Genomic DNA, 71,248 nt, shown 5'->3' with positions numbered 1-71,248 from the left:
CAAGAAAAATAACCTGCCACTTTGTGTGCAATGCAAACTGTAAGGTATGGGTTTACTTCCTCATGGCTTAAAAATGCTGCTTCTAAACAAGCAGATGCTCTGCACCATGACCAGTGCAGCAAAATGTCCTTAGTTGAATTGTAAGGCCTGCCAATTTTGTTTGTCTTTTATTTATCTCATGTATGTATAACCAATCCCTATAGAAAAAGGGAGGCTTATTTTAAAGGTAGGTAGGCTGGAAAGTGCTTAATGATTAAGCTAGTTCATCCTTTTTTAAAAACTTTAAAACCTAAGACAATTTTTTTTTTTTAAGTAGGGGGTACACTGTATTTCTCTACTCTTCCCTCTGTTCTTGAAGGGAGAGTAGCCTGAAAACTAAACATTGACTTTGTCTCCATTGTATCTCTTGGAAAGTGTTGTTCATGATCTAGTAGTGTTACTTCAAGAGCACATGAGCATTGCCTCCTTTTCTCTTCCTTTTCACCTAAACTTTAGTGTTTAATTTTTGCTCTGTGAATACTTTTCTGATGATCCCCTGTGAGAAGCTGATATTTTAGCACCCACAAACCAAAACAGGTGAATGAACTATTTCTATCCCTGTTTTGTAGAAACTTATTGGAATTTAAAGGAAGTTGAATTTTGTTCTCTTAGCAGCAGCTACCTCTTTTTTCCTGTGCTTAAGAGATAATTAAAATAGAGTAGCTTTAATGCCATGACTTAGTTCTTAGATTTCAGTAAGACTTGAGAATGAAAGGGAAAAGCTCCAGCCTTGTTTTCATTCATATTCTGAATACGAACAGTGTCCTAATCTGTGTCCTAATTTTTAAACAAACTGCAGGAGTAGTTTAGACTTTTATTTACAGAAGCCAATTGGTAGAGGGGTGCTGATGGATGGGTTTGTCAGGAGGGATATAATGCTGTTACCTGCCCTGCCCCTCTGCAGGAGGCTCTCCTACAGCTGTGGTCTGTCTTGGCAAGTGCTGTCTTCTCCCTGAGCTCCACCTGAGAGCGGCGGGTGGCTGGTATTGCCCTCTCTGGGGACAGTCACTGCTGGCACAGGGACAGGACAGCCAGTAACATCTTAGGCAGCAGCTGCTAAATGCAGCCCAGCTCATCTGTCACAGCCCTTGGCTGTCCCTGGTATAAACAGTACCAAGGCACTGTTGTATTTTGGAACAAATGAGCTTTTAAGTCAAGCTTTTGAAACAAAGATTTTCTTCATACAAATGGCTTACAGATGGGAGAGATACGGGCAAGAGAACAAAATGCAACTTGGGAGAAAAAGAAAACCTGAAGTTTGTGGGAGGTACCCCGAGATACAAGATTCTTTAGGGTTTTTGACAGATGAGGGGGATATTTCAGGAAAACTTTAGGAACCTGAGGTGGTCTTTATTAAGGACACAAAGAAAATGCACTCTTTGTGCTGAAATGTTCCCACTTCTATTTATTTTGTATGTTTTCAATTAGAAAGTATTCCTGCTGCGTATCTGTATCTCCCCTTGAAAGTAAAACCAGATGTGCAATGGTTGTTTTGAACAGAAATATCTTAAGTATTTTTATTTTTTCTTCTAAAGATAAATTCATTTACAAAACAACGTAAATGGATGTGCGTTTGTAGTTGGAAGGGAGAAGTTCCTGGGTCCTCCCTTCCTTTTTATATCACTTATGCATAAGTTTTTTCCTTACTCCTCATCTCAGTTTTAATATAATAAGCGTGATATGCTGCACACCATGGTAGGATGTGAGTAGACAACACAGTCCATAAAATGTCACTGTCCACAAGGATGTTGTTTATGCCTGCTTATGGCTGTTTGATCTCGCGTGGGTGGCTACGAACAGCTGCTTGGGACAGGTTTGTGCATCTTTCAGGATTCAAAGGCTGCTTCCAGGATGGTGTTCACCAATGCTGCAGGGATGGTAATCTGCGATGAAATGCGCTGTGACCTTTGCATGTCAGGCCATTTTCAGGTGAAGTCCTTGGTGTGTCGCTTCATCTTTAGATCTCTCTATAAATCTCTTAATTCACTCAAAGTTTTGCTGTAGCTCAAATGCACGGGTGAATGGCTTTTAGCACAGTTGCCTTCTGTTTCAGTTCTGTTGAAACAAAATCATCTGAAACAAAATCATCTCTCTCCTGCAGCTCAGTAAGTCCCTGAAAGAAGAGGTGAGCTCTGGCAGCAGTGGTTGCTCTCAGTATGCTGCAGCCAGGCTCAGGAAACACAAGCTTCTATCTCCTGCATATGAACTCCATTTCACAGCAGGGTTGAGATGCTCCAGGCGGTGCATTTCAGATAATTTATTCCACATGCGTGTGCTGAGTTAAGTCACTTGGCCTTTGTGCCTTAATGGCCATGGCTGTCACTTGATGCAGCTCTGGAGCTGGCCCATCTCTCCTGACTTACTGCCCCCGTTGCAGGGAGTGCAGCGCTGACTGTACAGCGGGACTCTGACCCTGCACTCAGCAGCAGGACCAAGCTCAGGGGCAGAGTTCACACATAACAGATCACTTCTCATTGAGGAGAAGGTGGTTCACATACCCGCCATCCAAATTTTTCACAGAACATTGCTGTTTTAACTTATTTTTTTATTTCCAGAAAAAAAATAAATCCAGTTTGGACACTTCCGAAGCTGACAGATCCCTAAACTAACCTGTTACCTTGAACTGAGCAAAGAAGGGATGCACTGACCAAGGGTTTGAAATGCCTGCATCTTTCACTGGCCCTGTTGAGTTTAGTAATCCAGCTCAAACCCCTGCTCAGTGCTGGAGGACTGCAAAGGAGGCTGGAGGGGCTGTTGTTAGTCCTCCACTTCAAGTAGGCTACTCCAGGGATTTGTCAGCTTGGGGTATGCTGCTTCTGAGCTTCTTTTCCCTGCTTGCTTCTTATTGAAGCCTGGCATTGGAAGGACACAAACATCTTGGACAGAAACATACTCAGGTTTGGGAACAGCAGGACAGAAAGGAAACAGCAAAAGTTCAGTGTAGGCAAAAGCAGAGAAGAGTTTCAAAGCCCTTGTTCAGTTGTTTTCCCCAGCCTAGGTGAGCACAGAGCAATGGAAGTTGTGCTCCCTCCCCCTTTTATTTTTTGTCAGAAAACAAAAACACCCATGGGATTGAGGGGAAGTGAGTGTGTACATCTGAACAAGGACTTGCCAAGAGATCTCATGCTATTCCTGCCCATGAAGAGCGTACTTGTGTCCCTCACCTTAGGGTGCAGTTACTCAGGGAGCTGTGCTTCCAGCACCACTCTTACATTACAGCTCTTGCTCCTTCTCCTCCCCTTCCCTTTACTTGCTGTTTTTTCAAGGTTAATTTCAGAGGTGACACATGATTATCCTACCTCTTCTTCCATGGGACAAGTCAAGCCCAGTGAATTCTTACCCCAGCCCCTTGAGGAACAAGCACCTGTAAAGTACTGCATGGACTGGGGTTGCAAGCCTGCCTGCACTTAATGAGTAACTACTAGAAGTTCCTGTCTGTTCTGTGGGTCCTGATCTGCTCTTCCTTTCATCCTCCTGCTCCCTGCCCTTGCCTTGCTCTTTGGTAGGGAGCTGAACTTAGGCCTCCCCTGCCTGCTTCTCACTGCAGCCTCTCAGGAGCAGGGCTGGCCTAGAAGCAGTGGTCACAACATACTTGTGTCCAGCTCTGGCACATCACAAGCTCCAGAGCCAGTCCTACTCCTTAGGGCCTTGCGTGTTACGTTACCTCTTGACAAATACCTGTGATTAGGATGCTTTAAAAAAATTTGTAAATGCATATGCCGGAGCGGGGCTAAGGTGCTGCCCTGGACACAATCTGTTTAACATTGCATAGTTTTAGTTCAATAAAGGTCATTGTTTGTGGATTAGGTACCAAGCAAGAAACCCTGAAGCCCAGGCCTGATGCTGGAACTTGTGGCCTGTTGTTTCCTGCAGGGTGGTGCAGGGCCCCTAGCAGGCCACCAGTGTTGTCTTCACTGTAAAGGTGTTTTCACTGCCAGGTTGATCCAGGCTCTTGCCTGCTCCGTACCTGGAGCTATAATTTAGTGCCCAAATTCTGTGGTGTGCCCAGGCCAGGCCAGCTGGCTCAGCTAGTCTGCAGCCTACAGCTGGAGCCATGCTCGTGGCAGACAGGAAGCCCTGCACACTGCAGAGAGGACATGGCCTAACCTATGGGGGAACCAGCGATGCCTCAAGTGCCTAGAGAATCCAGGTGTCCACTCACAGACCCTCTAGGGCAGGTGATTCCAGCCTGCTACAGCCCTACCCTGACAGCAGCTTCCCAAAGCCCCAGCCCCACCAGTCACTGAGCTCTGTGCCCTTCACACGGGGGAGCTGAGGGCTGGCTCTGCCTGTCCCTGCCTGTGCCAAGCCTGACTCACCTGCAGGAGCACTGACATGCTCGTGGTGCTGAGCAGGAGCACGTAGTCAGTGGCGCTGCCTCGTGCCCCAGCCGGGTGTAGCCAAGGTCCCTCCGCAGGTCAAGAGCGTGCCCTTGTTTGCCATGAGCTGCTTAAGCACTTGCCACTCACATTGTATAAATAAGAGCTAATTTCCAGCCGGGCTGATGTTTTATTCATGGCCGTATCATCCCACACCCAGTAAAAGATGGATATTTTCATACTGGAAGTGCCACCCTATTTGAACCTGAGGCTGAGAACCGAGGGTAAGATTTTGTATCCACTCCCCTCGCTGTGAACTTCCACTGCAGGGAAGTAGCTGAGTTCCCTCTCCCTTGTGCTTTTTTTTTTTTTCTTTCTTTTTATGTGACTGGCTTCTTACTGCTAGTAGCAGCAGTGACAGCGCTAAGCACAGCCTTTAAGCCCCACCAGTGATGCTTTGACTGCTGAAAGGATTGCTAAACTGCTATGAAACCATCCCTGTCTTCCCCCACAAGGCATCGTTTCCTTGTGCCGAACCTGTTCCCAGTGCATGAACATAATCTGTGCATGGCCTGGGTCAAACCCTGGCTTCTTCATCTCCACCACTGTCAGGAGCTGGCCCTATCCCAAGATGGGCCTCAGGGCCCTCTCTGCGATATTCCCAGGAGCAGGAATACTGCAGGGACAAGCCCATCATTTCTACTTAAAGCCTGATTCTAAAGTGCATGAGGGCTGCAGCCCAGGCTTGCTTGACTCCATGGCCACTTATTAAATACAACTTAATTACTGGTAATAGCTTTGACTATTGCTCATACACACTGGCACTTTCCACCCTGAATGCCAGGAGAAGACAGCATTGAGGCATGCAAATAAATCTCTCCTATTGCTTTCTCCTTCCTTCCCCTTCTCTCCTAATCTACACTAGGATCCTCGTTTCACAAGCAAACCCGTAATTTCCTTTGCTAGATGCTGAAATCCTCCCCCTTTGAAGACTGCCTTGTGATCCCTGTCTTCCACCAGGGTACGGTACCAGGAGCCTTGGTTCTTCACTGGCTGCACGACACTGGGACAACGTGACACGGTCAGCGAGGGCAGAAACGAGCCGGCAGAGAGGCAGACCCTACAAATCAGGACGCCTGCTGCAAGGGAGATCCTGGGCTGGGATTTCAGCCTGGTTGTCCCATTGCCAAGCTAACTCCAGCATCACCCAGTCCAATAAGGGAAAATAGTGTGCCTGCTCTCCAACTTGTACACAGCTTGCTTTCGCACAGGGCATGGTCATAGAGGACGTCTCTGACCCACCCTCACATTCTCCAGGGGTGCTTTTCATGCATGCTTTGCTATGGGAATGCTTTCCCGGTCACCCTTACCCTGCCTGCTTTGGAGAAATACTTATTCTCCTATTGCTTTCTGTTTCCCAAGACACCTGTCCCTGCCAGGCCCTTCAGAGGTTGCAGAGCTGAGGAACATAACCTCACAGAGATGAGAGTTCAGGAGGAAGAAGGGAGATGAATGCGGAAAAATGCATTTTTTAATATATATCTTTTTTTGGTTACCTCACTTTGAATGAGGTAGCAGACTCCTGGCCTAGATCCGTTTGAGCAAATAGATGTGAAGCTGCCATTAAGAGAGAATTGTTCAGAAGGAAAGAGGGGCTGAGAAAACTTAAAGAACCTGAAGTAATTCTGGAGGTGTCATTCATTAATTTTGCTATTCATTAACTTCATTAGCTTCTGCTTTGGTGCTCATCTCCTCACCCTGAAGAACAATCAAGCGCTTAATTTTCTACTTAAATAGTGTGCCGTCTCCAGGGAAATGATGGGAATTTACTGAGAAGCGGGAGCATCGTAACACCCTTCACATCTCCCTTAGAGCAGGCAGGAGTGCAGGGTGCCTTCTAGCAGGGATCAGATAATTTTCTCACTGAATTGAGCTTTTTGGGATGCTACTGAGAGGCCAGACCAGCTGCTTGCAGCCCCTGGATGGGAGATGTGTGGTGTCCAGCTGGCAGGCAGTGACCCCAAACTTGCAGCCCCCCATAGGGCTGTGCTGTGGGGCAGGCAAAGCTCAGCCCATGTTACCCACTGCTGCTTGGAGTGATGGATATTGAAAGAGATTGTGTTGTCTTTATTTGGCATAAGGATAAGATCTGTGTTTTATTAAGGAATGGTAGCACAGTACAAAAATATGATTGTATAAAATCTGTGAAAAATGATACCGTTTAAAATATCCTTTTCTCCTATCACATGTTCCTTTCTTTTTAAAAAACTCTATATTGTCAACGCTTGTAATCTTTTTCTACCAGCACTAGGAAGCCAAGAATGGCCCTCTGTGGTCCTTGGATTTGCCTTAAAAATAAAGATCTTTAGAAGTGGCAGAAGAAACAAAACAAAATAAAAATCTTCCAGAAAAGTCTGGAAGACTGTGAAAAAAAGAAGTGGAAAAAAACAAAAGCAACAACAACAACAAAAATGTTTCTATTCACAGGACATGAGAACATCCTGCATTTGGTATTGTTTGATGTTTCTAGGAGCAAAGTCCCCCAGCCCTGACCAGCAAAGGCTTCTCAGGACAAGAGGGGTGCGGGCACTAGGAGACCCACTCAATGAATGGCCCTGCGTGCATTTAAAGGCAAGCTGGTGCTATGCCAGTGTCAAGGCAAAGCCTTGCAGTCTGCAGCACACCAAGTGCTTACTGGTCTGTCCTGGGCCCTTTTCAGCACCTCTCATGGATGTCTATGGTAGTGGGAGTGTGATCCCAGCTGGAAGCCTGCTTTGGTCAGAAATTAAACTGTGAAGGACCCATCTCCCTGACTAAAATAGCAAATTTATCCTACCTTATTTTTATTTTCCACAGTTAGCAAAAATAATTCCTGCTCATGAATTGATACATCTTCAGCAACATCTGGAAATAATATTTTTTTTGGGATGAGGCTATGTTTTTCTGAATAGTCCAAGCAAATTAGGACCTTATTTTCTTTCTACTGCCAGCCCGACCACTGACTTTATTCAGAGGTTTTGTTTCTGGGCCTGTTTTTTAAAGAAAGCTAACAAGTACTGAGTTAAATTCCATCAACATGCCTGGAAGCTACCCCACAATATCAAATCCTGTACGTTTTTACTAATAAATATAATTGTTGGCACTGCTGAAGCAGCCTGCTTAGGAGACAGATTATCAAAGCAAGTTCTGTTGCAATGCTGCGACTAAACAGGGAAGTACAGATGGAGAAAAATGTTTGATTTTGAAAACTTCTCAGACTTTCCAGGGGCTCCTAGGACAAACTAAGGTCTTGTCTACATGGTGAAGTGATCTGGCAGAACATTTGTGGGCCAGCTATCAGCAGCATCCGACCTTTGCCAAAACCCCAGCATGTTTCATGTTGGGCTGTACGAGTGCTGCTCCCTTTCACCATGCGGGCAAATGGAAAATGGCCCGGGCGGAAACTGGCTTCTTCATGAAGAGAAAACAGTATTATGGAGAAAATATAACATGTCTAGGGGTTGGCAGAGTTGCAGAAGCAGGCTGGTAAGTGTGCAATTCTCGTTCCTGTCCCAGGATTCCCATGGACTCCACCAGCAGCCAGAGTGCTCGTACATGAGCAGGAAATGCAAGCACCTTTCTGACAATTCCAGCCCCTAATTTGCCTTCCTTTGGCCTTACCCAGTGCCAAGAAGTGACACCGGAGCTCCAGTGAAGCAGTAACCACCAGCTTATCTACATCTCCTGCCCCCTCTCCTAGCCAGAGCAGAGTGAGATGGGATGGGAACGTACGAGATGAACGAGGGAGGAGGTTCCTTCTCCTTGCTCTGGTCTTTCCCTTGGGATGTAGGATCAAGACCTAAAAGGGTGGGAGCACAGTGCCCGGGATCTGTTAACAGCCAACAGACAGCTCCTTGCAGCAGCTCCAGCTAGGCAGCAGGATGGGCACAGAGACGTGCTGGGATGAAGTCACCCTGCGAGGAAACCTGGAGCTGGCTGTGCCCTGAGGTCCTGGGGACACCCAGACATTGTGTGAAGCACGGCCACACTGCTGACTCCTACATGCAAGGCTTGGGCACTGAGGCAAGGACCGCTTTTGTCCAAATGACAGCGAATTGTGGTCATTCCCCTGCTGCCAGACAGGGGCAGGTAGGGGAACTCCCCGGTTTTGCTCGTTGTCTCAGCCAAGGACGAGCTGTTTAAAGCAATTGCACAACCCATGGTATGCACGGCCAGCCGTCGCACATGCAGGAGGAGCTCAATAATTCAGCGAGCAAACCCCGAGCTGGCAGCAGGCTTGGGCTCCAGCCAAGGCTCAGAAAGTTGTCCTAGCATCAAATAACAGCTCTGCTCAACAGCTTGAGGTCTCCCTCCTCGGGAAAGCACAGTCTGCTAGGGGAAGGAGAAATCCCCAGCCCACGGGTTTTCTGCTGCTCCAAGAGAGGAAAAAGGGGCAGGGGCTGATGTACTGGGTCATACTGGTATCGTGTGACCTTTCCCTGTCCCAGCAGTGCCAACAGAGACAGAAAGCTGGGTGGCCTTTGCCAGAACATTAGGAAATATTGCCATTTGCCCTAGTCCACACAGTGACCATCATGATTTTTTTTTCCTTCTCGTTCTTTTGTTTCTTTTTTTTTTTTTTTTATAATTATTTTAAAATAAAGTGTATTTAGTGCTGGTGAAAGGTGCTGAATTGGCAGCATCGGAGATGGGTGTCCCTCTGCCTGGCCCTGGTGGTTTCTCCCCTTGGCACCGACCCTGTGCTAGCACCCAGGTCTCCCAGAGCTGCCTGGACCACCGGTGGCTGAGGGGGGGCTCCCACCTCCCGACCCAGGCTCTGCTGCTGCTGACCTGGGCCAGGCTGGAGCTGGCAGTGCCGGGGCTGGCACAGCACCGTGAGCTGCTCCAGCTGCCCTGGGGATGCAGATCCTGCTCCCGAGGAAGGCATCGGGTCCACAGCCCAGGTCAGCGGGCCTGAGCATGAGATGGAGAGCTGCTCATCTCTCTGCCTTCCTGTAGTGCCTAATCCAGACCCCACACCAAGTGCTTCAGTGCAGACTGATTGTCTCTTCCTTCCCACTCCCTCTTACCCGCCTCGCTAAAGTGCAAACGAACGCAACTGAATCGCCCTGGGTGCTGCGGCCCGGCTCACGAGCAGGGTCCCGCAGAGCCCAGACCTGAGCCAGCCTTTCAAATAAAACCCTGGCGATAAATGGCATGCCCTCCCCACCCCAAACGCTGGTGCCAACCTGTGCCACCATTTGGCCAAAGGGAGACACCTTTGTTCCCTTGTCAGTGGGCACCCACCGCCCCCATCCCGCCCTCCCTCCCCTCCTTCCCCATCCCCAGCACCCCGTGCCAGCCTCCCCGGGGCTCTGCCGGGTGGCAGAGAGGGGCAAAGCTGCCTGCTCCAGCCTCCCATCCACGTTAAAGCTAAATGCAGCACCAAAATAGTTACAAAAATAGAGTTTCGGGTCCGTTGGCCCGACTTCACTATTAATACTACTGCTATGAAATGTCCGAAAATAACAGCCTCTCTCTCTGTACACACCTTCCCCCCCACCCCGTACTGAGAATATTGCCGTTCGCCCGTTCCTGTCGTGACAAGGCATGAATATGCCTGGTTTCACTATATTTTAAATATAATTTACGCTATAACTCACCCAACGTTTCTATCCCCCCGTATTGTAAACAAACATGGCAGAAAGGGGCTTGGGAAGAAAAAAAAAAAAAAAAAAGGAAAAAAAAAGGCTATTTTAAAAAACCTTCATCATCTAGTGGTCTGAACAGTATTTCTGACTCCTGGGACTCGAATCTTTCCAAGTCGTTTAGAAGGACAGAAGGTACCTGTGACTTCTGATGAAGGCTCTGCTGTCCTTCTCGAGTTTCCCATTGGATGCTCTCTGATGGGGATGAGAGACAGAATATATTTGCTTTCCTCTATCCAAAAACCACAAAATGTTTGATCGGCAAACCCGTGACTAAAAAAAATAAATATAGAAAATAAACAACAACCCACAGCCTCTTTCTTAAGTTTCCCCGTCTATCCAGTTTTCAAAGTGCGAAACCTAGAGAAGCATAGAATGATTTTCTTGCTTTTTTTTTTTTCTTTTGTTAGGGCTTTTTTTCCCCCACGTGCTTAACTAGTATGGCCTTTCTATAGCAAAAGTCAGATAAAGCGTAATTGCAATCATTTCTGCACATGGAATTATGGATCATTCCAGTGACTTGAGAATCTAAGCTGTTAATAGGCTAAAAAAAGGATTTTTTTTATCTTTTTTTTTTTTTGATTGTTTTCTCTTTGCATTATAATTAAGCATGAATATATATTAATATATTACACTGCTTGGATTGCAGCTGGAGCAATCCAAACCTTCCTATGCTGTAAAACTAACCCCTGCCCTTGCACTCCCCAGATCAAGAGCTTTTTTTTCTCCTCCCTGTGCCCGTTATCCTCACTTCCCATGATTAAAAGTCCCTCCCAGCCCCCCACCCCTCCCTTTTTTTTTTTTTTTTTTTAGTAGATATTGCCACATTCTTAAATTCATGCATTGCTGCATTGCTATTGCACATATATAAAGGATTGCTCTCTCCCTCCCAGCTGCTCCCCTTCCCTCACTGGTTGTGCACGTCCTCCCTGCGGACGATCTTGTAGATGATCCAGTAGAAAATGTTGAAGATGAGGAACGCCATGGGGAAACCGATGCGCGAGATCTTGTCGATCTTCTTGGCTCGCTGAATGAAGAGCTTCCGCATCTCCTCGGGGGAGCGGGACGGCGGGGGGACGGGGTTGGCCGTGTTGTTGTTGTTGGCGCCCTTGACGGAGATGCCGTCCTTGGCTTGCAGGCACGCCGGCCCCATCCCGTAGGCGGTGAAGTTGAACCTGCCTTCGCCGGCTTCGTCCTCCTGAAACAGGTTGAGCATGGGACTCTACTTAAAATGAGATATAGACAGTGCACCCTTGCTATAAGGCTCTCCACTGGCAGCGCCCTGCTCTCGAGGGAGAGAATCCTCCGGCGAACCCCAGTCTTGGCACTGGTGGACCAACCCCAACCCTCTGCTCCTGGGAGGTCAGCCTTATAGAGGGGTGCCAGCTGGGTGATGCGCAGAGGCAAAGCAGGGGATCCAGGCACCCCGTGGAGAGCAGAAGGACTCCAGCCTCCTTGGTATCTTTGACACACTCGAACAGTTTTACGGCACCGCGTTTCTTTTTTCCAGCTGCATCCCCTGTTTTGCTTCTGGCCCTCCCTCCCCCTGCCCCTAGCAGCACCTTCTTTGCTTTGCCTGTGGGGTTCAGCTCGCCCAGAAGGAGGGGGCTCCATGGAACTCAAAGCAGTCAAAGCCACACCAGGAGGCTTCCTACAGAGTTACATGGACGTGCGGGCGGCACGGCCTGTCCAGGAAAAGACCTCTGCAGGCAGCACGGGGCCAGCCCTCAGCTCGTCTGCCTGCGGGATATCCCCGAGCCCCTCAGCCCCTGCCCCATCATCCCTCTGCCAGGTGAGCGGCAGAAGCGTCCCTTCCGTGTGCCAATGCTAAGACACAGCTCCTTGTGCTAATTCCAATTAACGAGCAGAAAAAATCCTTTATTTGCCAATCTCAAAGCAAGTGTTGTTACTGTTTTTCTTGGCAGAGGCCTTGCAGCCCTACTCTCTTGCACACAAGGATGCAATTATGGAATCACGGGGAAATTTCCCGTCCTTATTTCTTTGCAGAGTGTCTTTTCTGGATGGCCCCTGTACCGAGTGGGTAGCTGCGTGGGATGGATGGACTGTGCTCGCTCTGGGGAGGGGAAGCAGAGGGAAGAGGTGTTATCTAAGCAAAAATAAAGAACCCAAACAAAATCAAGCTTTTTTTTTTTTTTTTTTTTTTTTTTTTTTTTTTTTATTTCGAGGCAAGCTGTTGAGCTGTATGACCTAGCAGCAGGCCTATTTGTTTCAGAAACCTGGCTAAGACAATTTGTGCAGGCCTTTAAGTAGTTCCCTCCTCTGGCTGTGACCCCTTCTCTCATTCCTCGTGTCTGAGACAATCCTTAACCACTGCTGCCTCCCAGGGGCGCTCTGCCAGGAGGTGCACTGCCTGGGGACACTGAGGCACACCAAATTAGGACCCAGCTGCTCCTGGGGACCATCAGACCTAAGAGAGAAACTGCAAGCTGGGAGTCAAGGTTCACAGAAACTGTTCTTTTGGCTCTCCTAGAGAGATTTATTTATTTTTTTTTAGTTAAAAGCCCAATTAGCTGCTGATGGGTGATGCAGGCATTGCCAGGTAGCCACAACCTGCAGCACTGCTAGTGGGGAAAGGGTACCTGGCCCCCCTGCTGCTTGCAGCAGCTCTGGCCGTGCTGCCAGCACCCCGTGCATCTCTGGCTGGTGGCACGGGGTGGATGCAGGAGGCCCTGGGCTGCTGCTCCTCTTCCTGCGGTGCTGGGGGTGGCAGCAGTGCCTGGCAGCACTCGGCCCTGGGGAATCAGGGAGAGCTTTCAGTCACTATCAGGAGAGCTTCCACATCACTAGCCAGGCTGGGCTGGCATCCTTGGCCTGGCTCTCCAAAAAACACTCAAACACTCAAAGAGAGAGTTGTCTAGTCAGACTTTCTGATCTATTTCTCCTTCTCTTTCCAGGCAGAAGGAGGTAAGAGGTGGAAAGGGCCAATCAAACCCTGGCAGCAGCTATTTAGCTAATATTTTTTTTCTTTATAAATATATATTTAGCTATTAGCTTTTTTAATTATTATTTTTATTTTTAGAGAGGAAAAAAAGAGTCTTTCTGACAAGAATGAGCTAGCATCTTGCATCTAACTCTCAGGAAAGCAAGAAACAGATGTATCTGGATTCACTTGTGTTAGTGCCAGACTGCTCATTGTGCTACCGCCAGACTGTGACACATGGTCTGGGGTGCTGAGCTGTGAAGAACAGCTAGTAGGTTTTGGTTTGGGTAGGCCTATTAATGTGAGTCTGGGATAGTCCTTGACCCAGCTTCTTCAACCAAGACGGATCACTGCAACGTATCATTTGTTTTCAGCCTCACACGTCACGTCTAAACCAGGCAGAGCTACCCAGACACATCAGGACATTGGGACAGAGCAATTAGGTTCTCTGGCAGCTGTACTAATCCATTTGTATATTTGCAGTCAGCTCCTAGCTTTCTGATGAGCCTGCAAACCTTGTTCATTTTGCTTTTTCAAGTGTTTTTGTTTATGCTTTGTTCCAATTAAAATTGCTGTGAGATTAGGCAGGGATTGTAATAACAGCTTTGTGTTCAATGGAACATCTTTGGCAAATATCTTTTAAACTCATCGGTATATTAATGTTGTGTTGTTTTTTTTTTTTTTCCTTTTTTTTTTTTTTTCCTCCTTATTGTTTTATCAACACTAGTCCAGAGTTATCTGCATACAACAGCACGTCTTCAGAGAGGATGCTTAAATCTGAATAAAGGGATAAAAGCACTATGAGGCACACAGGTTGAGTGGTTTTAGCTTCAGTTCTATTAATCAGGACATGTCTTCTGAGCAAAAATAGCCCCAGTTGATTATGTGATGGCAGGGTCTCACTCTGTTCTGAAAAAATTAACAGGTGCTGATGGTCCCATCTGTTACTTCTTTTCCCTCACATTTATGCAATACTCTGTTCCATGTCCTGGATGGACTAAGGAAAAGTCATCTTGTGTTTTGCTTTCAGAGACAAATCTACAAAAAGCCAGGGAATCAGGCATGCTGAGACCCTACCCTTTAACCAATGCTGCCTCCTGGAATGCTGCTAGTTCTCCAGGCAGGCATTGTGAACTGCTCTGTGATGGGTTAGATGCTGGGAAGGGTTTCTCATGGCTGAGGCAGAGAAGTTCTGGATCGAGTGGTCTCTGTGTGGGATGGTTCAAAGGGGGCTGTCTAAAACATGGGATAAACAAATATTTATAAGAAATATTTTAGGCAGGGTAGCTTCAACTTTGATGATCTCCTAGGAGCTATCCTCAGATCCTCCTCACCTCAATTTTCAGTGTTTCTTTCTAAAAACTATACTGTTATTTCGTGCTAGCTTGAGGGCAGTGTCAGACCTGGTGATAAAAACTGATACTGCCACCTGATTCTGCTAGTTAATTAAGGGCACTTGTTAATTGATCACAATCACCTTCATGCTTCCTTCTAGTGCATCCTTTGAGATATGATCTCAGCTGTGGCGCCTCAGCCTAAAAGCTAGTGGAGTCCAGGCTGCAGGGGGTGCAATCTATGTGACATGTGCATGCTCAGGTTGGCATCAGTCATGGCAATGAGCATGGAGCGAGGCTAAGGCTGTGAGAGGAATTCCTTCTGAGAGGAATTTGCAGTCAGTCTGAGCAGCAGATGCTTTTGAACACAGAGATGATAGAAACAAAAGAGGTGTCACTTACCTCCGGGCTAATGTAGGCTGACTTTCAGGGGGATGCCGTTCTCTGACAGACATCCCTCCCAGCTCCCTGCCTGCCTCCCCCCAAGCCCTCACTGTGTCTTCTGAAGAGGAGAACTCAGACCAGAACATCTCTCTGTATGAAAATTGTTCTGATGAGAACAACCCTTTTGGCTCAAAATGCTTGGCTAGCTAACAAAAACCAGCTTGCTAGACCCCTGTGGTCAGCAGACTGTTAAAAGAGACACAATTCATCGAGTTTGCCCTGCTTTTTGATGCATTACTATCTGACCATGTACTGAGGATTTCCCTGGCCAGCTGACCATGTAGTGATGTTCTGCTGGGACAGCTTCCAGCCATGTCCTTCACGCCTTATGTATTACCTTGTGATGCCTCCTCTTCCTTCTGAACCTGAGCAGCTCTTTGTGCTGCCGGGACACAAAGTTGACGGCAGCATACTCTAGAAGTGCAGAGAACACAAACAGCAAGCACACGGCCATCCAGATGTCTATGGCCTTCACGTAGGACACCTAGGAGTCAGAGGGAGAGAGGGGGATGTGATGGCATGTTCATCCAAATGCCTTTTTGTTTGTCATTTTTCATGTTACTTCCAGGTCTTAATCCAGTGGCAGCAGAATACCTCTTGTGTTGAGCAGGAGGATCTGTGTTGTGGCTTACACATATTCTGTCCCTAGAGTGTGATTGTTTTGCTCTCAATTAAGTTAAGTGTGTTCCTTACCTTGGGCAGTGATGCTCGGGAGCCAGAGCTCTGAGTGGTCATAGTGAGCACCGTGGTGATCCCCAGGCCAACTCGAGCTGGTGCAGCATCCATGTTGATCCAGAAGGAGATCCAGGACAGGATGACAATAAGGAGGCTGGGGATGTACATCTGGATCAAGTAATAGCCCATCTGCCGCTCCAGGTGGAAACGAGCTTCTATACAGGTGAATTTGCCTGAGAATGACAGGAGGTAAATGTAAACTTACTGGGAAGGTACGGTGAGCCTCTTGGATTCAGCTGTTGTCTGGGCACTTTCCTCACACTGCCTAAAACCAGAATCTTGTGAGATGAGGACATAAACATCATTTGACCAGTTCTGAAACATGCACATACATCAACATAGCAAAGAAAGCTCGTGGCAGTATGTCCTTTGTCAGTTAAATTTCACCTGCTCCCCTGCATCAAAGACAAAGGAAGATGGAGGGAGAAAAGGTCCAAGCCAAACTCCCTTGAACTGATGCAGATGTTATGGGGATAAGATGGTTCCAATATTTGTGTCTATTAGCTTTTTATTGTCTATATATGTATATATTTACTGGTAACGTATCTATGTGTGTTTCTAGTTATGTTGTTCCTGGCTGGGTTGAACAAGGCTTACGTCACCAGACTGCCATCAGACCTAGCAAGAAATTCTGGCACATGCATGGTCTTGAACTCATCTTTGATGAGTGTAGGGGCTAAGGGTGAAGAGTACTGACCTGTGTTGTAGTGCTTTGTGCAGTATCTCAAGTCTTTTTCTTCTTTGAGGATAAACTGAGGCAATGTCAGCCCATCAGCAACTTGCACAGCTCCTTTTTCTTGCCACTCAAATATTAGATCATTCATTGTGTAGCCAACTGTTGAGAGGATGGAACAAAGAGCATGTGAAATAAATACTAAATACTGACATGGGAAGGGACAGATTTGTAGAAGAGAGTTATGCTTGGAGGCAGGGGCTGAACCTGGTGTTCCCAGGCAATGCTGTAATGGGTGGGATTTAGGTTGAAGCAGAACTGCTTATACATGTGGTAAAAGCTAGGGCAATGACCTGTGCTGGGGCACTGATGGTGTTCAGTGAATAATCTGACATTTTTACTTGAAATGAGCTGTTTGAGCTGTTTATGTTTTCAAACCTGACCTCTTTATCTGGATGAAGTTATTCATTGTCTTTCCCTCCTTTGGGATAAGCAGCATGTACAAGGGGCAAATGTTCAGCTAGAGAAAAACATCCCATTTGCAGCTGAGAGCACTTTCACCTTTCTCCTCCAAAGTGAAAGGCCAATGTAAATACAAGCATGCCAGGGCTTCTATCACGGGACCTTCTGAGGTTTAGCTTCTCTAGGAAATGTCACGTGCTGAATGAATGGAAAATCCTGAGCAAATACTTCTTGGGATGGGGCAAAGTGTGATGAACCCCTGAGGGAGGGTCTCTAACCACGCACTGGCTTGAAGCAGTTTAGAGGCTGGTTCTTGTTTTGGTGACATCTGAACTCACTTTGCCCTCATTTGTTCTAAGAGCTTTCTGTCTCTGATGGCAAACATTATTGCTGGCGTTGGCCGAAGATGTAGATGCAGAGGATTGCATGGGGGTTGCAGAGGATGTGCCAGCAGGGAGGAGTAGGAGAAACAAGGCTGGAAGAGAGGTGCCCCAGGCACACACAGCAGAGCAAGCCTATCCCAGTTGTCCATCCTCTGCTCTCTTCCACGCTGGGAGAGCCCAGTGAAGGCTGAACTGGGAAGGAACTGTAGCTGGGGAGGGAGATGGAAAAGGAGAGGGAGAGGGGAAACACGTTGTCTCCTCTTTGAGATGGAGACATGCAGGACTCACAGCTTTCTAACTGCATGATGCACGTCTGTACATCCATGGGGAAGTTCTTCAGGTCCATGGGGCAGGCCAGAGTCAGCGTGATCCTGAGGAGAGAAGAGAGCACAGGGGAGTGCCAAGCAGTCTGGGGTACTGATGAAGGGGCGAACCCAACATTGCATACAGGCTGGTACCTTGCCCAAGACACACTGGAGTGCTGGAGGGAATGACTGATTATTTACCCCTTTCCTGCCTGAGCTTTCGCACATGGTGTTGGAAAGAAACGCAAAGAATTTGGGTCTGTGAAATAATTTCCATCCGAGTTGCCTGCTGCAGGTGCTGTTTCATTGTAATGCTGCTTTGGACAGTGCAGAACAGAGAGCTCCCACGTCAAACAGTTTTGCTGCTTCTGTCTTCATTTCTTGCCTCAGGCTCAAAACAGTCTGGATTAACAGCAAGCCCAGACTTATCCTATGGACCCCCCAGATACATTTCTAGAGACTGGGACTGTTTGGACTGTTTGGAAATCTTTGAACAGAACATTTCTGTGTCAGGAAAAAAAAAAAAAGCAAAAAGCAAAAAAAAAAAAGCTTGGTCAAGTTCACAGGTTTCTGTGGGGAAAAACGGAGACTTTGGTGGGATTTTATGCAAGGAAAATGCCCTTTGGTAAGTCAGTATGAATCTCTGTATCTTCCTGAATTCCTGCTGTACCTCATGAGATTTAGTTTTGCCTTTCAAGCTCCATTTTCCACTAGGTCCTGGCTGCATTTCCTGTGGTATGTTGCTGTGCTGCCCTATTTGATGATCTGTGCTCAAATTGTTTGTTTGGTTCTATAAGCTGATATTAAATGATTTGATTCAGATAGCTAGACTTGTGTTATTTGGTTTGATAATGCTGAAAATGCTGTTTGCTAGAGTGTTTAGATTTTTCAGCTTTTTGCCTTCATCTAGAAATAGCAGAATTTCCTGGGGGACAGGAATTGAATTTTTCTATCAGACCTACAGGGCATGTTGTGACAGAAGATGTTGTAAAAGAAGACAGAATTGACCTGTTCAAATGTTCTTTTTATGAAAGCAACTGCATTTTCTGTATTTAAACTAGCACCTGAGCAGGAAAGAACCACCACTAGCTTTTGTCCGCTTTGTTTTTCTCAATGCATCTTTGGCAGGGGACTCCATTTCAGATCAATCAGAGAGATAAGCCTTCAATTATGTCTTTAAACAAGCCCCTTGGGAAGAATTCATGTTAAATATCTGCCAGATGTGACACAGGGGTGGCTGTGGCTGCAGCTATGCCATGAGACAGACAGCACACACGTGCTGGACAAGTGTGTGCTCAGAAGGGATCAGGGAGCAAAATCCTTGAGGGTGTTTTTGGGCGAATTTAGTGCTAAGGCTGCTAATCTTTGGGTCCATGAGACAAAGTCCACCTTCTTGTGAGAGCCTTAACTAAGGTTTGACTATTGCACATAATCATAGCCCCAGCAGGAGGACCTCCAGAGGTCCCTTTCCACCACATGGCTATAACACTGTTAATAGAATGCTCTCCCAACTAAAAAAATACAACTCAATTCCTTTTATCCAGTGGCATGCTCAAAGTCTCTGCTTGCTCATTTTAGGCATATACAGTAGGATCTCAGCTCTACCCTCTTCTATTTGGTGGAACCCTCCCCAGTCAGTCACCTCACCTGATGCTGTAGAGGACATTTCCATTTCTGGAGATCCTCAGCAGCTTGTTGTCTGTGGTGATCTCGTGGAAGTGGGCTCCTTTCTCATTAGCAAAGAACAAGTCAGGCTTCCAGATGGAGTCCAACATGGAAGGGTCCAGGTCCAGGGAATCATCAGGGTATTCGTTGTACGCCAGCCGTGGGTCATTCCACTGCTGTCGCAAGAAGATGTTCACCCGGTAATCCTGCATGGTGTAAGCAGGGAGCAAAGAAACACAGTCAGTGCTCAGGGCAGGTTGAAATTGCTGAGACATGGTGGGCATGTGCTAAAATTGCTCTCAAAACCAAACATCTAAACCCACGTTCCCAAGTTATGGCAGGCCTTCTTGGCATTATTTCTCAAGGAGCTGTTATTTTTAGCCCTGTAGCTTACAGCTATCTTATAGCACGTGCAGTTGTCTGTCTTTGCATCCTTCCATCACAGCAATCTTCAGCTGTGTGTGAAGTGTCAAGACCTCTAGTTCAAACCCTGGGGCTGGAGAAGCAACGCTCAGTTGCAGATGTCGTAAGGGCTGCTATCAGCAAGACAGCTGTGGCAGAGAATTGAGGGGAAAGGGACATGGAAGCCAGCTTCCCTTCAGTGTTGAACCATGCCATTTTCTGACTATTTATGGTTCCTTCAGACTTGAAAAAAAAAAAAAGGCACAGTGACAAAGAAGAGAGACCTGTGCGTGCACTAATGTAAGGGTAATTCAGCTGAGCTGATGGGACCAGATGTCCTTAATGAGAGTATGAACACAGAAGGGATGTGCATAGAGTCTCCTATCCTAACCATAAGCAGGTGTTCTGTTTTCCCCTCTCCAAAGTCAATGTGTCATAAATGCTACAGATTTTGTAGGCTAGACATCTTTAATTGTAGACAGCCCCCCAGCACCACACAAAATGATATCTGCTTCATAACCTTGTGTCTTACAGCTCCCCTGAGCTCTCCTGGCCAGGACTGGCTGCTGAGGTCTAGCCCAAATGTCCCAGAAGCTCTCCTGAACAATTAAAGATAGTTCCTGTTCTCCCAGGGTGATCTGCATGCCTCTTTTCTGCTGAATTGTACATAGGAAAGTTAGCCAGCAAATCTAAATGGGGAGAGGACATGGCAGCTATCAGGAGAGGGATAAAAGCTCCACGTCCATAAATTAACGGACATTACTAAGTATAGAGGCAAGCTGTGTCTAAAAAGCAGCACATAATAAACCAATTCCACTGCCCTGGCCCAAATTTATAGTTACTATCATGATTAAGGGTTTCTCTGGTGCCTTTCTAACACTGATGTACTTTGAAGACTTTTATTAAGTGACAGGTAATGGAGGGACTCTGATGTGCTTGCCAGTAACTAATACCTGCTGCAGGCACTAGGAACTTTCTTCAGTGAGACAATACTTGGCATCTCTGAAGGACTCCCCCTGACTCCACCATCAGATCTGTTCTTTCCATCTGGAGAACACAAGGCTCTGGAGTGGAAGAGTTCATTTGGAGGACAGTCTGACACTGCTGCCTCAAGTGCTCACTTGGCTAGGAACCTACAGCCTCTGTCTGCAAGGACATGACTCTTTCATGGTCCGGTCACACTGGAGGGTCAGGAGAGGATTGTGTCTTGGATGCTTCATGGTTTTGGTCAGGGTAGTTCATAGCTTACGTTCTACATTTTTATTTATTTCTTTTTTTCAGGCCACTTAGTGCCATCTGCATCCTTGGAGCAGAGAAGCTGCTAATGACATTCGTGATTATGACAACAGCAAATGGACCAAGGACTTGACGCTAAAAGGAGCAGACTTCTGAACATGAAAAAGAGTTGCAACACTCTCTCCTTCTGCTGATATTCCAGATGTCACCTTCATGAGTCCTAGTGGGTCCCTCTGACTTAATAGTTCATCTCCGTCCCCTCCAGATAATGAGTTTGCAGAAAATGTAAATAGCTGCAGACAGCTAGGATAGAGGGTCTTAGTGCAATCACGCAAACCTGACAGAGGAAAACACTCCACAAACACAGAATCTCCACTTCCCATTGGCACACAGCAGCTCCTGGAACAACTCATATACTTTCAGTTCTCCCTTGTCTGTGTGTAAAGATCTGCAGTCATTGCAGTCAGGGGAAATAAGTGTCACTGACCTAATAGGTAGAAAGCAAAAGGTTGTTTTGCTTATTCAGCTACAACTAAGCTGGATGCTAGCAGGTCAGCTCTAGATGGGGGCTTATGTCATGTACAACACAAATTAAACTCATGTTTGGAAGAAACTTCAGTGGTAGCTGCCCAGAAGTGTTCTCAGCCTGATGGAGTGTTGGAAGGTGGGGAATGGAGCCAATCTCTCCACAATGGTCTGTGATAACGCAGGCAAGCTTTGCTGCAAGAGGAAATTTACCCATTTTATTCCTCATACTGTGTGTTTTTGTGTAGAAGCACTTCAAATGCATCTCATTGCATGCAGCACCTTGTGGAGCAGACCGAAGGGCCTCACTAGCACACAGTCCCTCTGATTCTAGCGTGCCATCCCTTAGCTTGTCACTGGCAGGCCTGGTTTTATCTCTTTCCCTCTCACCCAAGTCCCAGGGAGGCAGCAGACTTCCCTGTGGGTTGGGTCTGGACGGCATATTGAGCCCTCTGTCCCTTTCAGAAGGCAGTCCCCCCTGATGATAACCCTTCTTTCATTTTTGACAGAAGCTGTAGCAATGTGAGGGGTAGGTTGCCTTCCCTTCCAACTGGGATGGGCTTTCATCTACGTCGTTGATGTGACTGTCATGTTCTAGAGCCTCACACCTGTTATATGAGGGCAGATGGAGGTGGGCAGGGACAGGGCTTGAGCAACAACTTGCCACCCCGAGCAGCAACCTGCCTCCATTAGATTAGGCTAATTTGAACGGAAATGTGAAAAAAGGGACTGTGATTGCAAACTGAACGTGACAGTGCCTGAGGAGCTGCCACAAGGTCTGGAGAACAAATATGTCATGTTTATGGCCATGGCATAGCCAAAAGTAGGGGCTGCAGATTTCTGGGCTAGCTAAAAGATCCTGTGCGTTGAAAGCTTTGTGCCTAGGTACTGCAGGCAAGCTGAGAGGCAATGAGCTGAATAACACTCATTTGTAGGCTACCTGGAGTCTTGTGTTTCTTCTGGATACAGTTGTAGGAGATCTTAATTAGCATCACCAAGAAGGCCGTGGTTAGTGCTAGATGATGGACAGAACAGAGCAATTCTGATGTGAACTCTCAAGGAAAAAAGAAAAAAAAAAGTACTGGGTCTGCTAATTCAGCAAAAATATAAAAAAAATCTTTCTCCATTTCCTTCTTATCACTTGAGCTCCTCATTTGTGTGCTGATCACATCCAGGCATTGATTATCTCATGCAGCCTGCTCCTCTGGCTGGCTGGGGAGCGGCAAGCGGCAAGCCCGTGCTGTGGTGCCATTCAGGAGCTTTGCAATTTGGCACAAAGACCTTTTGCTCCCAAGGGGGAAATGACACAGGGCAGGAAGAAAATAATTGAAATGATCAAAGTGTTCAATTTGATAATGCTGAACTGCAATTCTGCGTAGTGGCCTCATGAGGAGCCAAGGAAATGGAAGACCATTTGAGATCTCTCTGTCCCAAGACACCACGGCCTTGGCACCTGATGAGCAGTGGTGATGAAAGCAGTGGCAAACCGGGGTAGGACTGTGAAGAAAGTGGACAGAGGCTGTCAGGAAGCCCAAAAGGCTTCAGTCCCTGCCTCAGGGGTTCTCTCAGAGCTGCCTTTGCACTGAAAAGGGGGTGAAAGCCTTCACATTTTGCTGATGGAAGAAAGAAAGCAGAGAGTGGGCTCCCTCAGGTGGGGATCCCACCTGGGTGGCAGAGCACAAGGGCCTGCATTCACAATGAGTTGACTCTCTAGAAAGAGATTAAACAAAGGCTTTTACTTTTAATTCCTGGCTTGGGCACAGGCTATCACCCCACCGAGGAGTGTTACAACCAACTGATTACAGACACATGCAGGAGCAGCCCTCGTTAGGGTTAATGTAATGTAATGTAACCTCACCTCAGCTGTAGCTAGTCTGCCTATTTGAGGCCAGTCATGCAGGCTGCCATTGCCCTGGGGAGGAAGCATGCTGTGTGAGTGAGGTAGGTGCTTGGGGTCCTTTGTTGCAGGCTTTGGGTTCTGGTATTCATGTCTTCTGCTGACCTTGGGGTGAGCAGGCCCTGTATTAAATGCATGACCTGTACACTGCATCAGTTATGTCTGCTGCTTGCTGCTCTGTGGCTTGTGAGGCTGCAGTGAATTGCTCAGTCTGTTTTGCAGGAATGGTTTGTTATCTGATTGGAAAAATCTCATACAGATATCTCTAAGCAAGTATTTTGTATTTGGACAGTTGCAGACTCTAGCTTCTCCTGTCCTTAGGAGATGCTGGGAGAGCGAATGTGGCTGTGCTGCAGCTGTCTGGAAGGTTACATTTGGTTTGTTCTTTTCAGCTGGGATTACAATAGCATGAAATCAGTGGGGATGAATTTATATATATGCCCTGTGTCTGAGGGAGCCTGTATTAGTAGCTTTGTAATTCTTTATCTTAGACTTGTTTGCTGCTTGTGAGTCCTTTAAAAATATGACACTGGGACAGGTCACCTTGAGCACTGAGTTCCTGGCAACTTTAGGTGATGATATTCAAGAATATTCCTCCTTTGCTGTATACAAAATACTCCTAGCTGCCTGAGCTAGCTAGATATCAATAAACAAATCTGAGCTTCCACAGGAAGAGAGATCAAGGGCATTGCTGTATTCCAAGAGTTTTGTTATAGCAGGGGTTTGTTAGATGAAGTGATCAGATAATCCTAGCATTGTCTCATACTAGCAGATTCAGTTTATTCACTAAAGAACAGGACTGTGTTCCCTAGGTCCTTGATCTCTATTTCATTTTAAATGAAGTATTTGTAGCTTTGCTATAGTTTCCTACTCTGATAAGGCTGAGGGGAGAGAGCGTGTGTGTTTTTTGAAGAGCGGAACAGGGATTTAACAGTTTGTGAGTTTTCTGTTTAACTTTTTAATAAAAGTAAGCCAGTAGAGCGTATGCATCCTGTTTGTCATCTGGATTCCCCTGCTGTTGGATGCACTCTTGTAGTAAAGCTGTGGGACAGAAGGAGGCTGTCTGAACCTGTCTGGCTTCTGTAGCTGGTAGTGTCTCCTCTTGAGGCACTTGCTGGGTTCACAAGGATGTTCCCAACTGCATGTTCCCTTGTCCTTAGAGTTAACTGCAAGCAAGGTTGATGAGTGTACTATAGGAGCCACAATCTAACATAATTGTCCCACTAATTATGGGCACCACTAAAGGCTTTTATGATGGGTCTCCAGCTCTGCAGGATGCTGAAAGGAGTTGACTTTCCTCAGCTTAATTCGTCTCTGCTTTAGGGAATTCAGTTTAGTGGATCGCTGTCTCTTTTATTTTTATTTGATGTGTTTATTTTTTGCCCCTCTCCCTGCAAGACTTTTCAGGCTTCCACTGCTTGCCTTGCTCCTTTTGAACTTTCGTGGCAGAGATACCGTCTTTCTGCCTGCTCTGCGAGGTCTGTGTCTTCTCTCAGCACCAACTCTCCTTCTTTTCTGAGGTCTGTAGACCTCAGTGACTGTACAAAATATTTGTTTCATTCTCTCCTGCAGTATTTTATACTCTTCCTGCTGTGATAACTCAAGCTGTAGGTGCACCTTCACCTCCAGTCTCTCCAGTCCTTTGCATGGTGACCTCATGATTTATGCTGATTTGTGAGATGCAGTCAATGTAAACTCAAATGCCAGTGGTGTCTTCTGTATGAACTAACAGTCCCATTACAGATATAGTTTTAAATCTTCTCTAATTGCACTCATGTCTATAAAAATCTGTATCTCTTTTTCTGTGGCTACGAGTGAAATAATTACCAACTACAGGATGCTGCAGTACTCTAGGCCCTGAATGTGGCCAGGCTGTGTGCCTAATGGCTGTGGTTTACACCACAGTGCTGTTCTCTCCCTTGTGACCAGTGAAGCAGCTGGTGGAGCATTGTGGTGATCAGTCCTGTGGGTCAGATGGACTATCGCCTTCTTTATGGTGAAAGGCTGAATTGCTTCTCTTGCACTCAAACATTTTTCCTTCAACATAATTCGATCACTTGTCCCAGTTCAAAGTAGTCAGGTTCTAGAGTCAAAATTCCTCCACAACAGGACCTTTCCTTCCCAGAGACTGGTGGGGAGCTGATGCCTCTTTGACCTGCTGCAAAGAGAGTCTGGCTTCTCTGCAGAGTAAATCCCAAATTAGCCCATCCCACAGACTGCTCTTGCTTATTGAGTTCTCCTTTTCAAATGCTTCAGTATCTGTGTTGCCTGTGTCTTTTGTCAACGTTTACAAGCAGAAACGCAGTCCCCAAAGAAGCACGTTATATTAGGTTGTGTGCAATGCTGTGTCAGCCTGACATCTGGAGTAGCTTGTCAGAGCTGGCTTGGGTATTTCTAGACAAAGCAATGTGCCTAGAGGTTGTTCTTGGGTTCCCATGGGAATTTCTTTTTTTAAATGAAAGATAGAATATGTAATAGGGGGCATCTGGAGAGGACAGCAAGTCCCTGCAGCATGTCTTGGAGGTGAACTACATTTCTTGCTCTTGTGGTAGTCTATGCTAATATTTATGGAGCATTCTGCTTACTGGGATCTTGTGGTGTCTTCCTACAATGCATCTTGTGGTATACGGCATATTTTGAAAAACATGTCACTGTATAATGTGCTCTGTGTGTTGCATAGAGATCCCTTGTGGGCCTGCCCCTCTCTTTTGCAGGCTGTGGATCTTCTCTGCTGAATTTTTGTAGGATTGCCTGTAACACTATAGGAGGTGTCCAATAAAACAGTACATTAGGAACAGATGTGTATTTCAGTTCTAGTTCTTTCTCTTTTACACTATATACAAATGAATCCGTAAATGCACTTCTCATCTATAAACTCAGACAAATTCTGCAATCCAACTATGAAATGTATTTTTGTGCTTGGACAGAGTCACAGCTATTTTCTACTCCTGGAACTGAATACCCCCCACCCCAAGCACTGCCAGAAGCAAGATATGAGGAGTAGCATTAGAAGAGACTTATAACCATAGGTATATGGCTGCTGATCAACTCTGACAGTGGTGTGCATTACAAGTAACTCATTGAATTCAGTGGGTGCAACCCATACATCAAGTCTATAACATCCTGGCTGAATGCACAAAACACCTGAAGCTGGAATCTTGTATCCTTCATTCAACAGCTTTCTAGAAAAAATTACCAGAGTAATTCAGTCCCATATTTCTGGATTATCTCTAATTAGCATGGAGGTAAAGCACTGCACCTCCAGAGCTTTCCTTTGCTGTTCACTGATCATGTCACAACCAATCTTTAATAGGTTTCAGATAGAGCAATTATCTCCTGTTCTCCTGATTCTCTCCTCCTAGTGCCCTGCTAATTAGATCCAGCCTTTAGCCACGTTCACTAATTTTCTCTGAAGTTGGCCTTAACTTGCAAATATTGATTTATTTTTTTGTTAGGTAATGATTTTTTTAACATTTTCCAGAAAACCCATTTCTGATCTTTGGGAATATGAAATCTGGTGCAGACTGGATTTGAATTCAGCTGGCTTCCCTTCACTTAAGAGGTCTGAATCAACACTTATCTAAATGCACTTAATACAAAGCAGCTGCAAATGTCTCTGAGCTTGGAGCCTTTGTCAAGTATGTAGGGGAAAAAAAAATCATTTGTTCCCTTTTCTGACCTTTAAACTTTGCCTTTACAGCATTTTCATAGAGTTGCAGATGGATAGAGACTGTGTGTGGCTACATGCAGTGTGAATCTTGCGTGTTGGCCATGAACTTACTAAAACCCGAGGTAAACTCAGGAACACAGATACTTTCCTCTGGTCACACTAAAGCAGAGGCTGCTGTTGCATTTCTGGGAGTGCAATGAGGCTGAGGGGGTAGCTGAACAGCTGTGCTGTGATTTTCACTTACCATAGTTGTTTCTGCAATCGAACCGAAGCTGTTGATGAAAATGTTGCAGCTGACATTCACTGGTGGGCCTGCATGACAAATACAGATTGGAACAGTACTTCACTGTGGGCTCATAAGCCAAAAGATTTCCATTCTGCAATCTTAAAACCTGCTGTGATAACAGCGTGGCTGGGGATGGGAATGAGGTCTGGATGACCTGACTTAGTCTAGCCTTGGGTCTGATGCCAGCTTGACGTCAGGCAGTACTCTTGCTTCACCTCTGGTCTCCTGGTCGGGTGAGTGTTTATATACCACTTCTGTAAACTGTTTTGATAAAAAAGGATAGATCACAGCCAGGAAGGACAGCTTTTTTAGATATCTCAACACTGGTGTATGGGTGTCAAACTCACCTTGAACATGATGGTGAGGGAAAGAGCCAGGAAAGAAACAAGAGACTACTGACAGGCTCTCTTATTCACAGCTCTTTTTTTTTTTTTTTTTAATACTGGTTTAAAGCATCTAAATGTGTCTGAATTAATACTCTAGGTTCCTTATGGAGCTGGTGCATGACTAGGCAGTGTGTGCCATAGGGTTCATGCTGGGTGATGGAGCAAATATCCCACATGGTAATGGTTGTGTCTGAGGCTCTCAGCTGGAAGGGAGATTGCCAGGGTTCAGAAGTTCTTTGGCTGTCATGTTTTGGGAGACAGTAATCCCAGATCTTGGACTGTGCCTCTCTGGGACTTTATTTGCTTTTGCACTGAAGCTTTGCTTAACCTCTTCATATTAGAAAAGTTATGGGATTGCAGAAGTTGGGGGTGGGTGGGGATTAAAGGATAAAAAGACTGATTAGAGAGAAGGTTTGGGGACTGTCAGTCTGTTTGGTTCTGGTGCCTGGTGTTATTGGTATGAGCAAGTGTAAATAACAATATTGCCTGGTGAACTTCAGATGGAAATGCTGCATTTGGACCTAGGCAGATGCTGAGAGCTGCAGTGCAGCACAAAGAAGAAAGCTGGAGAGGTTTTTGGAACCAGGACAGCATTTGGCCTTCTGTGCCTGGCACACCAGTGACTTGCACAAGTTGTGGGGCTTCTGTAGAGCTTTAATGAGCAGAGGGGTGAAGCAAAATGAAGCAAAAGGGGCTCCTACCCTGGGGGCTCCTAAGGGAGCTGAAGCTGCCCAGCATGGGGTGGGGAAGGATGCAGAAAGCAAAGGACGCCCCAGGAACCAAAGTCCCCCTTTAATGCCGGGGGAATTAATCTCACATCATCCCTGAGACATGCTTCTGGGAAGAAATAGATCTGTGGAAATAGCAAGTGTGGATTTTTAGATAATTCCTCCATGCTTATGGGGACCAGGATGGTGTCTGCATATCAATTGCTGCCTGATGGCTCAGCCATGCTCAGGGAGCGACGCTTGCCCGTTGAGGCCACATCTGCAGTCTGGCAGCTGCTGTGAGATGAAATACTTGGGGGGGCTTTAATGAGAAGCTTGTGCCTGCAATCAGTGCAATCTTCCTCCTGTGTTGGAAATTAAGGGGACGTTTGGAGCTTGGTTTGCTCCTGTCAGCTTCCCTTCCCTCCTCTCCTGCTTTGGCCTCTTTTGAAACTTTTTCCCCATCCTCTGTAGGAGTAAGGCTGCAGCCCCATTACAGCAGTGCTTTCCACAGCCCAGGATTTTCTTGGTATGAATCCCAGGCAATTTGAGCAGGTTTCTGTCTGACCAGCTTCCAGACAGCCCCTTGCCAGCTCAGCAGCAGCTCCCAGGCTGTTCAGTCTGCACAGCTCCTTCTCCAGACGGGTAAACACAAGCATGGGCTAACATCAGGTACAAAATGGTGCCTTGTTGTTCCCCTCCCCTGTTCACTACCCCTCTTGTCCCACGGGTTTGTGGCTGGCAGGCCCAGTGTTAACAAATCCATGTAACTGAGATCTGAGCTCATCAGCCCTTGTGTTGCAGTCTATCCAGCAGCTGTAAGTTCACACTTGGTCAGGGTTTAGCAGTGGGTTTCTGCTATCCATAATGCTCAGGAGGAAGAAGATGCTTCTATACATTCTGTGGACCATATAGGTCGTCTATGTACATGTGGCTTCCCCTCCCAAAGGACCCAGAAGGAAAAACTCTGCACTAACATCCTGACTGACAGCATGCACATCAGAGAAGAATGCACGTGGAAGATTTTGGCCCTGCTCATCCTGCCCCTGTGCTGAGTGAAGCTGAGTCTGGGCTCAGAGCAGGGCACCCTTGGGACAACCCAGCTTGCCCTGAGGGTGGAAAAGCTGCAATCTTCTTTTTATTAATCTCCCCCTCCCACAAAATCAATATCATGGGGGGGCTTTGGTATTATTTTCATCTAGATCTAAGCGATTAAAATGCCCCTATGAGTTAGTGCCAGTTAATTTCAATGACGTACTCTGAGAGCTACAGCCCCAAGCTCTGTAATGCACCTCCTGTACCTCCCATATAAATTGGAGCCTGATTTATGTGTGGGAGGCTAAGCCAGCAAAACTGCCCTGTGGGGAAGGTGTAGTTCATTGAAATAAAACAAATTAAATTATCTTGAATAAAATTACAATACAGCTGCCTTCAGCAAGAAGATAATGTACACATTTCATTAAATATTTAAGTTTAATTTCTTTTGTGTGTGTGCATAATTTAGCAGTAGGACAGTTTACAGGGTATTTTTAACTCTTTGTGATCCAGATGAAACAGCAGTGTTTTGTGTTGCCTAGTTGATTGTTAGGGCATGAGCTTCCCCCCAGCTTTAGGGTTAAGAGCCCAGTGTAGGGCTTGTTTCACAAAGCTGGATGGCAGGTGCTGTCACTGATTAATGGTTCCTGGGAGTCCTGTGTTAGCCTTGCAAGGGGCTCTGGGAGGGACTAGGGGGACTTGGTGGTAAGAAACAAAGGAAATGAATGAAATGAGCATTGAAGAGGGCTGCACAGTGGCTGAAAAGGGGTCTGAAACTGCTGTGATGGAGTGGTGCTGAGCCCCAGCCTGGGAGACCCCTGCTACAGGGGACATGGATGGGTTGGCTGGAGCTGCTCCTGGCACCCCACTGAATTCCTTCCTGAGCTGGTGGGAGAGCCTCCTCTGAGCTTCAGTGGGTGCAAGGAGGGTGCGTTATCCATTGGCAGAGGGTGCTGTGGGCAGTGATGTAAGGGAAAAATCAAAGTTTTCCTCCTAACCTGTGAGAGGTTCAGCTCCTGCCAGTCCAGTCAGTGATCAGCAGGCATCCCTGACCCCTTGCTGGGTTGATATTGAAGTGCTGGCTGTGCGTAAAGTTGGTACGAGGTTGTTTTGTTTGAGTGGAAATGAGATCTTTCCAGACGCCTACAGGGTGTCTATGTGCCAAATCTCTTATTATCATACATATTTCATATGAACATAAGGATTGTTTGTATTCCTTGTACAATTAGGGAGGTATTCATGCAGTCTTCAGTCTCAAAAGCAATGTTGTTTTGTTTTTTTTTTTTTGCATACCTTTGAAATTTGGCCTGATCCTGGCATCGTATCCTGAAGTCCTCCCCATCAGCTTATCCAAGAAATCAGAAGGTGACATGGGTTTGGGGGCAGATCGTGCTGCTGCTTCAGCTTCTTTGGAGGCCGCCAGGCTGTGTGAGTAGGAAAAAAAAGAGGAGGTTTTAATGCATATCCCATGCTGGGGAGAGTTTGGGGTCCAGAAACAGAGTAATCAACATCTCATTCCCATTGCGAGGCAGGATGGGTACCCATGTGGATTCCTAATGAGGCTGGTCTCTGCTAATTTGTTTGCCCAGCCCAAACATCTCTGAATGCAGAATCCCAGCTGCCACCAAAGTAGAAGAGAAATGATGAGTGGAGAAAATCCTTCTGTGAGTTTAGGTACAGCTCCCTGGCATGCCACTAAATGACAAATGTGAACTCTGGCACTGGGTTCTGCAGGAAAAACACACTCTGAGATTAGCTTTGGGCAGCAATTACTGCTTAATTACACCGCAAATAGCAAGGAACATATTTGTTACCCAGCCTAATCTATGAAAAGGCAGGTAGGATTGGAGCAGTTTGGAATTTGAGGCTTATATGAATGTCACATGAAGCCATAGCTGCTGCAGAGCATTTGGGACTGTAGAGAATGGATGTGAGCTTGCTCCCTGTTTGCTGGTCAGCCCAGCGCTTGCTGCTGGTACCTGCAATGCAGGGGGCTGAGCTCGATACAGCCACACCAATACTGGACTGCAAGGTGTCTGGGGTGTGATCCTGAAATGGAACTCACGTTGGGCTGAGATAAAAAAGAAACAAAACCTTTTGGGAACCTATTTGACCTACGGGGCAGAAAAAGTGAAGCGCTACTGATTGATCTGCAAAAGATGAAAATCATCTCCTTCAGCAGCCTGACTAAGGTTGGCACCGTGCCTTCTGAGTCCATGGGAGTCTGCAGGATCTGCAGGGCAGTGATCTTGGCTTAGGCAGCCTCTCTTGGTGCTATCTGTGCAGGAATGAGTGACCCCTGGTACTGGGTGCTTATTCCCAGTTTTGAAGGAAGCTTTGACTTCGAAGACAGGAACAGACACTGTTCAGTTCCTGCCCTGTGTTTATGTGGCTTCTATGCAAACAGATCTCTTCCCAGGGTGAAACTGGGGTGTAAAATTGCCTAGATTAGCAAGTAAACAATTAATAATTAAAAACACATCCTAACCAACCACCAATAACAACCACCACAGGTGACTTGCCAGGTGCCTGAGATAAGGGCGGTCTCTGCTTGTGGCTTCAGAAGCCTGAAGTTGGCTGGAGCCTCCAGGCAGTCTTGCAATGCAAATATGTAATCAGGCAAAGAAAGCCACTTGGGAGGAGGTGGGGTTTGTTGCATCACCCTCTGCAAAGCTCCTGATTTTAGAAGCACAAGGGCTGTGTGGAAACTACAAGGAATTGCTGTGGTTGAGCATCTGAGAGGCTTAAGCATGTTTACAACAAGCACAAGGTGTTTTGCTGCCTGAACAGTCACAAATGATGCTATAGAATCCTCTTACAGCAGGACAACAACACTTTGAGAAATTTTGAATTTTCTCATTGACTTGGGAGACTCTGCAGAAGTTAAACACCGTGTCTTTCAGAAGTGTGGTGCTCAGCATTGACACAAAAGCCATCAGGAGGAATTTGGGTATAGTAACTATGCATAACATTAATGTGTTGCAGCTCTCAGATCTATTGATACAAAGCAAGTTTGAGCTGAGACTCGGGACAAACATTATCTGCGTGAGGCCTTGACAAGAGCGTTTTGAACCACTGAATTCTCCAGGGACTTTAAAAGCAGGTGGGGTTAAAAAGGTCTTGAGTGCCATAATTTCTAAGTCAGGAGTCAGTGACAATGCATGTTGCATTGACTCTCCTCGCTGGTGTTAGCAGGTCATGACTTGCCAAGCCTTGGTTTTCAGCCCTGCAAGCTCACAAATGCAGGCTGGCTTCAGGCTGCAACTGTATTAGGGTGCTGTGTTAGCTAGCTTTTTTTTTTTTTTTTTTTTTTTTTTTTTAGCAAAAAAAAATAAATCTTTAATTTCTGCAACAGAGGGGAGATAAATTCCAGGTAATTTCCAGCAAGAACATAAAGCTAGGATTTCATGTACCCTCTATATCTTCAGTCTGCTCCCAACCTGAACCTTATCAGAACCAGCTGATGCATGCTCATGCTGATGAAATGTGGATCTAGCTTTCCCTATAGCCACCTGGCATTTCTTGTCTCATCCTACCCCTGCTCTAAGAAGGGGTAAATGGGGTTGTGGAGTGGGTGAGTTATTTGTTTGTTTATTTATTGAAGGAAAACAACACGGTGCAATTGACTTGCAAACTCAGAATAGGAAAGCTGGGAGTGGGAGGGCAATCAATACTGGGCTCCAATGCTGCATTCCAATAGAGTGTCTGCATGGCAATGAATCCAGAGAAAAGATTTCAATTAAGCAGCAAATGACTTGGTAACCAAAGACTCCTGCCACTTCAGCAGCAAGATGCCAGATAGTGCAATACGCTGATTTCTTCTCATTAACTGTCAACTGGAGGAAGTGTAGGGAAGAGAGAGAGTGGGGGCTGGGAAGGAGATGGAGGCAATACAAATCTAATAAGCTTTAAGTGCAAAAAAAGATAATTAAAAACTACAATTCCCCTGGCATTCACTTTAAAAATGAGGTGGAAGAGCACAGAAATTGGTGTTCAGCTTTCCTGTAAGTGCTGTAGGAGAGCCCGTGCTGAATGTGTTGGTGTTACTTCCAAAGAGTGTCTCTGCTGGTGTTCTCTGGGTGCCATTTTCTGTTTGTCTGCTTCGAAGTTGCAAGTAGAATTAATTTCACAGGCTCAATTCCTACATGGAGGTATACAGCTAGTAAAAATGATGTCTTGTGAGTGTCTGGGGGAGGAACACCCTCTCACAGCCCCATTGATTTTTGCAGCTTTGTGCCCACCCTCCTGAGCAGTTTCTGTTGAGCACCCTTGCGATTACGCTGAAACTGCTGAGGATGGTTTTGTGCCTCCTGGTGTGTGTTTTAGGAGCTCTGGTGACTTGTGTGTTGCATCTGGGTGGCTTAGGAATGATTAAGCCCTGACTTTTCTCCTGGTTGTACTTGGTTACTACACGGTTTTCTAAAACTAGCTTGTAACAACTTCCCCCCCAAGACTTGGCAAGGAAGTGGGGGATGAGGAAACAGCAAAACCTTTCCAGCAACAGGCTCTGTGGGCAGCAGGCAGGTATATCTATTTTCTAGGTCAGAATAATAATATAAAACCTCCCTGGGATGGGTGTGACATCCAAACTTTGCCTTAACAGCTCAGCTCAGCACCCAAAAAGCCATCAGCTTCTGTTCTCATCCTGGTCTATCTTGGCCAGTGCAGTGTGTGCTCCTCTGGGAGCTTTCTGGGCCTTTCTGCAGGTGTTATTTTGTACAGAAACACCCCTGAAAGTCCCCCAGGACTACTGCTCTCCTGGCCCAGCAGAGACAAGGAGGGGGAAGTCACCAAGTGAGTTGAAAAATGCTGGTGATAAGAGAACTGTGACGTTAGAGTGGGTTGATGTGTTCAGGGAGAGAATTTATTCTCTGAATAAATAGAGGCAAAACATAACAAAAACACAGAGGATGTAGTTTGCATTGGCACAAGAGTGTTGCCTGAGCTGAGAGCATCTTGGTGCATTTTAATAGCAGCCAGACAGCGGATTATCTTATTTACACTGGTGCAATCCCTGGTGGATCTGGCTGAGAAAGTGCCATCGCGCAATCATCACTGTAACAACATCGGGAAGGATTGCATCAAAGGACTGAACTAGCATAATCTTCCGTGATATTAACACCACTGTGTAGGCAGACACCAGCAAGCCCCCGGGAGCTGTAGCCCACTGGCAGGCACGTGAATGTGAGAGCAGGTGGAGATGAAGAGCCCGGCTGCTCAGGCCACTGAAGAATTACATTCCTTAAAACGGAGCAGCCAAGCTTTGCAGGACACCCGGTACTGATTTCTCCCAGCCTATGCAAGTGCTGTTTTGCTTTGTGTCTCGTTGCTGTTTAGTTTCAGCCAGCCAGATGAAATATAAACAGGTATTTGGTTTCAGAGGTGAACCCTGTGCTGTCTGGGCACACCGGCTTGCTCAGTTCCCAGCTCCCAGTTGGTCATTTCCTTCTTTCCCCACAACCTTTGTATGGCCTTTGAGAAATATTATTTTCTTCTTTTTTTGGCTGTGCCCATGGCTGCCCATCTAATTAACTCCAACATCACAAACTGCCCTGTTCTGGTTGAATGCTGATACTGAGAGCTTTTTTTTTTTTTCCCTCTGCAAAGAGGAGAGACCAAGGAATTTAATTAGCACTGGGCCTCTATTCCCCTGTCAAATAATTTAATTGTTAATCTTTAGTTCTGAGAGGGGAAAAAAAAAGAATGTCTGGCTGCAAAAGCACATTGCGAAATGAGTGTTTGCAGAGGAAATATATCTCTGAAAAGCATGGAAGGATCAGGTGCCTGTGAGGGGAAGCTGGTGCAATGTCAGTGGCTCAAGAGACTGGCACTGGACTTATTCCTCTGGTTGGGCTCTCTGTGGGCTGATGAAATGGAAGATACCTGGTCTATCTATACAAAAACAAGCCAGAAAGTTTGGCTGTGGTGTGTTGACAGTAATGTTCAGGTTGCGGACTGATGCATTTGTCCTTCAAATGTGCTGTTTTCTGTAAACAGGTATTAAAAGGGGAATATCACACTGAGTCTTTGGGGCAGGCTCAGGTGACCAGTATAACTGTTTGCCCCATTGCCTTCAAAGCTAGGTCTGCCTGGAAGAGTGTGGGGTCCTGGGGACACAGGGAGGACAAACTCCAGCTTGTTTCCATGCCCTGGGCTTGTCCCTGGCCTTGGCTCTTCAGGCACAACACAGCTCTCGTGGGGGCTACTCATGCCTCTAGTCACTGCGGCTGGGTTTAGGTCTGGATGCCACTGACGTCGCTTAGTGCAGCTGAATTTCAGTCCGGAATATCTGCCTCACAATACGAGTGTTATGGCAAACCCTGCTTCCACGAATGGAGGGGTTTGGGATGCAGCAGAAGGAAACTGCTGCCTGCACTCGATAGCTCAGGCACAGCAGCACCGGAGATGCAACCACATAACTTTGGGGCCAGAGCTGGCTTTTGCCTTCCTCACTTGGATGTGCACAGAGATTGGTGCTGTTCTGACCTATGGTACTGATACCCTGCAAGCCCCTGCCCGGGTGGGAGGATGAAGAGAACACCTCAGCTTGTCCGTGGGTGGATTATTTGATTTGATTCTGAGCACTGGGATGGGAATATCTGGTTTTCCTCCCCACTTCTCTGAGGACAAGGGGAGCTTATTCATGCAGAGGGTGAGGCAGTCCCCAGCCCAATTATTGGAGAAGAAAAAGAGGTGGGGTAGAGAGACTGCACAAGCCAAGCTGTGCAGCCAGGAGGGAGAACAAGGCACCTGTCTGCTGAGGAGCCATGTGCTGTCTCTGTGTTGGTTTTCCTCTTTTTTTTTTTTTTTTTTTTTTTGGGTTGCTTCATATGTGAGCAGTGGCTCCCATCTGCAAGCCAAAGTAGCCAAGTTTGGCTAGCTGAGCTCCTGGTGGAAACTGTTCTCTCCTGGTTTTAATTGCAGCAGCAGTAATTGCTTTGCAGGGCAATTTCCCTCTCTGCTTGAATTGCTGCTGCACCTCGGCACGGTCCCTGCTCCATGGCTGACAAAGCTGGCTGCGAGACACAAGAGCAGGCTGCACCCCACAACCCCAGGGAGCAAAGGTGTGTGTGTGGGGGGGGAAGTACATTGCTGATGGTTTGGATGCATTTTGCCTTTACAAGGAAACTTGGGCAGCCTTGGAACTGCTAGGTGCTCGGATGGAGTGCTGCGGGGAGGCCAGCAACCTCCCTGCCTGCAGCATGGGCCAGGGATTCGGGACTTTTATTGACTCCAGCAGGCTCTGACAGGAGCCACGGTCGCAAAGAGCCTGTCAGCTGTTTGGGCAGAGGGAAACACCGTGTTGTCCATGATTAACTAGCGAGAGCTGCGGTACCCATGGCAACTCTCCCGCAGGAAGGGGCTGTGGGGGAATGCGCTGAGGCCAGACGTGAGCGTGGCCACCAGTGCTCCCAGTCCTGATCCCTGCTCTGCTCTCCCCGGTTCTCCCCCAGCAGAAACTTGAGCCCAGCACGGCCCAGCTCCTGTTCAGCCTGACCGCAGGGCTGCCTGTCTCCATCTTGTCCTCAGCAACCAGAGAGAGGATGGACAGATGGACAGACAGATGAGATCTTTCCCTGTAAGGAGGGACAGGGACAGCCCCAAACCCTGCAGCGAGCCTGCTGCTCCTGACTGCACGTCAGCATGTTATCTGGAGGGGAATGCTGCCAGGCGCTGGCCTGGGGATGCTTGGCAGAGACTGCAAGCAGACTTTTTTAAAAATAATTAGATTTACTATCAAAATGAATAGCACAGTCAATATTGATATACAATTCAATTAAAAAGGATGAAACTTATTTTCTGCCTGTTTTTCTCTGTCACGTTGTCCCTGGATTCCTGGCCTGCAGCAGCAGAAGTGGCCAGGAGGGATGAAGAGAGGGGGCAAGAGAGGGGCACTGCATTTCTGGCCTGGTTGGGTGCAGAGCAGGGGTTCCAAGCAGTACGGGTGTGCTGGTTGCATGCTCGTGTTCAGCTGCAGGAGGTTACACCATGCAGCATGGATATGGGGTGGACTACAGGCATGGATTTGTGAAGTTAATTTTCATGATGGGTTTTTGTGGGGAGGAATTGCAACTTGCTTAGGTTTTGGCTTAGGATTTTTGGTTGTGTTGTTTCTCATCTGAGAGCCTGTGCAATGGAGGCACGGAGCAGACTTTTGGACCTTGGGAAAGGATAGGGAGATAGCTGTGCACAGCAAGGCTGGTGAGATGTGGAATTGGAGAACATCTGAGAAAGGCGTTTTCACCCTGAGAAAGAACTGGACAGCAAGCTATGCAGTGATCTACTCGGTTATTCTTATTGTTTTATTGCTATTACTCACAGGGGGAAGAGAGGGGCAGGAAGGAAAAAGGAAGCTTGTAAATACTGCTGTCTCTGGCCTGGGTGGTTGCGCTCAGTTGCTGTGAGCTGCTTAAACCAGTTCTAGCTCTTGCACCAGAAGTAACTGCATTGCAGTAGCCGCAGGATGTAATCAGTTAAAGTTTTGAGAGCATTTGGGGATCCTTTGGGTTAAAGGTCCCGCACACCATTTTCCAGCCCCAGGGACCAGCAGTACAGCAGGAGAGGAGCTGGGAGGCACTTTTCCACAGCCCAAGTGGAATTAACCCTCTGCGATCATTCCCAGCCCAGGGAAGCTGCCACAACTTTGCTGGAGTGAGAAAATCTTTTCAGACTGCAGCATTCAGATGTCTCCATATTCCACTGCTACATTCCTGCAGCCCATGGCTCCTACCCCATATGGCAAAGCATCCTGTCTGGAGCTATAAAGCATCCCAATTACACTGATTAACTCTATGGAAAGACACCAGCACTCGGAACAATTGCTGACTCTGCCTGGACAGAGCAATACAGAAATAATGAATGACTGGGCAACGGGCTAGGGGGCAAAAGAAATCTGCACTGTGTGTAGCTGGGATGGGAGGAGCCCAGGGAGGTCAAGAAATTGCAGGGGAATGATGCTCGGGTGCATGCACAGTCCCTGCTCTTCCCAGGACCATTGTTCAAACCCTCTCCCACTGTCAGGCATCCCTCCTGCCCTTGCTGTGCCTCTTGCAGTGCCACCACTCTCCCTGCTGCCTCCTGCCTTCCACATGAGCCCCAGTGAGCCAGAGGGAAGGTTTATTCCAGCCTTTGATTTCTTTGGGTTTGTTACAGATAAGCTTGGCTGATATTTCAAGCTTAAGCCCATTTGGTTCTTTATACTACTTAGTGAAGGTGCTTTTTGTCTCCCCCTCTCTTCACCCAAAGAAATGTGTTAAATTCAGAGTTTTTAAGCTAGAATTCTTTCTGATTACATTCTCGACTAAACCTTCCTCCAAAGGAGGTCTCAGCTCTTAGAGCACACATAGTGACTTTATGGAGATCTATAATCCTAAACCATTGAGACAGGTTTGAAACCATAACTCATGAACAGGGGAGAATCACAAGTCAATGCCCAGATTTTAACCATTTGTGAAGTAAATCCAGCAAACGCCAGCATCGAATCTTACATGTGCATATACCAAAGGGTTTAAAAAAAAGACACAATTGCATTGTTATGGAAAAACAAATGGAAAAAAGACCTTGTGAAAACAAATGCTTGTCTAGCTTCATGCATGCTGAATATTCCCTTTAAAGTCAAGGGGAGTAGGCAGATGTTTAAAGTTATGCATAAAGCACCTTCCCAAGCGTGGTGTATAAAGGGGGAAAATGTCTTTACAAGACAAGGCTTCATATTTTATGTAATAATATTCTCTTCATTGACGTGTTCTTGATTTAGCATTTGCATGGAGAGCTGTGGTGGGAACCTCTATTGACGTCAGAAGGTTTTAGATCACAGCCCAGACAAGTGTCAGAGAATTACGAGAAATTGCGGGTGCTCTTCTATCTATAGCTCTGCAGTCATGCCAACAGCCCGTTTTCATCAGTTCAAATAGTTTGCCACGGCAGCTTTTTAAAAATTAGTTTTAGTTTAAGAACTTATGCTGCTTGTTAAGAATGAGTAAGGATATTGCAAGTGCTTCTTTCTTTTTTTTTGATGAATCAGGTGGTTTGAATCGAATTCCTTTAGAATGGATTTAATGTCCATCGCTGAGTGGTGGTGGCTTCTATTTTCTGAAACTGTGCTACAGATCCTTTGCTAAGGGAACCCGAGCTAGCACACAACCTACCTAGAAAATTGTGGGCCCCATTGTAAAGCTGGGGTTCTCTGACGTGCATATCTTACGTTGTGTAGAATGAGTGGTAAGAGAACTTTTGTTGTTTTCTGATAGAGCTATAGTTATTGTGTCCAACAGCATTGCAGGCAAAGTGCAGTTTAATTGGCATAGGTCTGGGTACACAAACATGAGGCAAATGCCCTGCCTCGCAAAGGCAGCAGGAGGTGAGTGTTCCCTGTGAGCTGTCTTTGATTTCTGGTGTTACTTATCAGCTTATTCATGAGCAATAAAGAGATGTAACTTTCGGAACAAATGGCTAAGCTCTGGCATCCCTGCTGAGGGCAGCTCTTTTCCTTCCTGCCTGCTGTCCTCTGACTCTGGTCTCCTCAGTTCCCTGACAAAAAAAAAAAAAGATTTTCAGTCCTGGAAGTGCTGCTGGGCCCACACTGATGTGGGAGAGCAAGCTGGGTCTGACAGGGCTTTGCTTTGTCAGCCACACTGACAGCAGGTGATTTCTGAACCCCCAGCCTTGTGTCAGGGTGTAATAGATGGGGCTGGGAACTGGAGGATGCTTGTGATTCTCAGGCACATAGGGCAGTAGGAGGGTTGGGATGCTCACATTAGAGTTTGGGGATCAGATCTTGGGAGCTCTGGTGCAAGAAAATGATCTCTGTGTTTGTGACGGGGGTATTTTGGGAACAGTTGCCCTGCTCAGCAGCATTTCCAGCAGGTAAAGGCAGTAGGAGTGACCAGAGAGACAAGATTGTAAAGATATCACGTGAAAAGTCACTTTCTTGTTCACAGCCTGTCTTTGCAGTTGTTAGGAGATGAGAAAAGGCTGCCTCACCCAGGAATTCAGAGCATCTTGCCTTCCTGCTCCTACCTGCAGTAACGCCTGTGTTGCACAGCTCCTGCTGTAACAGGGGACCCTACTCATTTTGTGTAGGGGTTCTTGGCACCAACGAGGATGCTTGGAGCTAAGGATTTGTTTAAGAGTGCTGATAACAGCCGACCCTTATGTGGTTTTGGGTTTATACCCACTCTGTAAGTGAAGAGAGGAGGTGCCTGTGCTCCCTGGGGCTTTGCACAAAGCATCTTTTTACTCACATCATCCAAAAAGGAAAGAACAAACCCAAATCCAAAGGAAAACAGGTAAAGGTGACAAGTGATGGGTTTTGTTGGCTTTCCTACACGGTTCCTGGCTCACTGTGTTTTGCTGCTGACAGATGCGATAGCGATCCGATCCACCACTGATCACAGCTGCTGTCTGTTGATTCATGTGCTTGCTTGCTCCGATCTCACCTGGGCTGGGGGTCAGGATCCGCAGCCTGGGCTGGGGTCGGAGGGGCAGGAATCGCTTTGGGTTAGGTGCAGGGGAAGCTGCAGGCGGCAGCTTTCGTCTGCCGGCAGCGCGTGCGATGATTGATGGCACTGCAAGCCCTGCTGCTCCGTGCATGCGGCACTCCTCATCCTGGCAGCCTCTTGGCAGGCTTTCCCCCTTTTTAACCCACCCCACAATGAGCTGCTGATAAAAACAACAGAGTTCCCTGTCTGCTAAGGCATTTCTTTTTTTCTTTTTTCCCCCCACTAGCGGGCTGTGAGCCACAGTGGCAAGATGAAGAGGGAGAAATCAAAAGGAAAGCAGGTGCAAAAGTATGCTGGTTTTGTTTCCTCCCCTCCCTCTCAAAATCCAAATTTCATGAGGGTTTGGTAAATTAAGATTTCTCCTGTTTTTCTCAGCTGGCACTTAAATCCAGCAGAGATGTATTTACAGGATGCCAACTGTGTCTATGTACCAGCCAGATGTGTTGCAGTCCCCAGATCAGCAGCTTACCATGGTGCATTATATGGATGAAATAATTGTCTGCATAATGGGGTGTGCTCAGCGCGTGTAAATGATGGGTGCATCTGTCTCCATCTATTTCTGTTCTCTGCAAGCCTTCTCTAGGCTTTGGCCCTACAGAGGGGCACAAAAGCCACATTTGTTTCTTGGTTTTCTGAGCATTGGTCTCCTGAAGGATCAGCAGAGATTTAGCAGCACCTCGGAGGTGTGTACCTGATCAGTAACACCACAAGGATCAAAGGATGCCGACCTCTGGGACCAGATCAGCCAGAGCAAACCGGCAGCTTTCCAAGAGGTTAAGGGGACTCTGTTATTTTGCACCAAGCAGTCAGCAGGTCTGAGAGATACCAATGTAAACCTTCTTCCCTCAAGGGAAATGTCCTCTGTTGTCTGGCTTGTAAATACAAATGTAAATTGTTCTGGGTAATTTATGGGAAGGGAGAGGGAAAGAGGTGAGAAGTGATTTTTTTTTTTTTTTTTTTGCTCCTTTAAGAAGAACTGACCTGCTGAATTAGCAATATTTTATTAAGTTGAGTGAAATGCAAAAGTTGCTGTTTTCTGGGCTGTGCATGTGTCTAGAAGGCAGCAGCCAGACAGCCTGGTGATGAGGTGTCTGCTCATGGCTGCTACCGGTCGCTCCAGTGCCTAATGTCGGAGCAGCAGGAAGAATTCCTGCCTCTCGCTGCTTCCTTTATGCTCCATTTATCCCAAGACCCTGGTGTTAGCAGCTTCCCCCTTCCCTGCAAACTGAACTTTTTAAAGTATTTGAACTGATTTTTTTTTTTTTTGTCAAAGCTGGTGAATCAAGCCATGATGGGGAGGATTTGCTGGAATTATTTTTTTTGGTAGTTTATGACAAAACATGATAAGCCATTTTTCTTGAAAGGTGCAGGATGCAGGAGTGTAACCACACTTGATAAGAATAGAAATCATTCCACCTTTGCTGATAGGCAAAGATCAATAGAAAGTATGTGAGGTAACAATAGGCAATCAAAAGGGTAATTTACTGGAATTAGTGAAACCCTGATTTAACACGCCACAACAGTGAGAGCAGATACAGACAAAATAAGCTGATGGTGCCTTTTGATTTCTGTCTTAGTGCTAGTCACTCTGGGGCATTCTCAGGGAAGCTCTAGAGTTGCAGAAGATGAGTGAGCAGAACTCCTTGAATAGGTTTAAATGATTTGACACATTTAGATGTTGTGCTTTTGATTTAGATGTTGTGATTTTTAAAGCAGGATTCCTTTCTCAAAACCCTTGTCTTTCATCAGCAACTAAATAGCAATTATATTCATTAGGTGGTCAGACATCTTGTTCCTAAGACTGAAATTTAGAGAGCCCTTTTCACCTGCATGCTAGGATGAAATGAGAACAGACTTCTCTGCTGGTTTTCTATCACAGATGAATGATCTTTGGTCGCCACTGGGATAATGAAGTAATTTAATTCTGGACATTGATTAACATCCTCATTCAGATAGTGGAATCATTTTCTACCCAGGTCATCTCATGGGGATGTGTTGGCTTATGAAATTTATGTCACCAAGGGAAGTGTTTGCCTAAGAATGGGAGAATTGCAGTGTGCTGCTGCTTACAAGTGCTTTCCTCCTTAATGTGGGTCACTTGGTGGGTAGCAGAATGAACTTCAGTCTTTATTCTCTGCTGTTAAATCTGAAACACTTAAAACAGAGACAGAGGCCCTTTGCTGACTTGCTCCATACAAAAAAGATGTCTCCAATACCCTCTTGAGAGGAGTAAGGGGGAGATGACCAAATTCACATGCCTGAAGTCTCCTCCTTGAAAGAAGTCTTAGTAGAAAGCCCATATTATGCAGTGCCCCTGTATGTAGGGTCAGGATCCTACCGCTCCTGTCACGTATTGGTGTCTTTCCAGAAGCAGCTCCCTTTGGGGATTTGAGGAGTAAATGTGTGTTCTGTCAGTGGGTCCTGCAGAAGAGGGTCATGTTCAGCGGGAGCAAAGGTGGACAGCCAGTCCACGTTACCTAAAATCTGCACAGCACCAGTGTATCACAGATGTAGGCCACTTTGTTAGTGCATTCGAGACAGCAGCTTTGTTGGTAATGTTTGTTATTCACCTCGCCTATCTATTGGTTTCCTGCTCCTTGCACCCAACAGAAAGGGGGAAAATGGTTTCCGTTTGGACAGGTGGAACCTTTCTTTTGTTCTGGCCTACACAGAGAGTAGGTCTGGGGTTGCTTAAGGCAGTTAATTAGAGATGAAGGTTAAGATTAGATTGCAAGTTAGAAAGTGTTTTACTTCACATTAATTTGTCTTAATTGCCTGAGATGTGAGTGAATTATTAAGGGTAGAAGGAAGTGTGTATAAAATTCCTGCGAAAGACAGGGTCCCAAACACTTTGCACCTCTGGTGGGATGACAAATTAATCTATCTTTGTTGAATGATTTATAAGGGCTTCTAGGTAGAATTGTCTACCTCATCACATTTCCAAACCTCAAATAGACAGCACTTTTAGCGGGGTCTCTAAATGGGCCTATCATAGGTTGCAGACCAAAGAAGCTAAAGAGTATCCTTAGAGCTGCCTAGTGCAAGGCTTTGCTAAATCATTTGTATTTCATGGAGGAGCTGACAGCCTCGGAGCAGAGGCACAACAGGTCATAAGGCACAACTTCTGCTAGATTTCAGTTATCATGAGTAAACCACTCTATCTGCTGAGAATATCTGCTACGTTGCTTAGCTTGTGACTCTAGAAGTCTCTGGTTAGTGTTTCACTCGCGAGTACCTCTGCAGTGCTGTTTAGCACTGCGGAGGTATAGCAGAGGGTTTGGAGATGCATATGCTTACTGTCCTTTTCCTTCCTCTGCCTTTTGTTTCTTTGTATTTTCAAGGGGCTGAAATCAGGAGCCCTCCAATCACCTATTTTACTTGAAAGTTTTTTTCAGGAAAAAATGTCTTTTGCTTTAAGAGGCATCATAGTCACAATGGCATCTTATTTTTTAAAATCTGGAATTGAAGAGCTGTTGTCTGTCTCTGACAGAATAGAAAAAAGCTGGTTAGTGCAATCCAGTAGGATCTGAGGCTGGTAGCAACTTTCAGGCTGTGAACTGCTCAGAGCAGTAGCCTGGAATCTGACACATTCCTGCTCAGAAGGGGCCAACTCATCTTGATTAGGTGAAGGTCATACTGGTAATTCCTGACATACAGAAGTGTAATTAGGATAAGAATCAGACCCAGAACACTTCAAAGCCTCACAGGACAGTGTCCACTTGGGTAAGGTGCCAATTGTAAGCTATCTTTTATTTCCTAATGTGTACAGGGTGCGTTTCTACCCCCCAGGCTTCTGCAATGGTGTTTGCGGATCACTACAGCTATTAAAATGCACAACAAAAAGCTGAGGCAAGATCATCACAGGGCAGGGGCAGTGTTTTACTCTATATGAAGGAATTCAAAACTGAGCTGGGGGAGGAGGGATATGAACATGCAGTTAGGCTTTGGGAGAACATCTATCTGTGTCTCCGTGGATAATAAGCAAGGCATATGGAAGATCTTGTGTAAATATTGTCCAATCATTACAATTTTCAAGAAATACCATTTTGCTTGACAGAGATGGTTAAGGAAGGATTACCCAAGCAGTCTGGCTGTCAGAAGACCCCTTTCACCTTCCCACCCCAGCCCAGTTTCCATCCCCACCTCTACCCAGGTTCTCAGTAAATGTCTTAGTCACAGCGAAGTGACTGCAGTCCGTGAAAGCAGGTAGCAAAAAGGGAAATGCCTTTTCCAGAAAGAAAAGGCATGTCAGAATAAGCTGCTTATGGCAAATTCCTTCTAAAGCATCCCAACTGTAACAGAAACAAATATTATATTGGCAATACCATAATGTTTGTGTTCACACACCAGCTGTTACTCTTTCCCACAGGGTCTTATTTTTTAAAAGGCTGGTTAAGGACATTTTTCTTAACCAACAGATCTAGTCTTACTTTCATGTTGACTATACCAGATTTTCCTTTAAGACTTTGGATTTTTCTTTCATTATTTTTTTGCAGTGTACGTGCTAACATAGATTCACTTTCCAGAATATTTTAAACAGGCTGAAAATGAAGTGTGGTACACCCTGTAATTTGAGGCAATGTATACTTCTATTATGGATTATTGGATTATCAGCTTGAGTTTTTTTCAACGTTATGCATGACTGAGTGCTTGAGTAATTGGCATGCTAAGTTTATGAATGACTGTTAATGAATAAACTTTTCTTACTGAAGCTGAAATAGCGAGGCTATTCTTGGACTAGAAAGGCTGGTAGATTTTTGGCTTGCAGTAAATTGAAGGCATAACATGAAGAGGGGGGAAGAAAAGAAAAACATTCCTGCTCAGAACTGACTCTGAGCAATTAGTGAACTGTTTCTTGTTTGGAAAATGATAGCTGTACAGAGAGTAATTTGGTTTCAACATCTCCCTGCAACTGAATTAAAACACTTTCAAATTTTCTTAAATATTAATTTCAGGCAAACTAGACTTCTTTTTGTATGCAATATGACGTACGCAAATATAGCACATGTATGTATGCATATATGTAACTTATAACATTGTAAACATTTACACTAGAACATGGACTGTTTTACCAAGGCTCTGAATGCCTCAGACTTTAATTGATGTACTGAGAATCTGTAAGTACTCACGTGTTGTACAATGCATAACAGTGTGCATCATAAAACAGGATTGACAAGACAAATGTGTACCCATTTCACTTGTGCAGGTGGTTCAGAGGAGAGCCTGTCAAGTGCATTAATACTATGGCCATAGGAAGCTCATGCCTGGGAATGCACTCTTCCTCCCACCCCTCCCCGCTTCCCTCCTTTTGTCTTCTAGCTTTTCTAGAGAGTATTTGAGTTGTTTAACCTTGTTTTTTATCTGCTTTAATGTTGTTTGTTATACTAGAGGTTTTATTGTGTGTAGATATGCTTCTTTTTAGTCTACCCTACTATATTGTGTAGTTCTGCCTGAATGAGACAAGGAAGGATGGCTCTGAAATACTGAGTGTTGTAAATTGCTTTTCAGATGTTAGTTATTTCTAGAAGTTCTTTCTTGGTTTACCAAACAGATAAACCTTGTTAAGTGCTTTGAGGTCATGCTGTCTTTGTTTTTCTGTGGAACTGCAAGAAAAGTGGAGATATCCTGATTTTTTTTTATACCCAGAAAGACTTTAGTATTCTTAAGGAAAAAGACTGCTAGCTAGACAGCTCTGTCCAGTGTCAGCAGGTATGTTATAGTGATTTGTAAAATAGGGGTATTACTCCAGTGATGTATATGTAAATAATGTCTGTCCTTTCATATTAAGCTGCAATATGACATCTTCACGTAAAGCTTAAACTTTGATAAAACCCAGAAATGTAGGAGAGTCATGCAACTGAAATGAAGTCTAAGATTGAAGAGGAGTTCAGGTCATGAAAGCTTTTTTTTTTTTTTTTTTTTTTTTTTTTTTAATTGCATCTATCTGGCACCTATCACTTGCTACAGCAGTCTGTGTTATTCATGCAGGTGGAGAAGAGCTGCTTCTTTCTATTTTCCTTTATTAAATAAACAAAACCAGTGCAAGGAGAGATGGAACAAATGATTCCTGAAGAGTAAAACTGCTCCTTCTCTTACCTTAGCTCTTAATAAAAAAAAAAAAAAATGAGCACAACTAACAAAGAGTCAAACTACAGCTACTTGGTAATAGATATAATTGAAAAAAGCTCACAATATGCCCCCTACCTTCCATTTAGATTCCACAAGGGAAGGATGTTGAAAACAACATGAAAGAAAAACAAAGTTAGGGAAGGAGGATGATTATTTATTTGTGTTCAGTGGCCATAGGCATAGCAAGTTCTAGTGACAGCGTGAGCTCTCCTTGGTAGGAAGCCTGCAATTTCTCAAGATAACAGAGCTGAGCAGGGAAAGCCTCCTACAGAACTCACCTTAACCTGCAATGTTAAGACGGGGAGGGGGCGAACTGGGGATATTTACCCGGGCAAATTCAAGTGCAGCATTCCCAGCCGCCACTAGTTGTCACTTTGCAACCAGCCGGGGTCGGTGTTTTCAGCACTGCGGTTAGCGAGATTGCGGTGCTAATTAAACGGAGTAACTCCCAAAGCCGCGGAAAGTCCCGAGCCTGGAGCTGGGCGATAGCCAGTCTCGGGAAACCGAACGAAGGCGAAAAAACAGCTCGAGAACGGCGGAACGCCGTTGTCCTAGTGCTGGGGCCGCTCAGGGTTATGTGCTGCCCCGCTCGGGATGAGCACGGCAGCTCAACCCGTTGCTCACCCGCTCATCCCGAAAAGCCGAACCCTACCTGAAGAAAACGATCGTCTCCCACACGTAGACTCCGAGCGCGTTGACGTTGCACATCTTTCCAGCTCTCGCCGCGTTGTTGTTGGTTGTTTGTTGTTGTGTTTAGGTTTTTTTTTTTTTTTTTTGTACTCCGCGAGGGGTGGGCCGGCGGGCTTGGCCAATAAAGTAACCCAGCACTTGGGGCGAATTGGCAGGGGAGGCGAACCTCCCTTTCTCGGGCTGGGGGGAGCCGGGGGCGGCTCGGTTCACCGCGGCGGACAGCGCCAAGTGTTGGCCCGCTTCAGCACCACAGACAGCGCCTGGTTCAGCACCACGGACAGCTCCCGGGGGCTGGCGCGGTTCAGCACCACGGACAGCGCCCGGGGCTGGCCCCGCTCAGCACCGCGGACGGCGGCGGCTAGGCTCGGCTCGGCTCGTCCCGCCTCTCCGCTGTGCCCCCACCACCGCCACTGCAGTGGTGCTCGGGGCCGGAGGAGCCGGGCTTCCCGCACCGCTCCCTCCCTTCAGCGGGATCCCGCTCCGGACATCAGGCTGGCGAGCGGGGCAGAGGCAGGGGGTGTCGGGTTGCCATCGGGGTGGTGGGGTTGGGTGGGAGGGGGGCGACCCTCGGCAAGCCGGGGTTTTAATCTCCGCCGCTAGCCGGGGTGTCTTCCTAATTACATCCACGGGAATTTCAGCGTGAAGCCGTGCTGCAGTCCCGGTTGTGTCGCTTTCCTGCTCGCCGTTTGGCTGCTGTTGATTCCGGCTTCCTGGGTTATTTTCCTCCCGAATAAGTTATTGCTGCTGCAGGGAAGGTGTCCCATTGCTCAGGGCTAGAGCGGAGGGGAGCGAAGGGGAAGTTTCTTGGGAAGCACTCCCATCGCGCTTGGAAAGAAAGTGGCTCAGTGTCCTCCTAATGCATCTCATTTCCCCTCTGCCCTCTCCCCCTGCTAGGACTCACCAGATCTTGGGAGTTTCTTGCTGCATTAATTTACTAAACTAAAAAAAAAAAAAAAAAAAAAAGGGGGGGTGGTGGTGGTGGAGAAGAGGGAAAGCAGAGGGGAGGGGGTAACTCAGCCTCTCCACCATCCCAAGGCCCTCCTCTTAGCAGTGCTCATTGGTCTCAGGGCTGAAAAAAATACTCTAGGACGTGGTTGGATAAACGCATATTGTTCAGCAGAGGCTGTTAACCTTTAAAGTGCTGATACGTTTTGTTTTATTTCAGCTTTTTTAACTCAAATCGCTGTCTTTTTAAGAACACTCTGAAATCGTCTCCCTTGACATGGCAAGCGTAACGTGCCTTAAGTCTCCATCTCGTGGAAGATCTGCTTGACTAGCATTTGCTATGTGTTGCTGTTGGCTTTTAGGAAGCATCTGTGTGTTGTTTCTCTCTTTTATTTTTTCCTCTTTTCCTTTCTCTCTATTTTTTCTTTTCTTTTTTCTTTTTCACCCATTTTTCAAAGAGGTTTGGCAAACACCAGAGCCACCAAGGCTGGGGCAGGTAAGGAGCATTTAGCAGTTTCCTATCGCAGCTCCAGGACCCTGTGCTCTGGCTGTGCTCACAGGGGGCTAAGCATGGTTGTTGGGGAGGGGGAGGAATGGGCTCCTTAGCCACTGTGCCAGCCAGCCACTCTGCTTTGCTTCTCAAAATTGAAACAAAAACTGAACTCTCATGAATCACCTAAAATTTTCTTTTAATTCTCTTCTGTCCTGGTGTAATGGGACATGTCTTCTTCAAGTTCAGTTTTGTTTACTTGTCCAGTGCTTTGTAAAACTCCCCACAGAACAGAAAGAGTCACTTTTAACCCCTTTTTAGCTGTTTTTTTTTTTTTTTTTTTTTTTTTCTCTTTTTCTTTCTTCTATTTTTTTAATTTGTTCAAAGAATCTTCCTATCTGTACATTGGGGGGAAGAAGGGGGGTGAAATGGAGTGCGTGTTTCACCAGTACTGCAGCCCCCGTGGGCTAGGAATTAGCCAAATGTTTCTTCTTGCTTTGGGTTTTATCTCAAAGGACCTTGCTGCAATGCCAAAACTGACCTGATGTTTTTGATTTCCTGTTTTTATTTGTTTTAAACCAATATGTTTTTTTAGTCAAGCAGACAGAAATATCCTTTCAGTTGTCATTCAAAAGAAAAGAGGAAGAAAGACCTGCTTGGCTTTTATCCATTGAAGAGAAGGAATTTAATCTGATTTACCCCAGCTACTGGGTCTTGGTGTCTAGCTAGATTAATAACAAGCTCTGATTTCAGTTCATGGTGACTCCTGGGGACATGGTTCCATGCAGGGCATCCTCCCTGCTGCTTGCTGGCTCCTTGCTGTAATTCCTCTCCTGAAATTTGTCCTCACATGGATGAGCCTCTTGATGTTGTTCTTTTCCAGCCCCCAGTGAGCTGCCAGCCCAGAGGAGGAGCTCCAGACTGGGAGTGCTAATAGGACCCAAACAGTAGGAGGGGAATGGTGTTTCTCTGTATTTTTTATCAGGAAGCAGGTCCAAGGGCAGAAGGCAGAATCATCCCTTGGCGTTTGTGGTTTAAATCTAGAGGTAATTCAGACTTTAGAAATCAGCTCTGACAGATATGACCATCTCATGTGATTTCTCCCTTGGTTGTAAATTTGTTCATCTTTATACCAAAGGAATTCAGGCTTGCCTTCTTTTTTCCCCACCACCTGCTCTCCTTGCGCTGCCTCAGCTTTAGGGGAGGAGGGTGGCTGTGCATAAGATCGAGGAAGCAGATGCATGTGTGTATAACACAGTGATGCTTCACAGCTGTTCCCTTTGAAGTGAAGCTTTCCCCTTTTTCCAGTGAAAGCATTTACCTTCTTTGCTGTCCTCTGTCGTGGTGATGTTAGTTGGCAGACTGAGTGATTGGTGTGGGCCTAGGGATTCCTCTACTTTGAACGTGCCATATTAATGCAAGAAATAAGAGCCATATTTGCCTTTTATGGCATTAGAGGAAATAGGCAAAAAAGGTTGCAACAGATGCTTGGAGCACGTCTAGGTATTCAGGCAAAATAAATCAGTCAGTAAAAGCAAGAGGTGTCAATTTAAGAGAGATGAGTTTTCTATGCCTTACTATGGGGGCCCCAAATGTACCTGCACTTTCATTATATTTTGCTGTATCAAGAACACATTCTGGAGAAAAATTTTCATTGATTTTTTTTTTTTTTTTTTCTGGGATGTCTGCCCCCACAATATATACTCTTGTATATCCTCCTGGTGCCAAAGTAGTTGTTGCTCACTTGTCTTGGTACAGTGCCATGGGACCTTTCTCAAGGCTGGCTCCAGCTCCCTGGAGTTCCCATTATCCGATTTAACCCAGGTGATTTAAGAAACAGCAATCCAACCTCCACTGAAACCTTTCTGCAGAGATCTCAGAATAATAAGGAAGTCACCCAAGCTGGCTCTGGACAATGCCAGATTTAGTATCCTTCATCTCTCTTGAGAAGCTATGAAAGATCTAATAAAGGCTGGAAGTTAGTTTTATCACCATTACTGTAAATAACCTTTGTCATCAGGTACAGGTTGGCAGGACTCCTCCCAGGATGGGGCCTGGCTTGTTCATAGGCTGGGTTTTAGCTCTCTTTTTAGTTTTGTTACAACGTTTTGTGATGTTTGGGAGGGTTTACTTGCCCTTATTTTGCCTGCTTATTTTTCAAGCAGGGTCCAAATAGTTTTGAAAAAAACACTTAAAAGATACCTTTCCATGGGGTAACTTGTAGAAATAACAGGATAGAAGACAACTCATCATAATATCAATGAGGTTCTTAAAATCAGAATTAGCTATTGTGTGTTCACCTTGTTATTTATTTATTTATTTTAGTTTTCTTCAAAATGGAACAATCTTGTAAAACTGGGTAAAGTTGTCTTGGGAATCTTCCGTGTCATTTTCTTTTTGACTGTGACTGATGGATTCTTTTCATCATAAGATACTGTAGAGATGGTTATTGTGGGGCAACTGCTGGAGTGTAGGATGAAATATTTTCTCATTTAGGAGGTCAATATTCACATCTAAGTTTTCAGGAGTGGCTCAACATTTTAAATGTTGCAGTTGACAGTGGAATGTCAGCAATGCAACACTTGCAGAATCACAGAATTGAAGAGGTTGGAAGGGACCTCAAAAGATCATTGGGTCCAACTCCCCTGCCAAAGCAGGTTCCTTAGAGTAGACTACGCAGGTAGGCATCCAGATGGGCCTTAAATATCTCAAGAAGGAGACTCCCACAACCTCCCTGGGCAGCCTGCTCCAGTGCTACAACAATCAACAGATGGGACTGAGTTCTGCATTTCTAAGGCTACCTCAGTGAAAAGGAAGTTGCTGGGGCCGAAGACACTTGTCATACAGCAGAAGGCTAGATCTTAACACTGTCTTATCATAATAATCTTGTGACTGTCTTCACTGCAGGTGAATGTGATTGTTATCCTTCCTTTTGGTGATTCAAACCTTTCAGTTAGTATTGATGACTGAGGACTCTGTAGTGACTCAGTCCAGGCAATGTAGCAGCTGGCTGTTTTTGTGTTTCTCTCCATTTGATTATTAGTGTTTCAGATAGATGGACAACTGGCTGCCTGTTTTTTCAGGGATCACTAACTTCTGATGCTCATTTTCTATATGAGATCTCAATCTTCAGTGTTATGGTTGGCTATTCTACAAGTGGTGATTACCAGGAAGAGGAAATGACTGTAATCAAGAGTGGGCTGTCATGACTGGTGAGATAAAAGGTAGCTGTTGAGGGAGCTGGAAACAGGGACATGGGAAAGAATTCATGAATTAATGCTTTTGCCTTCTCTGGGCACTGAACAAAGCAACAAGTTCAAGTCAAGGTGATTAGGTCAGTTGTAGAAGGCAATTTTACAAGAAAACATCTGGCCTATCTCCTCTCCCAGAAGCTCAGTGCCTGTGTCAGAAATTTTCAGAATATTATTTGTCATAGAGAGGTTGGTAATAAACAAACTCCTCTGAATTAATCTTTGTTGTATAGTAAGTATCAAAGGCTGAGTCTGACACAGAATGGAGTTACTGAAATGCACCTGTAGCCATAAGGCTTTCAATATCTCTGCTCTCTATTCCCCATACAGTAGGAGCAGATTAGAACCTTTTGGTAGAAAGGCTCAAATCAGACACTTGGAGAACACAACAGGAGCTAGGGGAAATGTGCAAAATGCTTTTAACCTCTTTTCCTCTTAGCTAAAATTTGTTACTCCACAAATGCACACATGCAGGAAAATGCATGTGGAATAACATTCAGATGATGTGTCTGTCAGAAGGTCCAAATCTTTCATGGCTGCAAACAAACAAATAAAAAATTTTCTAATTATCTGCTTTTCCTTATTAATTATTCTTCTAGCTCTGAGAGTCAGGGAATACCTATTCCCTCAGCTTCCTTTACAGTTTATTCTTCCTTCATATGGTTCATCCCTGATCTTTTCTCCCTGAAGTCTGTAAGTGAATTTCTTCTCTTCTCTGTGGGGAAAAATGAATCTTTCAGTGTTGTTTTCAGTCCAAGAGTATCAACTGATAGTTGGTCCTAAGTATTGTTTAAGGAAAAGGGAAACCCAGAAGGCCTTGGAAATTGCCCTGTGACTAAACGAACTTGCATGCTGTTGCAGAATTCACCTAAAGCCTCCTTCACAACAGCAAGTTGTTTTTGTTCAAGATCTGATTTTCATCTCTGGATTTTATGGTAGATAAAGCCATTTTCAGTTTCTCTTCTTTCCTTTTTAAAATTAAAATTTTGATAATAAGCTCAGATACAGGGTTTAAACTCCTTCAAGTTGAAAACAAAACATGCACACACTGCCTACTTTCCCCAGATAAATTATTGGATTTTCAATGAAGAAGTGGCTAGCACAGAAGTGAAGTACAGTTAGCATAACTTGGGACTACTAAATCCATTATTGTCAGTTTGTTCTTTAGAGAATGTCTGATGAGGAAACAGTGCCCAACAACTTGGATTGTGCTCCCCCAGACTCAGATTCAAATTGCTACAGTAGCTATGCTTACCTTTCAGATACTGAAAAATAAAACCAGATTTGAAATTCAAGTCTGGGGAATTTTACAAAGAATTCTATGAATTATATTCCTATTCAGTTAATTTCCATGTTTAGTAAACTATTTCTTTGTAAGACAGTTCAACTAAATATGGTTTTCCTAGGAACTCAAGAGCCTATGATTTCCCCCCCCCCTCCAGTTATTGTTAAAATAACACCCTAAAATGTTCCTGAAGTGTTTTCTAAAGTGGTTGGCCAAGATTTTGCTGAAGAGATACGCAGATGAAAGAATCCACTGGCATAAATTTAAACGTCCATTTTATCCATATTTTTAAAAATATGTTTAAAATGGAATGCCGATGGAATTTTTGATAAGCTCTGTTTTTGTATGAAGTGGATCTGTGGAAGAAAACCAGTGGAGACCTTTGCATAGAAAATTCAACAGCATTTGCAGAGTAAGGAAGAATGCTGTTAGGTGTGAAGCTGAGGGATTTGTGGTGTAGCTGATTGATTTTGGATGAAATTCAGACCAAATATCATTGACAATCTTTTGCCTGATTTGTTTATAAAATTATAGGTCTAATCATAGAAACATAACTTAGTCTTAGGAAAAGTATCAAAGCTGAATTCTGTCAATATGCTGGAGCTTATTGGTTATGAAGTACTCCATCGTGTGTGGTGAGTCCTTAGAAAAGTACCTCCTCATTTCTATATGGACCCTTTCTTAGGAGCTGCACCCAAGATGAGAGTTTCTCATAGCTGGAACACGTTTAATGAGTTTAAGCTTAGCCGATTTGTGATCATAGACTCCTGGGAAGTGGCGTGAAGCCCTGCACTAAGGTGGCTTCCTGGTAGACTGTATGCTTGCTGAAGGCTGGCTGAAGAGCTTGCTGAGAGAAGCATTTGGGTCTTCCCATGAATGTGTTTGCCTCTTTTGTCAGGTGTATGAATCAGGTTAAAGCAGTAATCCCTGCAGAAGAGGAATTAAGAAAGAATGGATGGTCATTTTTCCTCCAGTAGTGCTGATTTATTAATATTTTTCAATGTCTCATATTTCATATAATGGCACCTGACTTGAGCTGTGAGTCATTTTGCTGCATATCATGGGCTTGTCGCTGTTATAATTTATGTAGTATGTGGAGGGGAGCTATTAAGAAAGCAGCATGGACCTTATAGCCCTAGAGAAAAGACATTGCTAATTCCATCAGAAGTTTGAGTTGCAGGTCACAAGTTAATATCTTCTGAGATGTACAGAATAATTACTAGGCAATCCCTGAGAACTCAGAACTACCTTTTCTTTCCAAGATCTTGGCCAACAAAAGTTTTTGGGCTACAATATCTTGTGAATGGAAAATAAGCCAAAGTTGCTTTTACAGTCAGTCTTTATTTATTTATTTATTTATTTTTGTAGGGGGTGACACCAAGAAGTAGAACCCTTTAGAGGAAAATCTTGACTGTAAGCAACAGGTTTAGAAAGCAAATTGGGAGATCACAGCTGGCAACGTTGAAGTGGCCCCTCAGTGTGCATGTGTTTAGAAGTTGAAACATCCTCTTACATGCCCCAATTCACTCATAGGACCAAGTAGCATAATTTATCTTCTGGAGTGAAAGAAACAAGCTGCAGCTCTTTTTTTTTTTTTTTTCCTTAAGGCTTTTGGCAATGGAAATATTTGCACGTCAGACATGCGAAGGATAAAATGAAGCTCTTCTGTTAGCAAATAAGAGGTCCGATCCTTCTTCTACTTTAATGAAATTCTTTGACTCTGAAGGGAAGTAAGGAACTGCTCTTGCTAGTGATCTCCAAGCACAAGAAAATGCTGATAACAGGGTAGGTTCTCGCATTGTATTAGCAGAAGAAACAGCTTTCCACCCCTCTGAGATGCTTTCAGGTTTGATTGTGCTGCTGAGATGTCATGCATTGGTAGGGGCCTCAATCTGGTAGAATATGTTTCCTGCTTCAGTATTGGAGTTTCCTTGAATTGTCCAAGTTAACAGATACACTTCAAGATTATTTCATTCACATGGACTGGCAGCTTTGTTGTTATCCAAAGCAGTCATTACCTAAAGTGACTGGCAGTGATTTTTGAGAGGTCATTAGGCAAAAGGCTGATTGATTACACAGCTGTATTTTATTTTGTTGTTCAAAACTGGTCCTGTGGATTTGTGGAAATTTACTTGAGCACCACTGACTTAACCCAGCTGTTTGGTAGCTCGTGGTGTTTCATAAAAACACCTTGCTTTTACCCCTCTATTTGGCACAGAGGGTTGATGTTGTAGTGTTGCGTTCCTAAAGGTGGTTCTGCACTACGAATGCAGATAACTGTTTCTGGAAACCCTACCACAGGTGAAACATGTCACTTGAAAATCTCAGCTGGGTTGTGAGCAAGTCAAGATGCCTACCTCACCTAAAATCCTTGCCTCAGGTGTGGTACCTCATGCCTCAGGTGTGCCTGTCAGAAAGCCTGGGAAGAATAGGGATTTGAATATTTTTGCCAAGCAGCTTGTTGTTGCCTTAAGCTATATTTTTCCTTGTAGCTTGCTGAGTTAAATCCAGTGACAGATACAAGTCCTCTTTCATGCCATCTCTCAGCTTGCTGGTTGTCCCAGACTCAGGCAGAATTTGCCTTCGTAGGATGCCTGTGAATTTTGCTTGGTGTACTGTTTTCTACTTTTTGTGTGATGCTATCAATTCACCACTTGGGGAAGGCTCTTGGAGAGAGAAGGTGGACTATTCATTGGATTCAACAAAGGGAATTTGGCATAGTCATTTTTACTGACTTGTTCTCTGCTAAACATGAACAGAGGGAGCACTCCTCTTTGACACAGGCTTCTACATGCTCTGTTGGATCACAGCAGCTGATGAAGCTCCTGCTCCAAATGACTCCCGTCCTTAAAGAATGGAATGTCTTGATTTTCCTAAGATGCTAATCATTAATGACCTTTCTTCTACATGGTGACTATTCTTAAAGTCATACCCTGGGTTCACCAAATTCCCTATATCACAATTCTTTTTGCCTTAACTACAATATTATTTATCACTCTAGAATTTAAATCATCATCCCTTTTCAAAATATTAAAATAACTGTGTTTTGTAGAAACTCAAGGCAGGCAGCTTCTGCATCTAGAATTCAGCTAAGGCATAGGTAGTAACGTGCTATCGAATACGAGTTTTGCAGTACTGTTCTCTGCTGCTTTTACCTGCTGCATGCATGGCAAAGAGCTAGAGTTGTAAAGTCTGCAAATTCCTGCTAAGTATCAGTGGCCAGCATTTATTAAAAGGAATGGATGCGTTAAAAAAAAAAAAAAAAAAAGTGTTATAAACAGAATGGATTTCTTGGGGAGGGGTTAGAGGGGGAGATATGCTAGCTCTGAATTTTTCCAAGTGTCAGTATAATTCTTTATGGTAAAAATGGGAGCCTTATCATGCGTTTCCTTTGGACAAGTCAGAGAAAAGAAATTGCAGCCTATTCATGATGTTGCACCATGCCAGCATTTTTCTTTTATATAGCTTTCCCTCCCCATGAAAATAGTTCACTACCAAGGCAATTGAATTAGACAAAAGTGATTTATGTAGGCTGTGCAGAGAGAAAAGGCTTTGTTAGGTTTCAGGGAAGATTTGGAACACTGAGGGTGAGAAACAGCTTGGCTGAGACATGGGGAATCACAATCCTCTCATTAAATTTCCATGCCTATGACCAGACGTGGCCTCGCTTTGCATTTGCTGCTTGATTACTGAATCTATGAAGCTGTTGTCTGGAAACAAAAGGCAGTAAATCAAATCAATGGGCATCTTTCAACAGGAGCCGAAGAAGCTTGTGAGGCCGTATTCTCCTTTGGCTTGCTGTCTGAATGTAACGGTTGCTAAAACATATCCATGTACGTTTCTGCTTGCATGTGGACTTGTAAATATAACTCAACTTTTTAACTTTCATGTAATGTGTTATGGTTAAAGAGTGACTTCCCCTCACTGAGAAAAATCTCCCCTCTCTTCCCAGATAACACATCCATGGGAAAAATCAGCCCTTTCAACTGGTGGAGAATTTTATTTGACAGCATCCTAGCTTCTGCTTAAACTCTCTCGGGCTTTGATGGCGAGAGTAAAGCAGGAAGTAGAGTTGGTTTGAAGCAGTGTTTCTCAGTGTCAGAGAGAAACAGAACATTGACTATTGCTTGATTTCTATCTCCGACACGTTAGAGATATTTCCGATGTCTTTGTGTTATTTGAAATGGAAGAACTCTGTCAAAGGGCTAGAACTTATGTACCAGATTAATTTTTTAAGAGAGCTTTCCTCTGTAGACACAAGCTATTATAATACACTTTTCTTGGTATTTGAGAGCAGGCAGATTTGTCTGTGAAGGAATAACCAACTTACTACAACAGCTGTGTGGGATTTCTGGATGGGAAATATGAGCCCAAACCCTAACATCTTTTACCTTTCTGAGATCTGTTGTGGAAACCTGACAGAGTATGATAGCTCCCAAAGCCTTGTTAGCATGATACGTAATTCATAAAAATCATCATGCAACATGCATTATGACATGTAACCCAGGGAACAGTTCCTTAGGTGGAAACTTTCCTGTGCAGGTTTAGTAAAAGTTTTCCCTTTGTGACTTTCCACCAAGAATGAGTAGACCTTTCTTCCTTTCCAGAAAGGTATTTCGTGGTACCTCCAAGCTATCTGGTGGAGTCTTTCTCGTTGAAGCTTTGCAAGGGTTCATAACTTGGCTGATGTTGGACAATTCTTCCTGGGAAGTGTAACAGGCACATCCTTCAGCCCTACTGAATCTAAATCTTCACTGAGAATTACTGGGAAGAGGTTAGTGCCTATAAAAAATTCTACAGAGGGGTGCTTTTTAGCATTGGTGAAACAAAGTATTTTCCTCTAAAAGTCTGTGCTATTCTGTTGGAAAGTTAAAGAGAAATCTGGTATAGAAAATGCTGGATCTACTAGCAGAAAGTCGACAAAGTAATAAAGAAATGACACAGGGCGTTACAATGGACTCCAGGCAGCCTATGCTCCTGGCACCAAGTATTGTGATGTATTGTCTCGTAAATTCCAGTTAATATGACATCAGCTTTCTATAGAGGGTGTGTCTATGCTCCTGCAAAAACCAAAGACCTCTGGGACCTTGTCTGTTAAACAGTTTGTTGGCCCAATAAAATGGCTCACGTGGCAGAGCTGTAGATTAGAAATCAATACAGCTGCACTTTCCTTTCCCTAGCAGGAGAAGGGAAAGCTCAAGGGACTGATTAAGTTCTCTTTGCTGAAAAAGCTGTTGCATCCCGAAACATCTTAAATAAATGCCATGTGTGTACAGGTAGTTCTGTATTTAACTCAGATCTTGTATGGGGCTTGTACGCTAAATAATGTGTCTTGATTATAAGTAGCTTGTTCACTTTAAGCATGCATCTTCATAGATGTTAAATCTCATGATAATGTTGGTTTTCAGTTAATGAGTTATCATAGTGAATTCTCATTGCCTGGATTTTCTTGGTGATACCATGAGTGTCAAAATTCAGTTATCCATTTACCATGACAGACAAGGAAATAGTAATTCACTTGTGGAATGTTCTAATAAACTGAAAAACATACATTCTCCTTTTTGCTTGGCTTGAAAAACTCAGAGTTTTGCTTTTTGCCTAAAGCCCCCAGGCTGGTCAGAGCCTCCCCTGGGACTGGTGTTTTTTGGGAAGGAGAACATCAGCTGTCCCCTAGCTGTCTGTGGGAAAGCACAAGTGATGTGTGTGGGGTTTGTTTCACAGATCACCACATTTACAGGTGTCCCAAGGTTTTGTCAGTGAATGGGGTTTTGTATTAAGGACCACTACTTGCTCTTTTGGACTTAAGGTGTCTCTGGACACTACTGTTAGCAAGGAGTGTCAGGGTGAGGACTTGTAAAAGTCTGGCTGTGGTAATACATGGGTTTTAGTGTGGCGGGCTGCGTGCTGCTGGTGGAAATACGGTACTTGCTGCCAAGCCTGTACCTTGCATGCAGGTAATGCTGTCTGATGAGTCAGGTTTGTCCTGAAATGCCCCTTAAAAATTCAGGGCTAAAATACCAGTAAGGACCTAGCTGGGAAGGGAGCTAGAGCTGCCTCAAGGCCAACGTGCGTTACCAAACTGGAGGGATCATGGGGAATTCATGTACACCCCCACACTCATTCCTGTATGCTCAAGTATTTTATGTGCATTTATTTCTTGTTGAGCGACAACCTTCCTCCCTCGCCCTGCCTCCCCAGCCACAAAAATAAATAAATAAAATAGAGAGGGAGTGAAAGAAAGTCAGTCTGCTGATTAGGTGAAACTCTGCACATGATTTGGGTGATTCCCAGTTGTCATTCCCATAGGAGGAGCAGGAGGAGGAAGCAAAGGGGAACCTGCCTAGTTGGCAAAACGGGAGTTAATCATCAGTTTAATTCACAATCTCCAGCTCTTCAAAGTAGTTGTTAATAAGTGTTTGTCTTCTTCTTCCCTCCCACTCCTTTTCCCTAGGAGCTAGTGAGAGACACAGACAGCACTGATCACAGAAGCCAAATTGTTAAGGAGAAGAGAAATCCCCAGTGGAAACTCTTTAATCTGTCTCTGGAAAGGGCAATCTGTGTTAATAGAACAAAACTGTGATGTTTAATATTAATTATAGGGAATTGGGGAGGAGCATGGGAAGGATGGAAGCAGAGACTAGGCTGGAGGGAATGAGGTCTGAGTGCAACAGTCTCCTGCTGCAGAAGGAAGTGGAGCAGCTGGGGAGCCCTGTCCCTTTGATCAGCATGGGGGAGTTTATCTGAACCTCCTACCCGTTGAGTTGTGGCAGCAGAGAAGCTTCCCTTATTGTAGACAGATCCAGGGCCCATGTGTATTCCTGATGGGAACAGCAGAGAGTTCAGTTAGCAAAGAATAGGGTGTGTGATAGATGGAGAAAAGTTTATGGGTTGGATATCACTGCTTGGAAGCCCCTGTTTAGTTGGGACCTGGAGTACCTCAACACATACCTTAGCAAGTTGGAAGCGCTGTAGCAGGTCTAGCTTTAGCCTAGTCTTCAGTGGCAACCAACAGTTGATGCTGAGGCAGGGGAGTGTGAAGAAGGCAAGCAACTTGAGGTACTGCCTGATTCCTCCTGCGTATTCCTGGGGAAATGTATGAGCTTACTCCTGTTGTGTGAATTTGCTTCTGCTGCAGTGCAGACATGCTCTTTGATATAGCTTATCCCATATCGTGAAAAGTGAGAAGATTTTTGGTAACGTGGACGACGTAGAGAATTTGGTTTCAAGGGCAAGATTCAGCCCGTGTGGCTTGTGGATCCAATGGCAAACAAAAATGTGGCATGGGCAGCTGGACTGAGATGGCACTGAGCAAAGGGGGAGGAATGTGACTGAGTATGGCAGCAACTTGTCTCCTTACATGCTTGGGTTAATGCAGACCTATCTGTTTCAGCTCTTCTTTCTGCTGCTCATGTGGATGCTGTGTTTGGTTCCCATTTCTTTCTTCCAAAGTGTGATAAGAAGAAGATAGGAGATTTAATTTCCAGGAAGGGACACCCAGGCAGGCAGCAGGATGCCCGCTGTTAGGTAGATTAATGTGGGAAGGTTTCCTATCAGGCATTCAGTGTCTCTGTTACAGATAAGCAATTTTTCTGAAAAAATAGAAATACATATAAATGCCCCTTTGCTGATGAAGTATCTTGGTGATGTTCCGTTATAAGGCAGGATGAACACGAGCTGGATTTCATCTGACCTTTAAATTACCTCCATTTAATCAGTTCCATTTTATCTGCAGCTCTTTAGAGAATGAGCCCTTACTCGGAATTAATAGATTCCTCCAGTGCAGGAACCTGACGTGGGCCGTGAATAGCCCAGCCAGGGTGTGCTGCTCCAGGAAAGATTGCATCTGGAGCAAGAGCACACTGCTGTGTGAGTGTGCTCAGCAGGGTGGATTTTGTCCAGTTTCTCGCTGTGTTCCTTTCAGAAGAAACCTCGTCGCAGCTGACCAGGGACAGGGAGGTAGAAACCCAATTCTGTCTTCTCTCTGCACTGTGGGGGCAGAAGATGGCCTACATCCTTAGCATCCAAAAATGAAAGAAAATCACTTCCTCGGCTTTAGAGATAGAAATCAGATAATGAGGTGTGTGAAGGCACTGGCTCTGGGGATAGTCGGGAAACGGTACTGGAAGTTTTTGCTTTTTCGTGGTGCCCAGTGCTGGCTGACTTCTGTTACGCCCCATCAAGGCTGCCTTTTGTGATAAAGGTGGTGAGATGTGGGAGGAAAGGCAAGCAGGCCAGCGCAGCCCTGGCAGTGATGTAGTGACCTGTAGTGGGACACGGGATGTGCACAGGTGCTTTCTTCTTAGGCTTCTGCCTGGGACCAGTCCTGGAGCCATCATCAGCCTGCAGGAAACACTGGGGCTTTTCCAGTATCATGTAGTGGACTCCCCCTAGATGAAATTAGAATTGCATTTACTGCATCATGAAGAGAGAGGTGGCAGCCAGGGGATGAAGCCTTGCAGAGAAACTTGCAGGAAAGCAAACTTGCTTGGCCACAGTGGTGTTGAGGACACGTTCTGTGCTTGTGCCAGCGCTGATTTTGTGCTCTTGTGAGGGACAGTTCTCAGGACCTGGAGGACACAGAAATACTATGGGAGGCTGGCCTGGGTTTCCAGTGGAAAGCTGCTTCATATTTGGTTTGAATGCTTTTCCTGATTGACCTTCTGTTGTGTGATTAATCACTGGGGTACGCGTGGAGAGATGGTTTCTATTATCTAGGCAGTGCTTTGTCACGTCAGCTCCTGGAAGCTTTATTTATGCATGAGTGAAATTTTTAAATTTCTTTTAATTGTTCTATTGGAAAGCTCCAGAGTGAATCATGGCTATAACGCCCCGTGTTTTCTTTCACAGACATTTTAGATTGATCCGTATATTTACATAGCAGGATGTCACCTGGCTGTCCCTCCTGCCTTGCCTCATCTTAGGGCTGCTTTAAACAGTGCTGCTCCTGCATTCGCTGAGGAAGATGGAGCTTTATAATGGAGAAATATCCTGTTGATAGTAGTTAATCTCCTTGTTTAAAAAAAAAATAGCCCTATTTCATCTTCTAATTTAATGATAAATTGCATTCATTCATCAGGGAATGAAGGTTTATTAACAGAGAGGATAATAAATGGGCTGCTGAGAGATATGAGAAAATAGTTTTGTCAAATAAAGGGCTTAGGGGAAAGATTGTGGAGCATGGAGGCAGAACTGAAATCTCCAGAATCGTTGGTATCTCTGTACCTCGCACATCACCACGATGACCTCTCCTTGTCTCAGACTTGGTACTTTAGTTCAGGTTTATACTGTAAAATATCCAAGAAGAGAAATGCCTAGGGACATGCTGCGTGCTCTGGGGTCAGTGGGCATGTCTTCAGGCACAGAGCAGGCATGAAAATATCCCGAGAATACTCTGAATGAGAGCAACAGAAGCCATCAGTGAATTTGAGTGGAATTTATGGAATAGTTTCTGACAAAGCCTTGAAAGTATAAGCTGAAAAATACTGAATGCTTCCATTTTCATATGGAAAATGGAATCTGGAATTTGGGGTCTGCAATCTGGTCTGCAGAGTCAGTGCAGGTAAGGTCACCCATGCATCACCCATGCAGCCATTTCCCTTCAATATTTTGGGTGATTCCTCTTAGAGCTGGATTAATAAGGAACTATCAAATCTAACACCCATCCCTGGAAATTCTGATTTAAGTTCTAGGAATAACAATTGGGGTGAGACTTTCACAGAGCCACTGATAAAAGCCTTGTTAGGAAATTTTGGTTAGGCGTGAAGAGACAGTTCTTGTTTCTCTGCACGTGTTAGGGAAGGGAATCTGCATCTCCCCTTTTCTTGGTTAGCTTTTATTGAATAAGAGTCAGGGGGAAACTGTTATTTATTAGAGAACATCTGCTGCTTTGGGTCCTTTGTTTCTGTCAGGAGTGAGAGGTGGAAATTTTTTCTTGCAGGCCACCAGCAATATTTCCTATGATGTAAACGAGATGTTTTGAAGTTGTGTGTGTTTGGTTTGTTTTGAATGAAGCAGTGAAGTTGTGATAGGCACCGTGTGCTGTCTTTCTGCTATTTGGGCTAGCAGCTAACCTACCTCCCCAGCACTGTGCTGCTTTCCCAGTCCTGATGTTGGTTCTAACCTGGCAGGCTGTAGTAGCCCAGCATTTCTGTCTGCCATGCTTGTGAACTGGCGAGTGATCCTCCTGGTGCTAGTTAGCAATCAGTTATTAATTGTGCTTGCTTTCCATCTCCTTTGCCAGAAGGAAAAGGCGGGGAGGCGCATTGCTCTGCTTCTCTTGCTGTCAGGGAGTGGAGAAGATGGGTTAGGGAGAGGCAGCACCTGCAGCCGTATGGGAAAGCTACCCATGTGTGTGATGCTATTTAGGGAAATATAGATTAGGAGAGGGAGGGAGAGGGAAAATCCTCTATTAACGAACTCATTAGTGCTGGGAAGAGTCAAACCAAATTGCTCTTCAGAAAAGCGCTGTCTAGCTGGATTTATTATTCTCTGTAATTAGGGCCAAAATGGGATGGAGTGATATAAGCAGGGGTTGAGAGGGGAAAAAGCAGTCTATTCACAGCCTAATTACTCAAGTGAAGAAGTGACATTTGCACCAAGGAGGGAATAACAGCACAACGCTATCGCCTCACTGAAAGAGCCTGTGCTGTCCTTGTGGGCTCTCTGTAGACACAGTTATGCTGGGGAGAGGTGAGAGAAGGTTTAGAGTGGTTTGAGCCCAACAGATGGAGCTGGGATGCCCTGATGCATTTGTAGTCACTCAGTTTGCATCTGGAGTCCAGCACCCGGTGCCCTCCAGCACTGCCCTGGGGTAGAGCAGTGAGCTGAGGAGCAGAGCAGAGGCTCAATTCGCAGGTAATTTGTCTGGGCTGTGTTTGGCCAAGCTTCAAAGCCCTGCCTGAGCTACCCACAAAGCTGTCCTTGGTAGAAACCGGAGCGGGAGGCAGAAGAAATGGGTTCCCCAGGGAAAACTGCGGTTAGTCGCAAGCCCCCAAGAGCCTTCGAAGCCCCGTGCTAGTTGCAAAAGCTTTTGTCTCTGCCGCTTCAAACGTGGCCGCCTGGAGGGGTTTCTTTGAAAAAGGCTTTTTGGTGTGTTCCTTTCAAGTGGCAGGAGCTGTGTGTTTGAGCTGCAGGTGGCCTGCCTGGAGACTGAGCGGTCTGTTTGGAGGGGCTGGGTGATTTTAAACACCCTGAGTAGAGGGGAGACATCAGAGGTGCTGAAGACTTAACTGCCGGGATGGAGCCCGGCCTTCGAAGTCAGTGGGCACGTTTAAACTCTTTTGTCAAAAAAGTGCAAGACTCTGTGGAGGTTCACAGCTGGCTTAAAACGTGACTTTTTTCAAAATTTAAGCTATTGATCACAGTGTAATTGGCTTAGTTTAGTGTAAGTCTTCCTGGGTTTAGCAGTGTCTGTTTAAAATGTATTTAAAGCAAATGAGGTAATAAAAACCTCAGCTGGAATCATTTCTGTTCTCCTACCCCTCCCATCAGCATGCAGTTGCACTCTTCACCTTGCAAATCCTGCTCATGCTGTTCTTCTGTGGAAATTTCTACCCAGTGTTGTATATTGGGTAAGGGACAAAGCCTGTCTCTCCAGCATCCATGGTGAAGGTTTACGTGGGGTCAGGACAGCCTGCTGGGATCCCTTATCAGCCCATTCTTTATCACTAAGACCACAAGTGTACTTCTCCATGGAGTCTCAGGCCAATGGCTCATGATGGGTGCTGTGGTTTGAAAGCTCTGCAAGCTCTCCCTGACCTGTCCGGACATCGGTATTTGCCCTGAAACTGGTTTGAGATCCCTTGGGGAGCTCTGGTGCTTTTCTCTGCTGATCCTCCAGTAGCAGGTCTGAGGCAGAGGAAGGTCCAGCTATGAAATGGTGCTCAGCAGCCACATCAGAAATGCCTACTTGTGGGAGAGCTGGAAGGACAGGGCGAGGATTTCCAGCAGCTTGCAGCTCAGCAGCTATTTGAACCAGAATTAATGTTGGTGACTTGATGGGACTTTTCTTCCCTGAACTTGTCCAGCTGCTCTCTGCATTGAGATAGGCACTTGGTGTCCTGAGCCTCCTCTGGGGAGAGCTTAACAAAGTGGTGTGTGATGCTCATTCTCTGCTCTGCTTTTTCCTGCTGCCTGCTAGTGCATTTGATGCCACTTTGTACACTGGGCAAGAGAGCAAACAATTTCCCTCTTCATGTTGCTCAGCATTGTAAATCTCTTCTTCCCTTGCTCAACTGTCTCTTTTCCACCTTTCTGCGTGCTTGGCTGCTAGGGTATTTTTTATGCAGGGGCTCAGGGACCCAGTAACACTGCAGGAAGTGGGCTGGAAAACAGAGTTTGGTCAGAGCCAGCGTACGCAATGCTGTGTGGTATCTGGGGATTTTATTCCTGCATTTCCTTCTCTTCTTGACCCCCCTCATGCTGCCTCAGCTGCACAGAGCCTCCGTGGCAGTAACTGGCCCTGATGGAGTCGTCGGAAAGGATAGGGATAATTCCTGTCCAGATGTCACATTGATCTGCATGGAGGGGATGGAAGGGAAGGTTTCTGTACAGCAAGATGAACTGAAGTCTCTCCCAACCCATTAAAGCTCACTTTCCCATGAAATGCCAGACACGCATGCACTCATTCAGTCACTCACATGTCTGGCAAGGAGCAAAGTCCCCATGCTGCTCTCCCTGGCACGGTGACCTGGTGTGACACCCTCGCTACGAGCCTTGTGGGCATTTATGGATAACATAAAAACCCATAAGGCTGCTTAATTAGCTCTCTGCCTCCTGCTCGTGCAGCTCCCATCACTGTCGCAGCTGAATGCTTTCCGCAACATCTCACGGCAGCGTCTGCCACAGCCGCTGCATTACCACAGCATTCAGAGCAGCTCCAGAGGGACCTGCACCCTGTGGCTAACCGAGTGCTCGGTGCTCTTAGAGGTGTGGCAGAGCTTGGCAGGGGTTGTCTTGTTCACACTCTTCTTCCAGGGGTGGGGAATGTGTTTGTGGTATAGATGTGCTGTCTCCTGGTTCCCTTCTTTGGGAGTGTCAAACCTCCCACACCAGCATGGTGTCTGAAAAGTGCCCTTGCTCTCTGTGATGCTCCTCGGACAGGTAAAGAAATGTTACAGAGCAGGTGTGAACATCAGCAGAGGTGTTGGTGTGCAGCAGGGCTCCCAGCACCCCTGAAACACCTTACTTCTTCACTTGATAAATGCACAATTCTACTGAAGAGAGGGGCATGGATTCAAGCTGGCTGGCAAGCCCCTGTTTAGCCTTATTGCTTGTTCTAAGGAAGTTGTTTTCCTGGTGTCATGCCCATGGAACCTGTGTGTATGAGGCAGCAGACACAGCTCAGTGGCTGCTCCTTCACGCCTTGTGCTTGGGCACACCAGCCTTTGCACTGTCCTATCCCCATGGAAGTGAGCTTGGAGGACGTTGCCCTGGCACTTAAACCTCAAGTGTGACTTGAAGCTGCTGCAGAGGGAGCCTCTCATCAGAATCAATAAATTAATGATTTATCATATCAGATGATAAATAAATGATTTCTGGATATTTTTTAATGTGTCTCATTGCAGTCTGCTCATGAGCTGTGGTTCTGGTGGGTTTTGGGGAGGAATTTGGGGTGTAAATATGGAATAGGGGTCCCATGGTAACCTTGCTGAACACCCATGTTTGAAAGCATGCTTTTTCCTACCGTCCTTGAGAACATGTTCCTGGCCTCTGAGCACCTAGGCACCTTCTAGAGGATTTGGATCACTGTCTGCATTGCATTTTGCTCTCCGTCCTGCTGGATCTACAGAAGGCTTGATGCTGCCTCTGACATGCTGCCAGCACCAGTTGCTCTTTGCCTTATCCCCCATCTTAGTGCACGTATGAAAACCTGGTTTGACCACAGATATTTCCTCTAGCTCCCTCCCTTTATAGCTGGAGGGAAAGGGAGGTTGCATTTGAGCCAGAACCCTCTGGCTGGCCAAAAGGGCCTGGAGAAGATGCTGGTGATGTGCAGGCTGCAGATAAATTGGCAGCAGTGAGGACCTGCAGTCTCATGCTTTGCCATTTGTGTGAATTATTCTACTGAGTCCCAGACCTGCACAGAAACGAGACAGCTCCTTCACCCTTCGCTGTCCCACTGGCTGGTGTCAGCGCTGCGTGTATTTCCCCGTGGTGTTGTTTCTCTGGAGACGGCCGTGCTGCAGCACAGACAGCTTCACATTAACGTGCCTGCAGCTTCGGAGCTGTCAGACGTTTCGCAGCAGCTTGGCGCTGGTCTCTGTGATGCTGCCTCAACAGGACTGCTGCATGCCAGCATTGTGAGGCCTCTCTAAATGCCTCTGCCAGTGGCAGGCAGTGGGACTAGCACAGATCCAGTGGCTGCCAGAGCACAAGCCCCGTGGCAGGTAGCACTGTGCAGTAAAGCTGTAGGTGCTACCTTCTCGTGGGTAGGTGTAGCAGGGTGGTGGTATAAAATACTATGCTGTCCTTTAGGAATGGTGTAATGGAGACCTCTCAAGCAGCATGAATAGGTACACAGGGGTCCTGTCCTGGTTTGCCTGCCGGGTTACCAGACCATGCTTGAAACTGTCCCTTTGTTAACCTCAGATGAGTTCAGCTCTCTGGCATGTGCACAGAGCAGGCTGTTCCTGCAGCCTCTAGTGGTTGCCCACAATGAAGTATGTTGCACCCATGGCACGTCTATGGCATGGTGTTTGAGCTAACTGGTTGGTGCTGGCGTGGAGATGCCTCTCCCTGGTACTTCCAGGCTTGAGAGACGAGGACCTTCCCTAGGGCAGTGGCTGCCTCTGGTGTTAATCCAGCACCTCGAGCCTGCAGTGCAGTCCTCTTCTTTCTCAGGATGTCTTGTAGCTTAGAAAAGGATAAGCGAGGACCTGCTTTCTGCCTCTCCCTTTCAGCCTTTAACATCAGGAGGAGTTGGGGAATCCAGTTAGCATGGTGGTGGACATGTCCCTCTCTTTGGGGCTGTGTCTGTGCTGTGGGGAGCTGCTGGCTGGTTGCCTTGGCAGGATGGCTTGCTGCAACTCACCTGGTGCTTTGCAGAGGCACTGGCTGCAGCACCAGCTCTGACATCCCCCTGCATGATCCCAGGAGCATCCTGCAGCTGCTTCCATCTTCTCCCTATCACTTTTCCCCATCCTTGATTTAACACCAAATTCCTTCTAATCAATTTGCTCTCCGAAGTCATGTCTCTCTGCAGCACTGAGCCATTTCCAGTGATGCTCTGAGAGCCCAGTGAAGGGGAAGGGAGACGAGTTTCTTATTGATAATAGCTATCTTTAACTACAAATATCCCCATCTCTGGGACTGTGCCTGTGCTGATAGAAGGCTGGTTTCTGTTGGTCCAGTTCCTGTGCAACACCTGGAAATTGACAGGAGAGCAATGCAGAAAGTAGCTTTTTTTTTTTTTTTTTTCTAGGAAAGCAGAGCATGACTCAGTGTTTTCTCATGTTTCCTTCAGGGAAAAGGGGGTGGGGGGGGGCTGTTAAAAGCTGATTTATACAAAAAGAGAGGAGAAAAAAAAATAAAGGACCAATGCTATGCAAACAAGTCAAAAATCCTCAAGTTATGAGATGGTTGCATAAACAGTGGGGACAGAAGATAAAAGAAATGCTGCTGACCTTCTGCAGAGCTGAATGTCTATGAGGCAGCTGTGGGTTTTGGTTGTGCATCTGCTGGACCATACGTCCAGAGGGGAGAGGCACGGTACTTACAGGGCTTGTTCACCCTCTGGAAAGTGCAGGTTTTGCAGCTCAAGGCAGCAAGCCAGCAATGAGGAGGGTGCCCATGATCCTGGATGCTCACAGTACTGACCAGGCTGCCATGCAGCCCCTATGCAACGGGGCTGTAAGGGACAGAGGGAAAGGGGGTGATGGTAGGAGATGTACAGAATTGTTCCAATGTGCCCTTAAATTAGATGCAGATCCCCAGCCTGTTTGCAAAATGTTCCCTTTGACCAGGTTTTCTGCTCTCCATTACTGCTGCTGTTTTTGAGGGGCCATTTAAAACCTATGGTGTCATCAGCGAGTCTGAACTGGAAGAAATCCAGACTGAATGATGTCTGAGCTGTTATGAAGATGGGGAAAGAAATTAGGCATTTCAGAAGCTTTGCTAGCATGAAACCCCTCCTGCTTGTGCATTTGTGAGTTCTTTGCTGTCTTTGACTCTATGTGAACATAATAGCAGTCCTGCATGTTTGTAGTTGCTATTAAAGAATAGTAAAATATATTTAGAGAACACTCTGCTTTTATTCTTATTGGTCAATGCTTTTGTTGTTGTTTTTCCTTGAACCTTTTATTCCAAGAGTTACTTGGCACAAATATGGTAAAAGCTCCTCCCCACTTCATTGCAGTGGAAATGCTCATTAATGGACTCATTAATAACCTCCAGCCGGACACTACCCAGGGAGATCCGTGTGCTCTGAGTTAACATGTCTGTGGTTACCTCTGCCAAGCGGAGATCTATTATTTTCTCACCTCCGCCACAGAAACGACTCCCCTGACAGATGCACTTTGCTATACCACAATACCCAGAGATTGCTGAATATTCATTATATCTGCTCCTGAAAGTGCCTTGCCAGCATATGGTACTGGAGCCAAGAAGTTTTATTACCTCTCGCCTTTTGCTTTCCTTGGAGAAAGTGCTGTGGCTTATATCACCAGCTTGGCTAACTTTCTCGTCTGAGCTCCTTTGCATTGTGCTTTGCTTTGAAAAGAGAAACAGAGGGAAAAACTCTGCTTTAGCCTTAGTGCTTTGGTTTCATGAAAGTGAGATTTACAGCCCCGTTAGCCCGCTGGAAGATTGATTAAAGAAGACAAGTCTTTGAACTTTGTTTCAAACAAGAGGTGGTTGTAATAACTGTAATCTCCTGCTTTATGTTTCCTGGTGTGAGGGAGGGAGAACTCCATTTACCTTTCTGTCACGGGAAAAATGAGGGATGGAGGTGGCCTGCATTCAAACAGCTGAAGCCACAGATCCTCTTTGAACCTCTTCAAACTACATACAACCACGTTGTGGTGCTTATTGAGACTTAAAATTAGCCCACGTTGCTTTGTGTGCTTCTAGCCTGGTGAAGGGTGAGTAGCAGAACTGACCCCACAGCTAGGTTGTGGGATTGTGCTCTACGAACTCCGTCTTCCAGGTGCAGTGAATATTAATTCTCTGGTATTCCCACCCCACCGTGTTTGCTGCTGATGTAATAGCACCAAAATGGCAGTTTGTGGGCCTGTCCATGCAGTTTGTCTGTGGTCAGTAGCAAACAATTTTAAAAGTGTAAGAAACCAGATACATATTCCTTCTGTTCTGTTCTTTCAGCTCCTAGGGATCAGTAATTTAGACTTTGAGCTGATGGCTGCACCCAAACTATTCCATTTAATATACTGTCCTTTATGAATTTGTCTAATTCCTTCTTTAATCCAGTCATGATTCTGCCCTCCTGAGTCTCCCGTGTCAGGGAGCCGCACATCTCCACAGCGAATGTCACGTCTCAAACCTGCTTTTGCATCGCATGCTTCATAGGTCATCACTGGCATCTGCTTGTTTATTTGAACAATTAGATTTATTTATTTATTTAAACAATTTATCTGTATTTATGTCAAATAGAGGGAATGTTAAAGTTGTTTGAAAGAGTGGTGAGTACCAGTGTGAAGTCCTTTCATCCATTTGGTATGTATATATATGTGTGTGTGTATATATACATATATATAAAAATGGCTGTACAGAGTGCGCTGACAGTGAGGCTGGAGGCAGGGTGGGTGTGTTTGTGATTAAAGGTTATTTGTTCCTGCTTTGGTACCGGTACTCCACGTACAATACTTCAGTACT

At 45.6% G+C, this 71,248-nt stretch overlaps 1 protein-coding gene across 2 annotated transcripts; it reads right to left on the bottom strand.

Moving 5' to 3' along the window:
* Nucleotides 1–10,952: 10,952 nt before the first annotated feature.
* GLRA1 (glycine receptor alpha 1) lies at nucleotides 10,953–47,469 on the bottom strand (the record flags this gene model as incomplete). 2 transcript variants are annotated; one of them, XM_082771330.1, is made up of 9 exons in its annotated part: nucleotides 10,953–11,267; nucleotides 15,102–15,248; nucleotides 15,458–15,672; nucleotides 16,197–16,334; nucleotides 17,306–17,388; nucleotides 18,970–19,193; nucleotides 26,962–27,029; nucleotides 30,425–30,555; nucleotides 47,414–47,469. In XM_082771330.1, 9 exons carry the CDS (start codon nucleotides 47,467–47,469, stop codon nucleotides 10,953–10,955), a joined length of 1,377 nt encoding a protein of 458 aa, XP_082627456.1. The 2 variants fall into 2 exon arrangements, with proteins under 2 accessions (XP_082627456.1, XP_082627457.1); XM_082771331.1 differs by having other exon boundaries at nucleotides 10,953–11,243.
* Between the last annotated feature and the right edge of the window lie 23,779 nt (nucleotides 47,470–71,248).

Source organism: Aythya marila, assembly GCF_965140915.1.
Source record: "Aythya marila genome assembly, chromosome: 14".
Classification (NCBI taxonomy): Eukaryota; Metazoa; Chordata; class Aves; order Anseriformes; family Anatidae; genus Aythya; species Aythya marila.
This window is presented reverse-complemented; position numbering and strand designations above follow the sequence as displayed.